This window comes from Phodopus roborovskii, unplaced genomic scaffold, assembly GCF_943737965.1.
Source record: "Phodopus roborovskii unplaced genomic scaffold, PHOROB, whole genome shotgun sequence".
NCBI lineage: Eukaryota > Metazoa > Chordata > Mammalia > Rodentia > Cricetidae > Phodopus > Phodopus roborovskii.
In genome coordinates, this window is record NW_026126563.1 from 7543495 (window position 1) to 7615583 (window position 72089).

At 41.4% G+C, this 72089-nt stretch overlaps 1 pseudogene; it reads right to left on the reverse strand.

Annotated features, from left to right (window-relative positions):
• Window positions 1-9639: 9639 nt before the first annotated feature.
• On the reverse strand, window positions 9640-36442 carry LOC127234953 (heat shock protein HSP 90-alpha-like; annotated as a pseudogene).
• Window positions 36443-72089: the final 35647 nt, after the last annotated feature.

The window sequence follows — 72089 nt, forward strand, 5'->3', positions numbered from 1 at the left end:
AACTTTCTGTGGTGCTTGAAGACCTGTAGGACTAAAAGAGACAAAGCTCATTGTAATGTTAATGCTACTTAGCAATGGCCAATTCTAACTGTGTAGACATTTATTAAGTGGTATAGTCTTTGGATCTGGTTAATTCTGGTGTTTTATTTATTTCTAGTTTTAACAAAAATCATAGGGTTAAAAAAAAGCTGTTTACCTAATAATACCTTTCTACATGAGGAAATAAAGGCTTCATGCTATCTTTTTGATATCTCTTCTACCTTTCAAATTCTCTTCCTCCCTCCCTCCTTCTTCCCTCCCTCCCTCCTCCCTCCCTCCCTCCTCCCTCCCTCCCTCCCCACTCCCTCCCTCCCTCCCTCCCTCCCTCCCTCCCTCCCTCCCTCCCTCTTTTCCTCTGTCTCTTCCTCCCTTTCTTTCTTCTTTTGGCTCTTTGAGGCGGGGTTTCACAGTTTTAAACTGGCTGTCCTGGAACTCACTCTGCAGACCATGTTATCTTTGTACTCACAGCGATCCACCTGCCTCTGAGACCGCCTGAGTTTGCGCCACCAAACCCAACATTTTCCAGTTACTTTACAATGAATGTTAAAACAATTTGGTCTGTTCTTTTTCCTTTATATGATTGTAGGTTTCAGGCTTTTCTTCAAAGCTGATTTCAGTGCCATCTTTTCTCAATTTACCCTAGGATGATTACTTTGTACAGTCATGGACTTAATGTGCTATGTGCAAGCTGGGATTCTGGATCAGTATTTTTCTATGGGTCGCACAGATCGACAATTGCTAGAGGCATGCCGAGTATGCATATGCTCCTGGAAACTGTTCTGGAAGGCTCAGAATAGCCAGCTGTAGGATGTAGACCAGGGACTTTCTAACAGCATCCCACATACTCTGTCTATCTCCCGGATGGTGGAGGGTCAGATCATAAGAGACTTGTGATGGTCAGTAGCCATGTCAATATTTAAACAGCTCTGTATTTTTCACTGGAAATAAGACGAGAGAAATAAGACAGAGAAAAATGTGATATTCTGTATTTCTTCTTGTTTCCATTTGTAGTCTCTGACGGAAAAGCAGGGTATTTGGAGATTGGGTGACTATAAACAACATCCCCATCCCTATGTGGTGATTGAACTCCACCTATAACATAGCTAAGGAGTCAGCTTTGGAAAAACCAAAACAACAATAACAACAACCAAACCAAACCAAACCAAACAAAACAAAATCAAAGATAAGCGACATAGTCTAAACCATCATTTTGAAGAAGTCACTTAAGTACTAATATTGTAGAATTGTCATACCTGCTTATAATATAGTTCATAATATTATATACTGTTCTGCTTACATGTAACTTTTCTAGTCCTTTTATTGTTGATGATTTTCCTAGTGAGTCACTTCAACCAACTTCAGGAAGTTGTAACAGGCACCTGCCCTAGATAAGGTGTGTGTGTGTGTGTGTGTGTGTGTGTGTGTGTGTGTGTGTGTGTTTATGTAGGTATTTATTTATTTATTGTCTGAGAGAGTCCAAGAGATTGGAACTTCCTCTTCTGTGTGGATTTGATTATTGGTGGACTAACCAATCAAAAATTCATTCAGTTGTGAGACCAGAGTTTTTATTTATAAATTGGAGATGATGATAGCTAGAATCAGTAAGGACTGTGTTGAGTTAGCCACCACTATGAATATCAATATTTGAGCATCCACCATTCTCTTTAAGATTCAGTTTTTGACAAGAATTCAGAATAAGATTTCTTGACCCCAAGTAGGTTACTTAAAGTGACATTTTGAAGTTGAGACTTGCTTACTCTGTTTATCTGATACATGGAGAGAAGACAGTGCAGCCACTGTGACCCTAGTAACTACATCCTGTTCATAGGCTTAGGATGAAGGAATGACGTGAGCCTTGGGTAAGTCCAGGGGTAGTGCCTTTCTTTAGGGACACAATGTGCTGATGTGGTCATAACTGGCATCCTTTGAAAACCTAATGGTGTCTGTCTCACAGCACAGACTGGATGGTGGGAGACAGGTGGTGTATCTTGGAAGCACCACACGATGATAAACCACCCATCGCTAGGATCTCAGGACTAGATTCCAAACAACGGAAGGACTGGTTCTTAGCATTTCAGCCACTCACTTGGGAATGTTTTCTTCTTGTTTGCGAAAACCTAATTAGACACACTAACTTAAGAAATTTAAGGGAATATAGTAAAAGTCCCAAATAACTTGGCTTCTTTGGACTTCTCAGTCTAGTAAAAATAAGATGAGACAGACAGACAGACAGACAAGTCACTCTAACTGGTGGCAGTGGTTGATTTCAATTACTCCCTGATCTGTAGCTTTCTAGCAGATCAGAGAAGGATTCCCAGAACTCGGGAGGCAGAGGCAGATGAATCTCTGTGAGTTCAAGGCCATCCTACAAAGCTACACAGAGAAACCCTGTCTCAAAAAAGAAGAGGACACTAGATTCCCTGGGACTGGAGTTACAGTTGTGAGAAACCATGTGTATCCAAAATTGTGTCCTCTGCAAGGAAAACAAGTGCTCTTAGTATCTAAGCCATCTCTCCAGCCTTGTAAGTTAATTTTGCCGTTACTTTACTTAAATGTTTCTATATTTCAGATAAAGCAGACTATTTACTACCTCCAGCTCTATTGCCTAAGACTTCTAATCCAGCACTGGAAAAAATTTTAATAATGAGTAGTTGTAGCTAGAAAACTCTAATAAGCCAGGCAATTAAATATTTGGGGGACACCCTAGTCATATTTCATGTTAGCTTTCTACCATCGCACGTAAAAGTACTAGGAGACTTGTGTGTTGTGTTTCAGCATTTGATATTAGGAACTGTATTATAAGCAGGTGTGGGTTGGAATGAGAAATATTGGGCAGAATGCCTGCCTGGCACGTAGGAGCTAAGTCAGGTAAGAGTCTTAGTGGAAACCATTGCAAGCCAATGCGGCTGGTTTAGTCAGAAGAGAAAATGATTGGCAGGGGGAGCTGGAGAGAGAGGTCAGTGGTTAAGAGCACACACTGCTTTTCCTGAGGACCTGAGTTCAATTCCTACCCACATCAGGTGGCTTAAAACTGCTTGTAACCCTAGCTCCAGGAGGGTCTCACGCCTCTGCCCTGTGGGCAGCTGCATTCATGTGCACGTAATTAAAATAATAAACATTAAAAACAAAATGGTTAAGGGGTATTAACTAGGACAAAGAGACCAGAATGTTCCACTTGGAATTCATGCAAGTCACACCACACAAAGCTTAGCTTTGCTGTGGACTCAGTTCAGTAAACATGCTGTAGCGATTCCTGGGATGTGAAACCCGTGGGTTACATGGAAGGTGACGTGAGAGCTCCTTTGTTACTATCCACTGGAAATGACATGAAGGTTCCGTGCAACAATGGGCTGTTTTTAGTGAACAAGCTCTCTGGCTATTCAGCCTCTAAATCAAGGGCAGAGAGACGACGTTTTCAAATTGAATTCTTCTTGAGACTCATTTAGTCCTGAGAGCCTACTTCAAATGTATCATGGCTTTAAAGGAAGGAAAAGTGAGTTTTAAGGCTTCTTCACTTGGCAGAAATGACTACTGAAGAGAGGAAAACAGACAAAAACCTTTTCAAAACAAAGACAAAAAAAAAAAAAAAAAAAAAAAAAAAAAAATCCCCAACATCCCTCCCACCTGAGACTGTTTAAATAATCAGGAGACTAAAGTGAGGTTTAAGGCATTTTGTTTGCATGTGATGACTGAAGGAAAATAATTCCCCAATAATCTCAAAGTGTTCTTATAATCAATAAGGAAAGTCACTAGATGTTCAGGCTATTTACTTTATTTTCACTTTTCATGCCCTTATGAAACTTAATAGCCCTCCACTTTGCTAATAGAATGTCATCCTCAATGCAAGTTTCATTAATTAAAGGTTATAGACTTCCAGGCCTTGTCTTAGGTTTCTATTGCTGCAAGGAAATGCCATAACCCAAAAGCAAGTTGGGGAGGAAAGGGTTTAGTTGGCTTACACTTCACATCACTGTTCATCACTGAAAGAAGTCAGGACAGGAACTCACACAGGGCAGGAACCTGGAGGCAGGAGCTGATGCAGAGGCCATGGAGGGGAGCTGCTCACTGGCTTGTTCCCCATGGCTTGTTCAGCCTGCTTTCCATAGAACCTAGGACCACCAGTCCAGGGATAGCTCCACACACAATGGGCTGGGCCCTGGATCACTAATTAAGAAAATGCCTTGCAGTCAGATCTTAGGGAGGCATTTTCTCAATTGTCTCCTCCTTTCAGATAATTCTAGTTTGTCAGGTTGACATAAGACTAGCCAGTACAGGCCTTTGTATTTTTCAGCTTCTTCTGTTGCAAATGTAAGACATTCTCAGAAATAAACATCAATGTCTTATGGAAAAATCAAATTACACTTGTAGATGTCAACTCAGAAACATTATAGGGAATTGCATCATTTGTTTCTCCTGTAAAAATGTCACAAATAACAGCAACAAAAATGCTAAAAGTCAATGTTAATATCCTCCATTTTTTTTTTATCATACTGCTGCTTTCTCAACAGTCAAGTCTCTGAACTCTGGCTGGTTTTTAAGAGGCACTACTCCCTACGCAGGTAAACAGGCAATTTCCCTACCCTAGGAATGCCCCATAACTTACTCAGTATTAAATAAGAGGGTTAAGACCCTACAATTCCAGATACCAGTTATTTACAAATTGCTTTTAAGATCAGAGTGCCAGGAGACATCCATTCTGCTTTGGCTCACATTAGAACCACCTGACTGTGGGTCACTGGGAGTCTGGAGTGATACTCTGTTATGAGTACTTTCCCACCTGCCGGTCTTGTCCCTCTGCCGTGCCAGCCCCAAATAACACACAGAGACGCTGTATTAGATATAATTCTGTCGGCTAGCTCTGTCTTAAATATTAACCCATTTCTATTAATCTAAATATTTCCATGTGTTCTCATCTTACCGGAGAGAGGGCCCGGACCTCTGTTCTCCAGTCTCTACATCTTGACTCCTTCCTACTACTTCCCGCATCTTCCTTGTCTCCTAGTCCCGCCTATCTTGCTTTCCTATTGGCCAATAGGGCTTTATTCATTGACTAATAGGAGAAACATATGTACAGAGTGACATCTCCCATCAATACTCCCTTATTCTTTCAAAGAAAGACTTTATTTGATGAGCTGGGGAAGAAGGATCAGCACAAACAATGTGTTATGACTTTGTAGTCTAATACAAAAAATTGAACAAGAAATAAATAGGACATTTTTTTTATCATTTGTCAAGTTTACCAACAAATCTTTTAAAAAGGTTCCACCTATAACAGGTGTCACTTTTTATACTTATTATGTGTACATAGTTTTGGACACAAATATAACAAATATATGACCAGTAGATGATTAGACAGAAACATGGAAATTTGATTAAGTAATGAGATTAAAATGCTTAAACTGAGTGTGAACAAAGAGAGCCTTCCCTTGTTGCACAGGCAATAGGAACGATGGATCATTCTGGGTGCAGAGTGTGGAGCGACCTCTGTGGTCTGGATTTACTCTTCCCTTTCCAGATTTCTAACAAATGACTACATCGTGGACCAGTAGAAGCTGTATAATGGGGTCTGGCATCAGTTCTATAAATAAGCTTATAAACGATTAGAGTAATTGGTCCGTCTCTTTCTTATGGGTGAGCTCTTGGCAATTTTGAAAAAGAAATAAGAATATTAAACAATTTCAGAGTTGGGGTAACTCCTATCTCTGAATTTTAAAATTCTCATTCCTTCTCTAATGGGGATTCATGTTTCGTTTTATAGTTGTTGTTGTACTGCAGGAACATGAAAATGTATTCTAGGCCTTAGTAAAACTACTATGTGCTGTCCATAGCTTTGTGCACCACGCTACCACCAGTGCAACTTAAACAGATATTCATCTCACCCAGTGCCACTTTTGAGTGAAAGCCCATGCTGACCGATAGATACACTGTATGAGACATAGGCAGAAGGCACACTGTGTAATTATGCACTCTGTGATGGAAAATTAATGTGACAATACAATAAAAACCTTTCTAAAAGACTTATATCACCACGAGGACTGTAAGAAGTTATAGGGCCATACGTTTATATCTCTATTATACATGAGTTAATAGAAAGACATTATCTTCTGATGATTATGCTACTTTCATTGAAAATCAATAGGATATAAAATGTGCTTCTTCCTCCATTCTCTCAGCAGTAAAACATGCTCAGAGCACCTTTATCTAAGCTTAGCGCACTACTGTGCAGGGTAAATACTGACGGAAGAGACGCTGCTCAGGACATCTGTCCCGGCCATTCTTACTCCATAAGGATGAAGAAAGGCAAGGCTGGGCTTTCAGTACACACACACCCCTGTACATGACCTGTCTCATATTTGGTTTAGTTTTCCATGCAGTGACTATAACTCATTGATTGGCCTGGTAGACATGATGTCAAATAAAATAATCTCCACAACTCCCTGAAATTGATCGCTCTTTTGAAACTCAACATACTCCAGAATTATTTTGCTTTCCAATAGAGAATATAAATAGATATGAAATGAAATATTACATTTTTTTATGTGCATATGGCTTCCAAGGAAAACTTCTTTGGATGTTTTCAAATGCTAGATCAACATTTCTGTCCCACCTTGACCTGTTAGAAAAAGAATAGTCACTTTCAAGGCTGCCTTGTAATTTTAGGGTGGCTTTCTACATCCCATGTTACAGGGATCATAGACAAAGAAAAGTAAAGCTGAAGTTTAGGTGAAGGAGAAGAGTACTTTGCTGTAAAGAAAAAACACCCACAACACAACCTTTCTTTAGGGTGACTTTTCAGACATTAAAGTAAGGGACAGTGAGTCTCAAGTGTGATAATTCAGTTACCAGAATTTGTCTTCCCTGAATAATCATTACAGGAGACTATATTGACAAGTGCATAAATTGTTAAAGAATCAGATTTAGTAAAAGAGCCAGAAATATAAAAGGAACTCTATGAAAGTAATCCATTTAACTCTTATTTGCACAAATATGGATATTCATTAATGATGATTATTGTAAAGTTATGGCACCCAAGAGGTATAGTCCTCCAATATAGCACATGATATACCATTTCCTCAATTCATAACTGTTTCTCTTATTCCATTCTTACATTATATTCTTTTTTACCTACTCATAATTTGTCTTCCCTTTCAGGCTCATCTTACATATACTATGATTCTTACTTCATTTCTTTCCTTAAATTCACTCATAATGGATATTTTGGATTACCTTTATAAAGTTAAAGGTAAATATCTAAGCCACTTACTACTTGGCTGTCCACTAAATTATTACAGATTCTTTGGAAGCAGAGTCTATAACTAGATAATGTTCCATGTATATACCTAGATTGTCCTCTAATCTAAAATTGGAATCAACTCATCCACTCCAGAAAATACAGAAATAGAAACACATTTCTGTTACAGGAAAGGAAAGGACGAAGAGGAAGATGAGTGCACTTGCAAAGCCAAGTTTGAATCACTGAAACAAGTTGAGTGGCAGAACACCCTCTCTCATGGATTGATGGCCTACCCTGTGTGCAGGAAACAAATGGCTTACAAGAGCAACACTGTTGCTTCTGCCAACATAGCTCTTAGAAGAAAGGGTGTTGGTACAAGTCTTTATATGGATCCAGGGAGCAATGTAAGGGGAAGCCAGGTACCGACTCTACAATATTTTGATGATGTAGTATATGCTCATGCTCTTTTGGGAAGCATAGTCATGTTTTATTTTAGTTTTGAATTTCATCACATTGCATACATGTCCCTTATATGTCCACTACGCATGTCTTTAGACAGAAAAAGGATGAGACATTAAGAGGATGGACTGTCCAAGTCATAGCTCAAGCTGCTCCAAGGATGAGCCCTTCATGTAGATTTGCAAGTGCTGGCTCAGCAATTAGATGGAGGACCAGGAGGGAGAAATGATTCTTGTGTGCTTGGGTAAGATACACACTGAGATGGACACATCCAAGATCACAGGAGTGCACATCACTCAAGCTTTTCAAGGGCTCATCCTTGCTAATTTTGGCAACCAATTTAGGTAACTTATAATGTGAAGGAAAATACTATAGCTAAATTTTCTGGTTTATACATATCTTTCATAAACTAGCTAAATAAATGGCATCTTTTATTTCATGACTGAAGTACCAACCTTTCAATTCCTCTAAGCTTCCTACTACAGATAATATCTTATTGCAGAGGCAAACTGTCATTTTATTTTACCAATATCTAACAGATAGAAAGTTTTCATTTACACCAATCATCTTGAGTAATAAAAAAAAATCATTGTTACTATAAAGTAAGTATCTCTCACTTTCTAGAGAAGTGTCTGTGGTTTGAAACACTTGCATTAACGTGAGGAAGTCATGGGATGACATTCTGTTGCCTCGAGGATTGGAAAGAAACACCTTTTCAGACAGAGGAGATACGGGGACGTCCCTCATAACTCCAGAAAATTTCCTCTTCCTGCTCTTCCTTCTCCCCCTGTTGGCTCTCCTCCCACTGAGACCAACTATTGCTGACCACATGTGAATGGGTGTGGGGCCATCTAATGTAGAATGAGCAACCTACCATAGATCAGCTCTTCAAAGAAAAGAGACTTTTATGATCCTCATCTAGGGGCGGCGCCTTGGAAGCACTTCCTCTATCCATGCTAGGTTTTGAGCACATCAGCTATATCATATGCTTAGAAGATCTCATCCCTCCCTTTTGAATTCAAACCTTTTGGGAGGATATCAAGTTTTTAGGAAGTCATTTTGGAAGAGAAAAAGATGAAAATGAACACAAACAAACAAAAAAGTCCAGCTGTCTCCCCCCCACATATTCAGAAAGATTAAAGCAAAATGTAAGTCATCTATGAGTTTTCAAAAGAGAAGACTCCTACCTCAATACCTTAGCAAGGCTGTCATGACTGTAGCTTGTGGCTGGAGTTGCCAGAGGTAGTTGCAGTCAGAATAATCTTATCAAGAGTTTGGGTTTTAAACACTTACTTAATTGGTTGCATGAATTTAGGGATATCCCTTATTTTTTTCAGGACTTCAGTTTCTGCTTGTGCACAATGCATCCCTCACTGTAGCAACTGGATCATAATTGTAACATTTGATTAGGAGCTTAAAAATATGAATGAAATTAAACTTATTTTACATAGTCTTTCACTCTGTCTACACCCAGGCTGACATTGTAAATTATAGGATTGTCTATAATTTCCCATATGGTTTATTAACATAGTTGACATAAGTGATTGAAGAATCTGAGCTTACACTGATGTCAGATCCTCCAGTCATCATGTTCATTCAGTTCCAGGGGAGTCGACACTCAAGGTGAATTGTTTTAAAGTGATGAAATGAACCATGAAGTCTGTCTGATTTGGACAATCAGATGGTCAGCATATCTGACCAGAGTTAAATTCTAATCAATTCCATTTTCAACTTTGTGATTTGACTTTTGGGTCAGATTATGATATGGGAACTACATTGGATTGCAAGAAAATTGGAATGTAAGTAAGGTAACATGCGATAAATAATATAATACCATTAATACAAAGTAAACTAGTTAAGGCAGAATTTAAGACCTTATTTAGAGAAAAGTACTGTTGTACAGCTATTTACTTCAGATAGAAAAATTCACATGTAGAGGCAGGAGGATGTTCATAAGACTCAGGAAGTAACTGAAACAACAAGGCCCAGAAAGTACAAGATTTAGATCTGAAAATTAAGGTCCTGTTAGCATGTGCGGGGGGGGGGGGATCTTCCAGAATGAAACTGGAAGACAGGAGTGCAGTTTCACACAGAAAGATCACCAGATCCTTCACAGACTTGTCATTCTTGTCAGCCTCTGCCTTTTGCCGTAGGGTTTCAATGATGGAGTGGTCAGGGTTCTCTAAGTGTTTCTTTGCTGTCATGTAACCCATCATTGAGTTGTCTCTGAGGGCTTGAGCTTTCATGATTCTCTCCATGTTTGCTGTCCACCCATATGTGTTTGTGACAATACAGCACGGGATGTCACCAATCGGCTTGATACAACCACCTCCTCAACTTTTTTCTCCAAAATATCTTTTATAATTTCACAGAGGCTTTCAAATTTTGTCTTTTTCTCTTCCTGTTCCTTTTTCTCCTCTTCATCTTCTGGAAGTTCCAGTCCTTCTTTGGTATTAGACACCAAGGTCTTGCCTTCAAACTCCTTCAGCTGTTGCACACAGCACTCATCAATGGGCTTAGTCATATAGATCACTTCTAAGCCATGCTTTCAGAGATGCTCTACAAAGGCCAAGTTAGCAACTTGGTCCTTGGTCTCATGTGTGATGAAGTAGATGTGCTTCTGGTTTTCCTTCATTCTAGTGGAATAGTCCTTGAGAGAAACCTCCTCATCTCCAGAAGCAGATGTGTAGTATTGCAACAGCTCTGAAAGCTTCTGATTTTGAGAGTCTTCATGAATTCCAAGCTTATATTTTTTGAGAACTGCTCATAAAACTTTATGTAGTTCTCCTTGTCTTCTGCCAGTTCAGTATATAGTTCTAAGCATTTCTTGACCAAATTCTTTCTGATAAATTTCAAAATTTTGCTTTGCTGCAACATTTCACAAGATATATTTAAAGATCCTCAGAATCCACCACTCTTCTAATGAAACTCAGTGATTAACTTCTCACAGTTATCCATGATGAAAACTCTGTGCACATACAACTTGATATTGTTTTTCTTTCTGTTTTCAAATAGATCAAAAGGAGAATGTCTTGGACAAAGAGAAGGGCCTGGAATTCCAATTGTCCTTCAACAGAAAAGTGCTTTACTGTCCAGTGTTCTTCCCAGTTGTTGGTTAAGCTCTTGCAGAACTCTCCATATTCAACATTAGTAATGCCATCAGGATTTCTGGTCTATGAGAGTAAGGGTTTGATCTTGTTTGTTGGCAATAAGATTAATGTGTAGCTCCTTCCTAGAGTCTAGTTTACGAGAGTCTGTCAGACTCTAGTATCTGATCTTGTCCAGAGCATCTGGTGATTTTTAAATGAGCTCCCTCAGAAATATCTCCTCGTTTGAATAGAAAGCGTTGATGATCAAGGACATCAACTGGGCAATTTCTGCCTGAAAGGCAAAGGTCTCAACCTCTTCCTCCTCCATTGGTTGGACTTGGGTCTGGGTTTCTTTAGAGATCTCTGCTGAATGACCACACAAGAAATGTGACTGGCTGCACAGCAGGACACCGCCGCAACTCACATGGTGAGCTTTTCATGGTACTGTCTTTGAATCACCCAGGCTACTGTAAGTAGCCTGTCACCCACACTTTTGTAAGCAAGCACAGTAACCTCACTGCTTATTCAGCTAGAAAAGGATGGAAACACTTCTTTGTTTCGTTACCCCATCTAGAACAGACATTTATTCAAGTCTTCCTAGGAAAAGTCACACAACACAACTGGTATTGAAACAAGGACCAGCGGAACTAAAGATGAGTTGGGGAGGAGTTGGTGCAATGGAGACAGGTCTGAGAGTAGTCATGATATTGCTTCCTTTCCCCATGTGCTGTGGGGTGTCAAGCCTTTTTGCTGTCGTGTGGTTATAGGCCCCCTGTGATGAGTTACACATATAACTAAGGCCATCAGAGAACGGAGGGGTTCTCAAGGTGGCTCCCTTCCTCTATGTGGCCTGGGGTGGCATCCCTCCTGGATAAACATGGTCCATAACACGAGTATGGGAATGTTCCTAGAACTGCTGATGGGCTAGAGAATATGGGAAGAGGCTGGAAACAGGTTATCAGTTTCAAAATCTTTGCTGTGGGTGATGAAGCATACAACTGAGGCTTAGTTATTTTTTTCCTAGAAGAAACTTTCCCACAGAAGAGAAAACTTACAATGGGAAAAAAGAGTGCTGGTATTGCCTTAGCCTCTGATTTGTAAGTAAAAACGTTTAAGTGATGGGAGATGTCATTCTGTAACTATGTTTCTCATTCTGGTTAATGAATAAAGCACTGCTGGCCAATAGGAAAGCAAGATGGGGGGGACTAGGAGACAAGGAGGATTCGAGGACGTAGTAGGGAGGAGTCAAGATGGAAGAGGGAGAGAGCAGAATGCCGGCGGCCTCTCTCTCTGGTAAGATAAGACCACGTGGAAATACTTAGATTAATAGAAATGGGTTTATAAATAAGACAGAGCTAGCCTATAAGAAACAAGTACCTGGCCAACACCATTATATCAAATATAGAGTTTCTATGTGTTATTTGGGGCTGGTGTGGTGGTGGGACCAGACCAGCAGCGGGAAAAACCTTACTCCTTACATATGGCGCTAGAGCTTGGAAGTATTGTTTTGAGATGTGTGTGTGTGAGTGTGTGTGTGTGTTCCACTGGCAAAGTGGAAGGGATAGAAAGCCCAAGTTAGAACTGTGCTAAAGAGACTTCTGGGATCTCATGGGAAGTATCAGTCAGTGAAGAAGATAACTCTTGGGTCTGACCTCTAATACAGAAAGATGGGTTTATAGTTATGACCTGTTGCAAGAAACCATGATAATCAGTGAATCATCTACATTTGAACTGCTTGAACTCGGTAAGACTTTTAAACAAGCAAGGAAGTGTCTGCCACAGCCTGACTCGGGACACAGGGGCAGATGAAGTCACTTGGAGTGTGGTAGAAGCAGAGAAACCACAGAATGAAAACTACTCATCTGTCCTTGAGACAAAGACTGCATCGTATAAGGCGATCCCAGCTAAGTTGTTCCTTGATGGACTGGCTCATGAGCTCATAGAGATCCTTAATTATTACCAGCTGAGATCCTCAAGGGATCAGAAGACAATAAAGGAAAGGTTGGTGTTATTGAAGGAATTGGACATGAGAGAGGCAATAACTGATTTCCAATTCACTGGGCTTGACAGGACCACATCCATGGGAATGTTAAGAAAAAGGTTGATTCACCTGGGACCCGGAGCCTTATGAAGGCTTCTGTTACTATGCTGCACCCCAGGAAAGGGTGTGATCTCTACCAGGTAGCTAGGGGTCAGTAAATATGGACTCTCTAGCTGGCACGCAAATTTGGTTTGTAAGGTACTAAATCATTGAGCAGACTGTGAAAAGAGGAGCAATCGGGATGTGGGTACTGTCCAAGTTTCATGAAGGCAAATGAGACAGTATTTGTATAAGCCTGAGTTCCTATGGGAAAGATTAACAGAGCCAACTGCTGTGCTAATGAGCTGCTGGGAATCTAAGTCCCGAGCAACAGTTCACAGAAGATGATAAAATAGTGAAATGATGAAAGAAGAGCGTGTCAGGTGGGTGGACAGCTTTTTCCCGAGAGTACTCAGGGCACATTTCTTCCCAGTAAAGTCATGTAACGAGTCCTCTGTTTACAATCACCCTCACAAGCAGAATGTAATATAGAGTTACGATATACAGTACCTGTATCTGGGAAACTTATTATAGAGAGTTCATATGTTGTGGATCACAAGTCATTAGTTAGAAATGGGGAATTTGTCATGGCTCCAGTGATGGCAAGGGAGTTCACACAGGAAGTAATTGCTAGGATGGGCAACCGGAAGGTCTTCAAGCAGAATCAGGTATGAATAAACATATAAGATCACCCACAGATAAAGGTGTCTTCATTTTCTCCCCTATGCTTCGTACCAGTAGGTGTGGATGTAACAGTGAGTTATTTGGGAAATGGAAGTATGAAAAAGTGGGTTAGGGCTCAAGTAGCTTAAGGTGGCATTTGAGCAGAAGACAGCCATCTGGGGAAACAGTAGGTTTGCCCTGCCCATGGGCACAAATTGTTTTGGAGGGGACCTATTTAGCATCAGTGCTCAAGAAACGTGAAAACAGTGTAGATTAGGTATATATGATAGTCTGTATTAGAACACATACATAACATTTATAATTTAAGCATTGCTGAAACAGGAAGCCTCATGATAATCAAGATGAAATGACATTGATAAAGAGGAATTATGAAATGAGCCTCTGAGCCATATTTCAAGGAGCTTTTAAGGTTTGGATTTCTAGGGTATGGGTCTGTTTTCCAAGCCAATTGAGGAAGGTAAGAGACGTCTGTGGGAAAGACTGTGCCGAGGCTGTTTGTTAGTCAATAGCCCTTTAACAATTTTCACCTGTGTCTGCCACAGGTTGAACCCTGTATACTGACCACTTTAATGACTGGCTATAAAGTCACTGTTTATAAAACCACGTGTATCGTTAAGGCAGATAGAGTAAAATCAGATCTGCCTAGGTTAAAAACAATGTCTAACATGTCCTAGACGAGGTTCAACTATGTGAAGTCACTTGGAGCAAAGAGAGTTTTTTTTTAAGTCTTGAGTGAGTACAACGTGTGAAGTTGTCTGTGAGCCAAGCATTATAGCTCCACGCTAATCTCATTTAAGCTGAGACCAGGCTGTTTGTTTTTCTTCACAAAATAATTTAATACTAGACTGGAATTCTGATGGAGTTTTGCACACTTGCAACTTCTGGAGCACATGCAATCAGTAGATAAGACTGCCCTGGAGAAATACTAGCTAATATTTCAATTTGCCACACGGCCATTAATTCCTCTGAGCTTGACATTCCCATTTTTTTTTTAAATATAGTGTCCTTATATCATGTAACAGATCCCAATTACTCTTATTTTCTTTGCTAATTTTCCATTAGTTTTCTCCTTAATCAAATTAAGATATCTAAAACATTTAACTAAGCCCAAAGAAAGTTCTTTATGTCTATCTTGTCTATTGGCATCTTTGGAAAGTGATGCATCCGTGGCTATAACACAGAAAGAGTGCTTGAATTTGTTTCAGAAGATCACACATCACATATATAACCCTGCTACTTCCTTCTTTGCATGCCACTCCCTGACCAGAGCTCTATAGATCTGGGATATTTTGCTTAAACTTATTGACATTTGAAAAATTTGGGTCTGGCAAGATAAACACACTTGCTGTGGGAGCCTGGTGACCTGAGTTAGGCAATCTTAGAACTCATCTGAACATGGAAGGTGAGAACTAACTCCCTAAGCTTGTTCTCCACCCTCCAACACTTCTGCCATGACAATCTGTACCCAACCACAGAAATCCCTCTCCCATTAACAAATAACAAACAAAAGCCCTGGAAAATCCGTGAATGGAGCACATTGGGCTGAATGTACCGGGCCACCCATGTCTATGGGTAGAGAGACAAGCACTGATTTTCTTGTATTGTCAATGGGAAACGTACTGCTGATTTTGATCGATTAAGTTATCATTTAAATATCTTGCTGTAAATAGTTTACAATCTTATGAAAATAGTCGTTGACTATTATAAAATGTGAACGATATTAGATGCGAAACTAGCTCAGTGCTGTAGAGGGGGAAAGTTGGGAAAGTTTCACTTCAATTTTGTGTCAAGGAATTTGAGTTAGGGTTAAAAGAGCCCATATTTAGTGCATGTTTGTCTACACAATTAGAAATGAAGAAGATAGTAGACAAGGAAATGGTATTAAAAATCAATGAAGCATGACATCCTTGCTGTTGCTCTTTAATGTTGGCTAGAATATAAGCTTTATTCAGTGTGAACAATACAGTACTTATTGTTGGATAGATTCTATTCTAGAAAGGTACTTTGTTATTTTAAATGACAGGTTGAGTTTTATTGCTTAATTTTAACTGCCTCTCAATACACAGGCTTTGATTGCTGACTTTGTGCCAGTAATCTACTCAGCACCTTTTGGAAGATGAAGTGGGTCCATTTGTAATACAGATTGTGTGCTTACAAATAACAAAGAAAGGGTTTATTTGCTTGCCTGCTCATTTATTTTAAATCAATTCAATGTTAGCTGAAAACGGAAAGTAGGATGCTTCTTTGTAATGAAAACTGGGCAGGAAAAAAATCATTATACTCAGGAGAGTCGGCAAGAGTCCATTCATGCCTATTTGCCCGTGATTCAGAACCTGAATAAACAGGTGAGCCACAGCCATAACTTTTTGCCCTCTGAATGGTATATTTAAACTTAATATATAGGGTAAAGGGCTTCAGCGATGGGAGATTTTTTTTAGCATTTCCCAGAAGGCATTTGTTACCTGCTAAAACCTGTCAAAAATTGAGAAGAACAAGCACTTGGGTTGATGTCCATGGAGACACTGTTACGCCGCCACTTGTCCGTTGCAACCATCTCTACAAACTGACTCTGCAACTCTACACTTGATGGCAGTGTTCTGCAGCAAATCTGGAAAACGCTCAAACAGGATCAGCCTGAATTCAGGTTTATTAGGAAGCCAGACTCCATTTGAATGTTCACATCATTCTAATTAAGAGTCACCATGCTTTGTCAAACTCTACAAATGTCTTTAAAATGACCACGAAAGTAAAAAGACTGTGAGATGCGGACAGTCTTTTATGTAGACATAATAATGTTTACCCAAAACCTGAGTTCCCAAATTATCCAGATAGGGAAGAATACAATTAATATGCAATAAGCCGAAGGAATGCTGGCAGTCACTGGTTTCTTTGGATTCTGGGCCTCTGTTGTTGTTTATGTTTCTTTTGCTCATCTGTTTGGTGGGAGAAGAGAAGGGAAGTTTAGGTTATTTGGTGTCCTCTTGAGGTCTTGGTATATAAATGTGTCAGGATAGAAATCACATCTTTCAGTTTTGAGTTCAGGGCTCTCCGAGAGGAAAAAAAAAAAAAAAGACAAGAAGATAAAATTTTCTAAGGTAATGTAAATATTTAACTACAAATAAGTGATCTTATCTTACCATATGTCTGTCTGTGCGTCTGTGTTTGTGTATGTGGGGGGGGAGGCACAGACATCGATTTCGCTAACCCATATATTTATTTCTGGATATGACTGCTAGAGCTACGCTATGCAGCCATCCACATTTCTATCCCAAATGCTGCTCAAGATTTCAGATAATTAAATATTTGTAGTCACACCGAGGAACAGAATGAATAGCAGGCTTTCTAGTTAGAGTTTGTACATATGCATAGTTTTGGCATTTGCTGGTCTCAGATGGAATTGAGGCTGATGAAATTTATTCATCACTGTCACTCTGATGCATAGTGCGTAAGTTCATCTGCCGTATTAGTCAGCCAGCCTCACTTGGCCTCTGTCTCAGGTGGGACAAGGGCTGTGTAGGGGTCTGTGCAGGGTGAGGTAAAGTGTCAGCCAGTGTTTTCAGGAAGAGCAGCCAGATCTTTATGAGGGAATGGTCCTTCAGAACAGCAGTCTTCTTGTTTGCTACCAGAGTCGCTTTGAGCCTCACCCAATCATTTGCTGCTCATCGGTCATTTGTCTCACAAGAAGCCATACAAAAGCACGTGTAGCAGTGTGATACTACTTCAGACCTGTGAGTTTAGAAAATGGTCAGTCTGAATGGCTCCCATTCGTGCAAGTACTGCTCTTGTAGAGGACCCAGGTTCAGTTCCCAACACCTACATGATGCTTCACAACCATCTACGACTCCAGTACCAGGGGAATCTGACATCCTCTTTTCTGGGTGCCAAACATGAACATAGTACATATATATATATATATATATATATATGAAAGTAGGTAAAATGCTCATATGTGTAGAATTAAATCAATGTAAAAACAGTTTTATACGAGACAAGAAGAGACCATCAGAAAGGACAGACGGTATGATAGAGTAAGGAAGGGCAAGTGCTTCAGAGCTCGCCAAGGGAGTAATAGAACATCAGACAAACGCTGAGTGTAAGGCAGGCAACAGACAGGAAGGAAGCCAAGTTCAACACAGCTTCAGCCACATGGCTCCCGAGCAAGGGGAAGGAAGCCAGAAGTCTCACTCAAAAGATAGGGCAGGTGGCAGTTCTGATCATGTGACTAGTCCGCAGCCCTCCCAAGCAGGTCTTAATGAGGCAGTGATTCTTCTAGACAATGGGCCTGCAGCTGAGAGGAATCCCATCTTGTCATTCTGTGTGACTTAGATGGCTTCATAGGGTTGTGACTGGGAACCATCTTGAGAGACAATCTATTGTAAGCTCCCCTAAGGATATGAAAGCAGGAATAACCACAAGCTTGGGAACCCAAGTTTAGTTGATCCCAGTCCTACAGTGAGAACATTCCCGGGAGGCAGCTGTGGAGAGCCTAACACCAACAAGCCCCCAAGTAGAGGTGGTGAGAGGCTTGCGAGAGGCAGTCAAGAACACAGGAGAGGGTGGCTTCACGGCAGTGGCCAGAAGCCAACCTTATCACTTGGGAATAGCTTTATGGTTTGGCAGCTCTAAGCCTGGGGTTAGCAGGTGGACCAACATCTAGGGCCACCCATCTGCTTTTTACTGGTGCAGATTTTGAGCACTGAGACCCCATTGGAATATTTGATACCCATAACTACATTCCTTTAGTAGAGTGATAGATACTTACGGGATTTGAAATGTATGCAAAAAAAAAAAAAAAAAAATCCTCCCTCCCAGTGCATTGGCGTTAAGCTCCACAAGTGGAATGTTAAGCATCTCAAGGGGTCACACCTGGGGAGCCCCAGGAGTGTGGGGGAATGAGTTTGCCTACATAACTACAAAGATGTGGGTCAGTGGAATCACACTGCATACAAAAAGATACTCTAATACAATGAACCTAGTTTTGGTGGATATTAGACCCTTTCCCAAAACAAGTTCAATAGCTGCATAAGACATAAGGAAAAGTCACACATGAAACCGATCCCCACCTGTTTACACATAACTGGTGATCTCCAGTTTTTGAGAATTAAGGAACTGCTGCAGCATTCCTGCCTCTTCCTTGCCTCTGTCTCACACACTTTATCTGTCTTTCCCTACCTTGGTCTTCCTCCATCTTATACCATAACTTTAAGCAATATTTCTACTTTGTTGAATTAAAAAAAAAACCTTTACTGTGCTTATGTTTTCATTTGCCCTCATGCATTCATTTAATTTTCTTTACCCATTTTCATATTTCTTTGTATTCATGATATCCATTTAAAAATAATATTTTCAGGTTTGGAAATCTCATACGTGGGCATACAATGTACTTTGACCTTATCCACCCATCATGACTTTGTTCAATTCTTCCAAATACCCACCAAGCCCTTCCTCTACCGATTTCAAATCCTCCCCCTTTTAATTGGTTTAATTGGTTTAATGAGACCAGTTATTGATGATCGTGTATGGATGTGTGGAACTATCACTGATGGCTTACCATGTGGCTACATCCCCAAAGAAAAGTGATTCACGTCTCCTCAGCAGCCATCATCTGCTGATAGCTCCTCTGGAGGGGTGGACACCAGTGCACCATTTCCATATTCGTGTTTAAATTTTGATCAGCTTGACCTTGTGCAAGCAAGTGAACTGCTGTGAGTTGCTGTGTGCATCAGCCACGTCACATCCAGAGGGTAGCACTTCATAGCTCTCTTCTGGCTCTCACATTCTATCTACCAGTTTTCTGACCTTTGGATGGAGGGAAGTTGATGTGGATGAGTTATCTATGACTGGGCACCAACACTTACTTATCTGTGTAGCAGTGTTAGCGATTGTCCAACACACACACACACACACACACACACACACACATACACACACACACACACACACACACACACACACACAGTTCCAGTATCAAGGTTGAGAACATCACAGGTATGGGTACAAAGATAACTAGTAAATGTATTTTGACAACAGGGGCATATATAGAAGTAACATCATTAGTTCCCTTCTGCCAAAGCCTATGATCTCTCCAGTCATGGGTTTTTGAGCAGTCATTATATTTGTGTTGTGCAGAATGCTTCCAATCAATCAAAACGTTGTTGGCTACCCCTATAACCAATGTGTCACTATTGCACCAGTAAGTGCACTTGCCTGCCAGCTCTGATTGTAGCCCTCAGGGTCCAGTGCCAAGTAAGATCACTGATGTCTTTTCTCCCTTAGCAGCCTAGGAAGCATCTTCTAGTACCCTGTAATCTATCCAGTAGGGAGAGAGTTCCCAGGCAGTTTGTGATTGGTTTCTTAATATCTTGCAGCCTAAGTGGTTGGTGTCCTCAGCAGTAGGACACCATCTAGACAAATGTATATGAAAAACGTGGTACATACACACAGTGGAACCTAAAGAAAAACAAAACCATAAACTTTACAAGTCATTGGAAGGAACTAGAAAAAAAAAATCATACTTAGTGAGATCACACAAGCTCAGAAAGACAAACTCTGCATGCTCTGTCTTGTATGTGAATCTTTTGTTTTGTTTTTAGCTAGAGTCGTTGTGGAACCCAGGTGATAAGAAGTAGACCATTAGGAGTGGACCTCCTAAGGGGAAGGAGACAGTAAACTGTAGGTAAAATGAAGTAGACAGAGGGAATCCCAAGGGTGGGAAGATTGAAACATTGAAAGGATTCAAAACGAGGAGATGAGGAAGACGAGGAAGACTTAACCAAAATGAAGGGTTATGAAAAGCTGCATGGAAACTAACAATATTGCAACGGATGTAAACAATGTAATTACAAAGGAGTGTAGGACACAGGGCACGTGGAGACCAGGGAGTAGGGTTGGGTTAACCAAAACTAAGGATGTATAAGTAAGTCATGGAAATCCACACTTTGCAGGATAATTAAAAAAAAAAAAAAGTATAAAGAAGACTGGTCAGAGCTATCCAGCATGAGGGCAATCCTGCTCCCAGAAGGTGTGGGTTATTGAACGATGATGGGTGTGCTTGGTTCAGGATACTTCTCTAGGAATTACTGGGCAGGAGGTCCCAGAGACACCCAAGACAGGCCATCGCCACCAGTCTCCGTTTCCTATTCTTATTATCTAGTGTTTTAATTTTCTTCTATTGTGCATTTATGAGCTTTATGCTATTAGTTTCTACTTTTACTTTAAAAATCTCACATTCTTATCTTTTATTCAGCTCTTACATTTATCAGATTTTGTTTTCCAATTTTCTTCTTATTGGAAAATATTAAAAACTTTTTTCTTATTGTTTTTTTCTAATCTGTTATGTTTATCTTCTGTTCAATAGTATTGTTTTATATTCTTATTTTCATTTTTAATTATTTTGTTTAGCTTCTCTTCTCTATTTTTCTGACTCCTTTTATTTATTTACTTACTGTTTTCAATTTATAAAAATTTAATTTCACAGCACACTCAAGCTTATCTTGGCTATTTTCTGGTCTTTTGGCATTGCTAATGTAATTGGTGAGATTTAAGTGATTTTAATGTGTTTTTATGTTTTATATAACTTGACATTGTCATTATAACAGTTTTCTTTCTTCTTAGTGAGTGTTATTGATGAGATTCAGTTTTCTACAAAGTTGGCTGTTCCAATAAAATTTCTAAATAAAACCTCAACAGATGTCCAAAACAGAAACACTGGAGACCATAAATCCTCAGCAACTTAATTCAAGGTTATAAAATAGATAGCATAGCACAGATGAAGACCTTAAAAGTTCACAGTAAAAATGATTACTGCTATAAAAGAATATACAAATGAGAAGATGAATTCAATTCAGGGCTTGGTGAGGAAAGTCAACTAACACAGAGAAAACAGTCATCAGAATGAATTGGGGAGTCAGCAGTTCAGATGAGAGTCAGAAATGGGGATGAAAATTTCAGGAAGAGAAAATGAATATAAAAACTGAAATGTTGACAATGAAAATCTCAGTGAGAAGTTACAGCATTCCACATGGTGGCTCACATCCTTCCATGATGGCATTTCCAGGGACCTTACCCCTCTTCTGACCTCTGCAGGCACTAGGCACCCACATGGTAAATCTCCATACAAGCAGGCAAACACTCATACACGTAAATATAAAAAAATTCAAAAGATAATGGAAAGAATAAACTTCATGAGAGGAAAGGAAGAATATAGCTGAGTTAGAACAGAGTCCCGCACAGTCAACACATTAAACTGGCAATACTAATCAACCTCACTATTCTTTTATATACAATCCTTAAATGTGATTATCATGATTTTGGTATATTTATAAATTGTTTTCTATATTACCAAGAACACGCTCAAAGCCATACCAACTCTAATATCTACTAGAATGTATGATACAGGGGCAAATATACTGGTACTTGTGGGCTCTGCAGTTAGGAACATTTGCTGCTCTTACAGGGCTCTATGGAGTTAAGTTCCCAGCACCTTAGTTTCCAAGTTCATTCCTGCCTTCCACTCCAGCTCCAGGATATCTGATGCTCTTTTGGACTCCTTGAACACACACACACAAACACAAACACACACACACACACACACACTCGTGTGATCACACACACTACCTATACATGTATGGATCTATCTATCTATCTATCTATCTATCTATCTATCTATCTATCTACATATATATATACACATATATATATAAAACACATCACAATGAAATAAACATATCTTACTATCTATAGCATAAATACAAAATATTTACTTATGTAAATTTTTCGACAGGTTCCTACGAATTGTTTGCCCAGATTTATCACACCAAGGTTGAACGACTGGTTCAAGGGAGACAGGCTATCTCACAACCTGAGCAGAGCTTGACAGCATTTCCCGAGCGGTGCTGGTTTTGCAGGTAAGAGAGATGAAAGAGTAAATCGATCTTGGCAGCTTCTAATTTCATCAGCTGGTAAGCCAGAGTAGGAGTCCCTGCAAGAAGGCCCGAGAGGCCATTGCATGAAGCTGGAAAGATGAAACCTAAGTAGCAATGACGAGCCGGGGATGCTAAGAGTATGGGATGTCCTGTAAGGAAAGGTTCAGCCAGCGGGAGAGAAAGGCTGTGTGTGCTATAGGCAGCAAAGCTGGAGGCGCAGAGCTCCACAAACCCTTTAGAACCCAGATAATTCCATCGCGAGTCCCAGATGTCCGACACTGATCTGCAGGACTTAATACTTGACCTGTTGCTTTTAGCCTCGCTTTGGTCTGATCTTTCATTGCTGTAACAATACTTCTCTGTTGTGATGGAGATGCTCACTCATTGTACTTAGGGGACATTTTTGTTGTTGTTTATAGGAGCTCAAGGTTAAGGGTTAGCCTTGAGTTTCAGAAGAGATTTGGATTTTGTACTTTTAAACAGTTGGACGCTATGGGGACTTTTGAAATTGGACTCGGGATGGGCACTTTGCATTGTGGGATGGGCACTTTGCATTGTGGGATGGTTGTGAGCCTATGGGTGCAAGGCTGTGGTTTGAAAGTGCTATGTTTGAGTGTTACCTTCACAAGAGGTGGACTTGTAACACTTAATATTGATTGCCAGTTCGACAGGACCTAGAATCACCCAGGAGACAAAAGCTTTGGCCGTGTTTGCAAGGGACTGGGAAGAACGCCACAAGAGCGGACTAAGAGATCTTAAAGGAGGTGGGAGTGGTTACTAAACAGCAGAGAGGGTCATGAAACACAAATGGTGTGAAGTCACAAGGAACAGTATTGGGACAGAAGAGAGGGACACGGAGAAGAGCATTAGAGGGATGTGGGAAGAATTTGGGGAAGTGAGTAAAAACAAAGAATGTCTATAAATTCTGCAGTGAAAGATATTACTTTGTATGCTTACAACAGCTAATAAAAATAAAGGAAGCAAAGGCGGGGATTAGCTGGAGGAAGGAGGGAACCTGATGTCTTGGGGCAGAGCGGAAAGGGTAGGAAAGTTGGCTATGGGGCAAATAAGGACAAACTATAATGACATATGAATGCGCCACAACAAGACAATGGTTTTATTCTAACCTAATTTTTAAATGATAGAAAAGATAAAAATATAACCTCAGGAATGCTAACTTGTAGCAAAACTTAAAAATCACACACAAGGTATTTAAAACTAGGAATACAATTTATAAATTTGGCAACAAATCTATACAACCTATGAAGGCATTGGAGCATAATAGCATAATGATAGAGACTATACCTTATCTTTAAATAGATATAACGCTATGGTCAATTTGATTATTTTAGAAATTACAAGACAACTCTGCACGCACACTAGATTAAGACCATTAAAAGCATATTTGCACACAGTGGGGTTAAAGCACAGATCATGAGACAGTGTCTACAAACGCCCTTGATATTTGGGAATTTAGACAGGTTTGAAACTCCCTTTGTCAATGAAAAGAACCATAATGTAAATTAAACTGTGATAACGAAAGCCTATCATATCAAAACTTGGGGGAAGAAGTTCACAGCTGTCATTAGTTTACTGCCTTCCACATCCACTTTCCTTGAATGCTGGAGGCAAGGCTGTTAACTGCACCAGATTCTGTCAGGAATGGGGATCTGGAAGGACACTGAGGCCAACCCAGACTTCTTCCTGATTTTTCTCCTTTTCGCTTCCTAAGCTGGATGGAAACTAGCTCTGAGAAGGATACCAGTGACCCTCCTAGTGAGTTTCCTCCTGTGGTACTGCCTCACCAACAGCTTCCCCAGCATCCTGGACTGCTTTTCCCAAGTATATCCATCCTGTAGATAGCCTATGTATTTGTTATGGGCATCTTTTTTCCCTGGCATCTCAGATGGTAGCTTTTGAGTAATTCTACCAATCTAACTTCTCAGTCTGTGACTCCCCAATGAGCGATGGATCTTGTCTTGAATCATATTGTGTAGGAGGGATGGTGCTCTCAGATTTCCCCATGAGTGCTCTTTCTCAGCTCTAGAAAGTGATATTTGATCCCTGTGTATTCTATTCTGTGCTCATTAGCATTCTCTTTATAACATGGCATGCAATTCTTTGCTGTAATTAATAATTTAATAGTAAATTTATATGCAAATTGCCAGGCTCTCCTTTTTCTCTCCTGGTAGAAACCTGACTACTACACAGAAAAGAGTCTGTTGAGTTAAATTTATAGTATTTAACACACAAAATGGGAGAAGTTCAAAATTAAGGGTCTGCCATCTATCTCAGAGGATGCATGCTAATTACACATACTAATATATAAACAGAATAGCTTCTTGACACCTGTGCTGGCTAGCTTTTTGTCATCGTGACATAAGCCGGAGTCATCTTGAAAGAGGGAATCTCGGCTGAGAAAATGCTTCCATCAGATTGCTTGTAGGCAAGCTGGTGGGGCGTTTTCTTGATGGATGATTGATGTGTTAGGGCCCAACACATTGCGGCCAGTGCCATCCTTGGGCAAGTGGTCCTGTGTCATATGAGAAAGAGCAAGGCAGAGAGAGAAAGCCTGTCCTGGCCTCCACTTCAGCTCCTGCCTCCGAGCTCCTACCTCCAGTTTCAGCCTTGCTTTGCTTTCATGGTGCTGATACACCCTTTCCTTCCCAAGCTGCCTTTGGCCATGGTTCTATCAAAGCAACTGAGGGCAGAGTAGAATAACATCCAGGTTCTTCTAAAGGGTTCGTTTTTACCTAAAAAGTAATTACCACTATAATTCTTATGTAAGAAAAAAGAGATCATACTGTCGAAGAGAATGTTTGAAATAGTCAGCATTCACTTGTGATAAAAATATTCATCAAGTTAGGAATCCAAGAGTAATGCGGTAATTAATATTCATAAAAATCCTTGGCAAGTAGCAACTAGTGGTGAAACTTTTAGGAACATTTCACCTTTAAGACTCAGAACAAGACAAGGAAGAAAACTGGCCAAAAAACAATAACATGTTGTTTATAAAATCAAAGGCTGGTAAACTGGGCGATATTCAGTTTGTAAGCTTTTACATACCAAACAAATCATTAAGAAATTCTGTATTGTCATAGAATTGGATGAGATATGTAATGTACAGCAAATAATAATTATGTATATATGAGTACATATCATGTAACATATATAATTGTAAATACAATATATAGTAATATATAGAATATAGTAACTAATTGATAATAATTACATATGCTGATATAATTTTAAGTAATGGGCAGTCCAGTGACAATGTGAATAGAAGGTCTGAACATTCAAGGAAGGAGACCATTTCAAGGCCAAGTATGTATAAGATACTAGATATTATCCTCAGTGTTACAAATAAAAATAGAAGTAAATATAGTGTTTAAAGTGTAGCCAGTTGGCATATGTGAGCCTGTGGGTGCACACATGCAGATTTCTGGGCCCCCCTGAATGTCAGCCTAAGGAGAGCTTGAGGTACAGAGAGAGATGGGGGAAGATATCTAATGCCCTTCTCAGGCCTGCATGCACACGTGCACAGGCATATGTCCATCTGTACTCAAGTGTACACACTCCATGGAAACACCTGACCCTCCCATGCAGATAAAGAAGGGAATTGGAGTTCTGGCTTTCACTTGTAGTCCGAGTTAAACACACAAACAGGAGTCCCAGGGGAGAAATCATACAGCTTTAGCCTCTCAGGCTTGCTTTATTTCACTGGGCATAACCGTTCCCATTTCCAACCATTGATCTGTATAGTTTGCGGCCAGCTCTCCTGGGGTCCCAAAGTGTGTGTGAGGGGCCCAGCTCTCCTGTGCCCACATCGCTGTAGGTAGTGGGTGTCACTGGGGGACCTCGGGGCCAGCTCTCCCGAGCGCAGTGGCAGGTGAGGGGCAGGGCTCTCAGCACAGTGCTCCGATGTCAACATGATGTCAGGTGGCAGCCCAAACCACGGACTTCCGAATGGCCCTCGGTGGCAGCCCAAGCCTGGATGTCACTGTGGCCTCAGGTGGCAGTGCAGGCTCCTCATGCAGGCCATCGCGGCCATCGTGTCTCCAGTTTCATCCCTGTGTGTGTGTGTGTGTGTGTGTGTGTGTGTGTGTGTGTGTGAGAGAGAGAGAGAGAGAGAGAGAGAAGTGTGGGAAGAAATTATCCCTGCGTGTGTGTGTGTGTGTGTGTGTGTGTGTGTGTGTGTGAGAGAGAGAGAGAGAGGGAGAGAGAGAGAGAGAGAAGTGTGGGGGAAGTTAGAGGGAGGGAGAGAGGGAGAGAGGGAGAGGCTGAGAGAGAGAGAGGAGGGGGTATAGAGTGAGAAAGAATACAGATGATTGTGTACTTTCATGGCAGGAGTTACTAACAAAGTGAGGTAAACAACAGATGGTAACTCCAGTTTTCCGGGATCAATAAACGACTCGAGGTTTATTGAGTTATCAAGGATTCTGTACTACGCGGAGTGATGTTTCTTTGATTAAGTGCAGAAGATTTCCTCCGGACTTGTTACCCTTGTCAGTCAAGTTTCCATCAACATTGTACCTACCCTTCATTCCAGCTAGGCCTTCCTACAAGTCCCCGGGGCTGCATCTCAACCAGCAGGCTTTGCCGCCGTATCTGTCCAAGCTTCAGGTGGCACCCGGGCGTCTCTGCCCAGGCATCTGTTGGTTTGTTTCTGGTTGTCCGTTCTTCAACTGTGCTGCATGCCACACCCACTTGAACCTGAGGTTACTTTTTACATTTCTGCACCTGCAGATTAAACAGTTAACAGCCTCCAGTGTTGTTACAAGAAGCAGTAGAATATACCATGTAGAAGTGGTCTAATGTGATACTTTTAATTTAAAGATATTAAATAGAATGTATAAGGAAAATGATGTTTTAATACTATAAAATAGTAAACAAACATTTCATTTGAGTCAAGAATCACAGTCAGTTATTATATAAATATAGTGTAATGATGTCTTTGAATCCTTCTTTGGGTTTCTATGCACAATTCAGAAATTAATGTGATCAGAAAAGATGCTTTGGGTTTTAACTTTTAAAAAATGGAGTTTGATAATACAGCACCCCTTCATGATAAAAGTCTTGGAAAGATCATGGACACAAGGGATGTTCCTAAGCATAATAAAGGCAATATATAGCAAGTCCATAGCCAGAATCAAATTAAGTGGAAACTTAAAGCAATTCCATTAAAACCAGGGACAAGACAAGGCTGTCCATTCTCTTAATATCTGTTCAGTATAGCACTGGAAGTTTTAGTTAGAGCAATAAGACAACAAAAGGAAAAAGTGAATGTTCTGTTTGCAGATGACATAGTAGTATGCATAGGTGACCCCCAAAATTCTACCAGGGAACTCCTACATCTGAGAAACACCTTCAGTGAAGTGGCTTTATACAAAAATAACTAAAAATAACAATAGCTCTCCTTCCTATATACAAATGACAACTGTGCAGAGAAAGAAATCAGGGAAACATCACCCTCCACAATAGCCATAAATAATATAAAATATCTTGGGATAACTCTAACCAAGCAAGTAAAAGACCTCTATGAAACGAACTTTAAGTCTTTGAAGAAAGAAATTGGAGAGAGATCAGAAGATGGGAAGATCTTCCGTGTTCATGGATTGGTAGGGTTAACAGTAAAAATGACCATCTTACGAAAAGCCACCTACAGATTCTATGTAATCCCCATCAAAATTCCAACACAGACCTTGAGATGACAATACTCAACTTCATATGGAAAAACAAAAAACCCAGTATAGTTAGAACACTCCTTTACAAAAAAATAACTTCTGGAGGTACCACCATCCCTCTGTCCTGCTGTACTACAGAGCAATAGTAATAAAAACTGCATGATATTGGCATAAAAACAGTCAGGTTGATCAATGGATTCAAACTGAAGACGCAGAAGTAAATCCACACACCAATGAACACTTGGGTTTTGACAAAGAAGTCAAAATTATACAGTAGAAAAAAGAAAGCATCTTCAACAAATGGTGCTGGTCTAACTGGATGTCTGCATGGATCAGAATGCAAAGGGATCCATATCTATCACCCTGCACAAAACTCAATTCCAAGTGGATCCAAGACCTTAACTAACATAAACCAAGATACACTGATTCGGACAGAAGAGAAAGTGGAGAGTAGCCTTGAGCATATTGGCACAGGACACATTTCCTGAACAGAACACTGGTCGTGCAGGCACTAAGACTGATAATTAACAAGTGGGGCCTCCTGACACTGAAAAGCATTTTTAGTAAGGCAAAGGACACCATCCATAGGACAAAAAGGCAGCCTACAGAATGGGAAAAGATCTTCACTAACTCCACCTCTGACAGAGGGTTGATATCCAAAATATATAAAGATTTCAAGAAACGAGATAACAACAAACCAAATAACCCAGTTAAAAATAGAGTACAGATCTAAGCAGAATTCTCAATAGAGGAATCTCAAGTGGCTGAGATACACTTAAATAAATGTTCAATGTCCTCAGCCCCCAGGGAAATGTAAATTAAAACAGCACTGAAATTCCATCTTACACTTGTCAAAAGGCTGAGATCAAAAACACAAGTGACAGCTCATGCCGGAGAGGATGTGGAGCAAAGAGAACATTCCTCCACTGCTGGCGGGAGGGCAAACTTTGGAAATCAATACAGCCACTTTGGAAATCAAAATGGCAGTTTCTCAGAAAACTGGAAATCAGTCTAACTCAAGACCTAGCTATACCACTCCTGGGCATTTACCCAAAGGACACTCCACCATACCGCAAAGACATTTGCACAACTATACTCATTGCAGCTTTATTCATAATAGCCAGAAACTGGAAACAACCTAGATGCTCCACAACTGAAGAAGGGATAAAGAAATTATGCTTTATTTACACAATGGAGTGCTACTCAGTGGGGGGAAAATGAAATCTTGAAATTTGCAGGCAAATGGATGGGACTAGAAAAGATCATCCCAAGTGAGGTAACCCAGGCCCGGAAAGACAAACGTGGTATGCAGTCACTCATAAGTGATGTTAGCTGTAAAATAAAGGAGAACCATGCTACAATCCACAGACCCAGGGACTCTAAGTCACAAGGGGGAGGGGGGCTGGGGAGAGGAATGCATGAATCTCACTGTGGAGGGGGATAGACTGAATATTGCCTGCCAGTGGATGGGGTGCGGGGTCTCGGAGGGCTAATGGGGATAGGAACAGGAGGGATCGGGTTGGGGAAGGATGGAGGGAGAGGGTACCAGGAGAGACAGGCAGGATCTGGGGGCATCTCTGGGATGAGCTAGAATGCAAGAGTAATGGAAACTCCCAGGAATCTGTGAGTATGACTCTAGCTAAGACTCCTAACAATTGGGGTATGGAGCCTGAACCAGCCATCTCCTGTAACCAGGGAAACCTTCCCGTGGAGGAACTGGGACACCAACCCAGCCACAAATCCTTTGAACTACATTTTTTTTTTCCTGCTCACATTATGTGCCGAGGTAAAGATGGCACAGAAATTGTGGGCGTGACCAACTAATGACCGGCCCAGCTGGAGACTCCTGCCATGAGAGTGAGCTCACCCCCCCCCCCTCAGGGCCAGGATCCAGTGGGAGGGAGCTTGCCCTCTCCCACCCCCCAAGGGCCAGGACCCAGAGGCAGGATACCACAGAGACCTAGCATGGAACCAAACACAAATGGGGAAAAGTCAATGAAAAGATTCCTAATGATACTCTGCTATACTCATCGAGTGGTGCCTAGCCGTAGTGTCATCAAAGAGGCTTTGTCCAGCAATTGATGGCAACAGATGCAGAGACCCACAGCCACACAGTAGGAGGAGCCTGGGGAATCCTGTGGAAGAAGGCGATGGATTGTAGGACCCAGTGACGTCAAGGGAACAATAAGAAAACACACAGAATCAACCCACCTGGGCCCACAGGGGCTCATGGAGACTAAACTGACAACCAGGGAGCCTGCATGGGACTGACCTCTACATATATGTTACAGCTGTGTATCTTGGTCTTTGTGTGGGACACCAGCCACTGAGAGCAAGGGATGTCTCTGACTCTGTCACCTGACTTTGGGACCTTTTCCTCCTGCTGGGTTGTCTCACCCAGCCTTAATAGAAGAGGAGGTGCCTGGTCTTACCGCCACTTGACGTGCCGTGGCTGGCTGGTAACCACAAATAACACGCCCACCCGTATTGGAAGAGAAACAGTGCAGGATGAGTTCGTTCGTGGTGTCGGGGAGAAAAGAGGTCGGGGGAGGAGGGACTGGGCAGAGAGGAGGGAGAGAAAACATTGGTTAGGTTGTAAAAACAGAATAACAAAACAAAACAAAAAAAAAAAAAAAAAAAAAAACCAAGAAGGAGAAGGGTCACAATAGTTTATTTTAGTCATGTTTAATGAATGTACTTTTCACGGGTCTAATAGGAGGATAGTCAGAGCTTATTAAGAAAGTTAATAGTTGCTATTGTAAGGTAATCCACACAGAGAAACCCAAGTGCATGTTCACCAGTTATTGAACTATATAAATCCAGGCACATATTTTATAATTTTTTAAAAATTATTTTTACAGTCCAACTCCAGTTCCCTGTCCCTCCCCCTTCCCTTCCTTCCCACCTCTCCCATCCCATCCCTATCTACTCCTCAGAGGGTATAAGGCCTCACTTGGGGAGGCAGCAAAGTCTGGGAAACCAAGTTGAGGCAGGACCAAGCCCCTCCCCCACTGAGTCAGGTTGGGCAACGTATGTATCCCACCATAGGGAATGGGCTTCAAAAAGCCACTTCATGTACTTAGGATAAGTCCTGGTCCCACTGCCAGGGCCACCTCCCTAAACAGATCAAGCCCCATAACTTTTAGAAAGTTTATAGCTCCCTCCCACTTCTGGTTCACCATCTCTGTTTCCTGTCTGCAGCTGATGATGTGATCTGTCAGCTTCCTGCTCGGGCTGGCTGATGCATACCTCCCCCACCATTATGGACTCTTCCCCTAGAACTGTAAGCGAAAATAAACTATTCCTTCCACAAGTCACTTGTACTGTAGCCATGGTGTCTTATCACAGTAACAGAAAAGTAACTAAAATACCTAGATACCTCTCTCTACTTAATGTGAAAATAGTGATGCATGTCTGTGGCCTAGGCAGTATGCATCTTGTTCTCTTCTCTGTTCTTCAGGAGTCAAAGGAATGTCTCCAAATTTCCTGGAATGATATGCCATTTCTAGTGGACCTGTTGTAGTAGAAATTGCCAGCCAGCCCTGTTTCCAGATGTGTTCTCCAGTTCCTACTCAGTAATACAATTCATGCTGTGTAACTGGGCAGTCTTTCCAGGAAAAATAAAAAATACCATGTTTCTACGTATCGACTATGAGATGTTAGCAGGATAACCATGTCCTAATTGCATAGGACATCCCTGAAAATGTCTTACTTTGATTCCTTCTCTTATCTTTGTCTGCCTGTTGGAATGCTGGTGTAACGGATTTTGAAATTAAGCCTACATCCCAGTTATTGAAAGTGAATAAATTTGTAAGGACTATAGATTTATTTTTAGCAAGAGAGGGATATAATCTCTGTAATCTACTAGTATCTAGGAGGATTTGTCTCCTACACAAATCTAGTCTTAATTATGATATTTCTGTTCTTCCATTTAGCAAGTTGCTTAAGTTTTCAAAGAAATTTGTTCTTTGTATGGAATGAAATTATACACCTTGTTCTTCAAGTGTTGTTTTGTATAATGCGTGGAAGTTTTATGCAAAGAGATTAGTTTATGTTCTAAAAAGAACTCATAATAATCTTAAAATCTCTATGACTTAAATATGCTTAAACACTGGATAATTAATTCTATATTTCTAGGTACATGTCAAATAAAACAACACTTGGTTATATTTGTGTCTACCCACTCTGATGTTTTTGTAGTACTTTAGGGTCATCATGTTGGAAAATACACTGTATTATTTTCAACTTGCTGTTTTCCTGACTTTCTCATTTAAGTGAATATCATTTTATTTCCTAGTTGGGCAAAATTTAATGTAATCAAGACAGTCCTCAATAGCTATGTTTAACTAATTTTGTCAGTTTAGCATACAATTAGGCATAAGTATTCCAGATAATGTCATTATAAATTTCTTAATGCTTAAAATAAGTGTTTTTATAGCATGTATTAGTTATATGTAAAGTGTTGGATTATGGCATTTTCGTACATGTATTTAATGTAGTTTGAGCATATTCTTTCCTCCCCACAACCCCCTTCTTCCTCCTAACTAGGCTCCCTTCTATTTTCAGGTCATTTTCCCCTAAGTTACTCATTTTAATGACACGATCAATTTCATCCAGGTTTTTACAGAAGCTCTTTAGCCTTTAATTGATATTTTTAATCAATTGATAAATTATCAATAACTAATTGATCAGTGTATGTTGTCACAGCAAATGAAAATAAACCAAGCCATACCGTTACCAGGCCATAGTGTGTCTTAAGCAAAAAGGTCTTGCCGTTTAGTTTTGGTGGACAACCAGCAGCAGTGGTGATTGCCTGCACTGTTTGGGGCTCGAGGAGACTTCCTAACCAACAACCCATCCTCTGGCACTGGGATTACATTTGCGAACAGTTTCTGGGAGTAGCTATACCTACCCCTGTGTTCAGGACATGTCGTAAACTCTTAACAAACATTCATATACCTCCCTCTCCTTGACTTCAGTTAAGGTACTCACCTCAATTGCATTTGTTAAGGAATCTCAACATTTGGTTTTCAACATACTAAGAAAACCACAGAATGCCCCTCCCCACAAGACAGAGTTTCTCTGTGTATCCTTGGCGGTCTTGGAACTCACTCTGTAGACTAGGCTGGTCTTGAACTCACAGAGAACCACCTGCTTCTGCTTCCCGAATGAGGGGATCTAAGGCATGCACCACTACCACCCGGCTTGTTTCAGACATTTTTATTTTTTGTTTTTCTTTAAACTTATTTATTTTATCTTCATTTTATTACTTATTTATTTTTTTAAAATAAAATAAAATAAATATATATAATATATACATGGCTTCCATGTATCCTGTTGGGAGCCAGTCCAAACCAAGGCTTTCTCAGGGGCCCCGATGATAGGACAATGGGAACCCTAGTTTTGTGCCCTTGCCCAAGGGCAGACTTGGTAAGGACCAGTCTAGGGCTGTGGATGGAGCCTTGAAGGAGTTAAGGCTTCAGTTCCTAAGAACCCGACTTTACCCATGAAGGGCTGCGGTTGTCAGTCCTAGGGCAGTATGTATGTCTGAGGCTCTGAGCCTCTGAGGCTCTGAGCGCTCTTTGCCTGTGTTGTTTGATGTAGATTTCGGCTGATCTGGGCCCATCCCACCCACCCCTGAAAACAGTATATAGGATGCTGTACTTGTGAATGAACTTGCCAGCCGAGTCTTCAGTTCATGTAGACCTCGTGGTCCAGCTTTCTGTCTTTATTTTCTCATCCCTGGCCCCTTTGACACTCGCTGCTGGACTCTTACTCCTGTGGTTTGGGTCACTACCCTCTTGCTCCCTCTCAAATTCATAGTCTGTTTCTTTAACTGCATATATATGTATATAAATAAGCATACACACATATTAGATCAATATGTGATGTGGATGTCCTTCTGTACACTGTGAATATGTTTTATTACCATTGGTTAACAAAGAAGCTGATTTGTTCAATATCCAGGAAGAATAAAGCTAGGTGGGAAATCCAAACAGAGATATGGAGAGAAGGAAGGCAGAGTCAGGAGATGCCGTGTAGCTGCTGGAGGAGTAAGATGCCAGAGCATTACTGGCCAAGCCATGACCACGTGGAGATACACAGATGAATAGAAATGGGTTAATTTAAGTTGTAAGAGGTAGTTAGTAAAATCCTGCGCCATTGGACAAATATTTATAATTAATATAGGCCTCTGAGTGGTTATTTGGGAACTGCAGGCGAGAGAGAGAGATGTCCAATTACTAATGTGCACTGAGCACATTGTTGCTGGCGTGCTATGATCTGAGAGCTGACCATCCGGGATCGTATAACCGTGGGCAGCTCTTTGTCCTGATCGCGGCATTCTTTACTTGACTGTGCGTCCTTGTCCAGGCTTGGTCCTCCAGGAGCGTTCCCTCTTCCATGTCATCTTGCCCATTGATGTGGCCGTTGTTCAGGTCCCATCTAGATAGCTGTGTTGTTGAGGATTCATGGATGACAAATCTCCTCTGGCATTTCTAGGAGATGCAGTCTCACAGGAGACTTTGTTCCTCTATGTTCCCTGAGCCTCAGGTGTAGGAGTTGTGGATAAATCATGTATCTGGTGATGACGGGTGAATGGGCATTTGTCTGTGCACTGCCTGCATTGTTCACCTTGGAGGCCAGTAGAGGGCACCAGATCCCCTAGAATTGGAGTTACAGATGCTCATGTACCACCATGTGCATGCTGGGAACAAACTAGTGTCCTCTGGAAAAGCAGCCAAGTGCTCTTAAACAGGTCTCTCTCTTCAACTTCTTGGATTTTCTGATTTTAGTTAGTTTTTTTAGTTTTGTTTTTTTTTTTAGAACTCATACATCTATAATGTGTTTTGATAAATTCTACCCTCCCATTCGCTCTCAAGTGGGTTCTTAAACAACAGAGATCAGATGAAGTTAGGAGGAAGACAACATGTTTCATTTTCCTTTAAATTACAAGGATATTTAAGCATCTTGTTTCAAAATTTTGTCTCCACTACATGCTTGTGAATACAAATCCAATCCAAAGTACACAGCATGGCTTATAAAATTTTGTGTTCTGTTTCTACTCTCTGCCTCTTAACTTCAGCTGTAAAAATACAATGTGTGAACTAAAGCAATGCACCTTTCTAACTACGTGTCAGGAACTAGTTTTCTTAACCCAACGAATAAATTTATGAGATAAATATTACTGTCAGATTAGGAAAATGAGGCCTTGAAAGACCAGACACTCACGTAGCTCTCTGTAATGAACAAATACCGGAAGCAGCATTCCAGACAACGCTCCAGGACACAGCTCGACCTGCCCTGCTAAATGCAAATGTACTGTACACCCCCCCCATTTGTTTTTATTGTTCACAGTGTTCCAAGGTTTTTGGAGTGTGATCTGCTGCATGCGTGAGAAACTTTGTAATCTCATCGTGGTGTGCTCCTCTGCACAGGTCCCTGACACTGGTCACGTGATACTGGCCTTCTGCCACGTGCTGGGGCAGTGTCTGCTTTACGCTTGCTTCCTGTCCCTTGCCCCTTATTGTCATTATTTGTTTGCATTTATCATAAGTTTATGAGCATAACATAGTGCTTGTACAGAGTAGCCTTTGCATTCTATAGGTGTGTGCTGTACACAAGAATATGAAAAAGAAGTAAACTTATGCACAAAAGAAAGTCATAACAACGGTGTGACCATATGCATGGTCACTAACACACGAGTGTGTGCGGAGAACAAAACCAAGTCTATGACGTGCAACAGGAAAAGAAGCTCGCTGAGAGTCACACAATCTAAGCACGGGATTTAGGTTTAGCCTTGGAGCTAGCACTGGATTGATTTCATAATTCTATTTTTCTTCCTGATCCTACTGTGGTTCTTAAAGCAGTTTATTTATGAAAAAAAGATGGTTCCATGAAGAGATCTGAAAAATCAACTCTAATGAAATATAGACAGATACGACCCTGTGTGCTTTCAGCTTCTCGGGATAGACGATTCTTTTGTGGGAAGCAGACACTGACTGATGGTGTCTGGGGAAAAAGAGAAACTTCGTTCCTTTCCTCAGATATGTCTTTTAAGAAGAAAAACTTCTGTCTGAAAGGATGTGAGTCTAGGTTCGCACCTTCCCCCAGTGAGGGGACAGCAAAGGGGTATCCAGTACTCGGCTGTCAATCTCACTGCCCCCCTCCTCAGGCCTCTCCTCAGGCCTGCCCTCCGAGCCAGAAAACGGTCTGGCCAGAACTGGCTTCGCATCTTGCCTTCTACTCATGCCAGGCTTGGCTTATCACAGTGTCTGTGATGGTTACTGTCCTTGGGGGTCTGTGACAGTTACTGTCCCTGGGGGTCTGTGACGGTTACTGTCCCTGGGGGGGGGGGTCTGTGATGGTTACTGTCCCTGGGGGGGGGTCTGTGACAGTTACTGTCCCTGGGGGGGGTCTGTGATGGTTACTGTCCCTGGGGGTCTGTGACAGTTACTGTCCCCCGGGGTCTGTGACAGTTACTGTCCCTGGGGGGGTGTCTGTGACAGTTACTGTCCCCGGGGGTCTGTGACAGTTACTGTCCCCGGGGGTCTGTGACAGTTACTGTCCCTGGGGGGGGTCTGTGATGGTTACTGTACCCGGGGGGGGTCTGTGATGGTTACTGTCCCTGGGGGGGGGTCTGTGATGGTTACTGTCCCTGGGGGGGGTCTGTGATGGTTACTGTCCCCGGGGGGGGGTCTGTGATGGTTACTGTCCCTGGGGGGGTCTGTGATGGTTACTGTCCCCGGGGGGGTCTGTGATGGTTACTGTCCCTGGGGGTCTGTGACAGTTACTGTCCCTGGGGGGGTCTGTGATGGTTACTGTCCCTGGGGGTCTGTGACAGTTACTGTCCCTGGGGGGGTCTGTGATGGTTACTGTCTCTGGGGGTCTGTGATGGTTACTGTCCTTGGGGGGGTCTGTGACGGTTACTGTCCCGGGGGTCTGTGATGGTTACTGTCCCCGGGGGGGGGGTCTGTGACAGTTACTGTCCCTGGGGGGTCTGTGACGGTTACTGTCCCGGGGGTCTGTGATGGTTACTGTCCCCGGGGGGGGTCTGTGACGGTTACTGTCCCTGGGGGGGTCTGTGATGGTTACTGTCCTTGGGGGGGGGTCTGTGACGGTTACTGTCTCTGGGGGTCTGTGATGGTTACTGTCCCTGGGGGGGTCTGTGATGGTTACTGTCCTTGGGGGGGTCTGTGATGGTTACTGTCCCCGGGGGTCTGTGATGGTTACTGTCCTTGGGGGGGTCTGTGATGGTTACTGTCCCGGGGGTCTGTGATGGTTACTGTCCTTGGGGGGGTCTGTGATGGTTACTGTCCCGGGGGTCTGTGACGGTTACTGTCCTTGGGGGGGGTCTGTGATGGTTACTGTCCCTGGGGGGGTCTGTGATGGTTACTGTCCTTGGGGGGGGTCTGTGATGGTTACTGTCCCGGGGGTCTGTGATGGTTACTGTCCTTGGGGGGGTCTGTGATGGTTACTGTCCCCGGGGGTCTGTGATGGTTACTGCCCCCACTTTGAATTTCCATGCCACCGAGGAGTTTCTAATACTTCGACAAACTCCACAGTGAAATTTTCAAAACGGAATGCTCAAGTCAACAATTTCTAATGACTTACAATGTCTGAATGGTGTGGCCATTTTTCCATTTCAGGATCTGGTTTCTGACAACACTGTATTCCATTAATAAGTGAGTTCTAGAAAGAATATGTTACTTTTCCTTTTGGATACACTTTCCTGTATTCTAATATGCATATACAATTTCACATACATATGCCTTGTATACCCACTACTCTCCTGACTCCCTAACACCCTTGTCCAGCTTCCTCCCTCCCCACATGTCTGTCTGTGTGACCATGGGTTTGGAGCCATCTGTTGGAGCCTTGTAGGCTCAGCAGAGGACACACATATGAAAACAGCGGTTTCTCTTCTCCTGGAATCTATTAATAGCCAATAGTTCAGAGACAAAGGGTAGGGCCCTTGAGTTCCCCTCTTCCTGGACTGTTATTTGCACTTCTTTTTTGAGAATCTCCTATCTTGTTATGTAGCCCATTTTTAAATTGGATTGTTTCTTTTCTTGGTGTCGAGTTTTTAAATTATTTTTTTTTTTATAATTAATTCCCTGTTGGACAGCTAACAAAAATCCCCTCCCCCATTTTTGGCTGATTCTTTGCTTGGTTAACAGTCTTGTTTTATAGACAGAAGCATTTTAACTTCAGGAGATATGATTTGTTAATTGTTGTCTAATTCTCTCCTCCTGGTGTCTTAGTTAGGGTTTCTACTGCTGCAATAAAACACTGTGCCCAAAAAGCAAGTTGGGGTTTATTTGGCTCACACTTCCAGATCATGGTCTATTATTGGAGGGAGTCAGAACAGGATCTCAAGCAGGGCAGGAACCTGGGCATAGGAGCTGATGCAGAGGCCATGGAGGGGAGCTACTTATTGGCTTGCTGAGCCTGCTTTTTCTTCCTTCCTTCCTTCCTTCCTTCCTTCCTTCCTTCCTTCCTTCCTTCCTTCCTTCCTTTCTTTCTTTTATTCAACTCAGGATCACCAGGCCAGGGATGGCACAACTCACCATGGGCTCAGCCCCCCCATACTGATCACTAATTGAGAAAATGCCTTACAGTTGGATCTCATGGAGGAATTCCTCAACTGAGGCTCCTTCTTCTCTGATACTGTTGACACACAAATGCAGCCAGTATTATAATGGACTAAAGCTCTGAAAATGTAAGCCACCACACTCCTGGTATGTTATGAGTAGTTTCCTACCAGTCCAGAGTCACATTAGCCCCCAAATAACACACAGAGACACTGTATTAGATATAAACCTGTTGGCCTGTTACTAGCATTTCTTTCTCTCTTTCTGTTTTACTTTTTAAATTTAAATTTGAAACAAGGTTTTTTTTTTTTTTTTACATGTTAATCCCAGTTCCCTCACCCTCCCATCCTCCCCTATCACCCCTCCCATCCCCTTTCTGCTCCCCAGGGAGGGTGAGGCCTTCCATGGGGAGTCTTCAAAGTCTGTCACATCATTTGGAGCAGGGCCTAGGCCCTCCCCCCATGTGTCTAGGCTGAGAGAGTGTCTAGGCTCTATGTGGGATGGGCCCCCAAAGTCCATTTGTATACTAGGGCTAAATACCGATCCATTACCGGAGGCCCCACAGACTGCCCAGTCCTCCTAACTAACATCCACATTCAGGGTCAGGGTTGGTCCTATGCTGGTTTCCCAGCTATCAGACTGGGGTCCATGAGCTCCCCCTTGTTCAGCAGTTTCTGTAGGTTTCTCTAGCCTGGTCTTGATCCATTTGCTCATCACTCCTCCCTCTCTGCAACTGGATTCCAGGAGTTTGGCTAGTGTTTAGCTGTGGGTGTCTGCTTCTGCTTCCATCAGCTACCTGATGAAGGCTCTAGGATAGCATATAAGGTAGTTGTCAATCTCAATATCGTGAAAGGGCATTAAAAGTAGCCTCTGCACTGTTGCTTAGACTGTTAGTTGGGGTCATCCTTGTAGATCTCTGGGCATTTCCCTAGTGCCAGATTTCTCTTTAAACCTATAATGGCTCCCTATATTATGATATCTCTTTTCTTGTTCTCCTCTATTCTTTCCCTGTCTCAACTAAATAGAGAATTCTCAATAGAGGAATCTAAAATGGCTGAAAGACACTTAAGAAAGTGCTCAACATCCTTAACCATCAGGGAAATGCAAATCAAAATATCTCTGAGATATCATCTTACTCCTACCAGAATGGCTAAAATCAAAAACACCAAAGACAGTTTATGCTGCAGAGGATGTGGAGAAAGGGGCACACTCCTCCACTGCTGGTGGGAGTGCAAACTCGTTATTAGCATTTCTTATTGGCTAGTTCTGTCTTAAATATTAATCAATTTCTATCAATCTAAGTGTTTCCACTAGGTCTTATCTTACCGGAGAGAGGGTCTGGACCTCTTCTCTCATGATGTCCTCCATCTTTACTCCTCTCTACTACATCTCCCAGAATCCTCCTTGTCTCCTAGTCCCATCTATCTTACTTTCTTATAGGTCAACAGTGCTTTTTTCATTAACCAATAAGAGAAACATTTATAGAGTGACACCTCCCATCACTGGTACTAACGTCTGTCTATAACGGGCCTCTGGTCATGCCTGTGTTACTTGATGAGGGAAGGCCTGTCTAGACGGGATCCTGTAAGGGATCTTGAACTACACAGAATGGAGAGACTGGGTTGAGTGCTGACATGCACTCATTGTTACCTGTTTATTAACTGTGGATGAACAAACAGGACAAGTTTGTGACTGCCCCAATGCACTTCCAGCTTGAACTGCCACTTAAAAGAAACTCAAGTTACTTTTACCAACATATTTTATAACAGCAGCCAGAAGAGAAATGAATACATCAAGTTATCATGGACAGAGCATGCATATTAACACATTTAATTAATCCCATGCAGGTTGATCCTCAGGTTTGAGTCTCTAAACATCGCAGACTATTACTGAGTATGAGGAGAGGGGAGAAAGAATTACATAGGCAATAAGATGGATGGCAGGGACAGGAAACTATACATAAGTAGACAGAAATAAAACTATCCTGCAATAGAAATGAGAATGAAATGTTTAAGGAAAGGGAGAGCAATTCAGTTCCATGAAGCATGAACATCAGAGTGGCTGCCACTTACCGTATAAAGTCTAAAGAAATAGTATAATGAATAGGACTTGAAAGAGTCTGTGTGTTACTGCCGGCTTTTAAGTGATGATGTATTTCAAATATACCACCCTTGCTTTTAAGTAGATGACGGGGTGGGAGTACCTTGAAAGGGAAATTCATAGGGAAAACGTGTGGAGATTTGAACTCACATAGGGAGTTAGCTTACCAGACACTACAACGGGATTCATGTGGAATATGACACAGTGAATAGCAAGAAAATTCTTTTTCTTTGTGTATGTGCATAGATCCTTGTTTTCTATATGTATTTTTATGTTTTGAGAACAAAATGTATTTTTCTTTCTTTTGATTATCCGCTCCTGCATTATCGATTTCATTGTTTTGGTATTTATTTATAGCCACGCTCTCTTTCTTTCTAGTCTGAGTTTTGATCATCACTTTCATTTCCTTATTTAGTAAAATTACTTCTGCATATCAAGGCTCCATTCCAGAATCATCTCAAGTCATTGACTTTCTGTTCCTTCCCCCTAGGCCACGTTTCTCTACATCTATGCTCTAGCTACTGCCCATTGCAACCATCGTTTCCAAGTCAACTACAATTCTTTCCAAGACCTTGAAGCCCTGCCCCTCCCCCCAAAAAAGCCAGTGACCTCCAAAGGGTCTCACCCTTCAGATATCCTTGCTCCCCCCAAGTGGTCAGCATTTCCTCCTCTACCATGAATGCAGGGGAAGAGAACTACTTTTTAGGAAAGTTTGCATTTCCGAAAAGAAAGTCTGAGGAGAGTTGTGGAAAATTTTGCCAGTGACGGAACAAAGCTTTGGAGGTGACAGATTGGGAATGCTAAATGACCCTGGTCATTTAACATGGCTGATGATCCACTCAACCTAGAAATAGGCAATGATGCCCTGAGAGGAGATGACGGACCATCATTTTTTATCCTGATGGGTCATAAATAGGTTATCACCCAACTCTGCCAGTTAATGTCTTAAATTCAATGAAGCTGATCTCCCACAAAGTAGCCGAGTAGATTCATCCTTAAACTTTTTTCAACATTAAAATTCTCCGGAGTGATTTTTTTTTAAACGAAAAGAATAAAATAGAAATATTGCCAGTGTGCTGGAACTTAGTGAAATGAGAGGTACAGGGCAAGACTCCTGCTGTAGCATGTTTTTTAAAGCCTGCAGTTCACTTCTGGGTGAGACATCAGGTAAAGAGCTCACTCCTGCTGTGTAGTTTGGAGAAGAGCGAGGAAAAGAAGGAATATTCTGAGAACAGAAGACGGCAGCTTAGGGCAGAGGCCCCATAAGCAGCAGGAATGCCCTGTGCTCAGTGGCCAAGAATTCTAGACAGAGCTCTGGTTTCTTATCTCTTCCTAAATGAGCTCCCTTGCCTGGAGGCTGTAACCGAGGGAGCAACCACAACCCCAGTTTAGACACCAATCCGTTCTGGTGAACAGCTGTGGCACTGAAGCTTCACGATAAAAATGGGTTACATCTGTTCTCCGATTTTAACCCGTCTCCAAAATGATGTTGGGGGGAGTGTTACGGGAGTCTCACAGAACATCTGGGTTTTGTTGAGGCCCAGTAAAGCAAAGCTACTTGTTTTTGTTAAAAAAAGGTTCAGTGGTTTTTTTGGGTGGGGTGGTGGTGGTGGTGCTCCTGAGAATGAGTGGTCCCTGACCACTGTGCCTTCTCTTGGGCTTTTTTTAGCTGCTGGTTCACCTTCTCCAACTTGGATGTGATGGTTTTTGTTTTATCCTGTTATATTAAAATAAGAGATGAATTAATGCATAAAAACCTAGCTACTAGGGTAAAATTTAACAACCAAATAAGAAAAAAAAAATAAAGGAAACATTTAATTGGGGCTGGCTTACAGTTCGGAGGTTTAGTCCATTGTCTTCACAGAGGGAAGCGTGGCAGCCTGCAGGTAGCTGAGAGCTCTACATCTGGGTCTACAGGCAGCAAGAAGACACAGTGGGTCACTAGGCCTGGCTTGAGCCTCAAAGCCACCTGGTGACACGCTTCCTCCAACAAGACCACACCTCCTGCACTGTCACTCTCTAGGAGCCGATGGAGACCACTTTTATTCATACCACCATAGCAGTGCACTTGAGGGACAGCCACAAGAGGACATTAGCACCCAGGAGATATGATCTGTGGACCCTGAGGAGTGTGAGGAAACCTGCCAGGAGAGCCCCGGCATGTGAAAAAGTGAAGCCACTACTGTAAAGATTGCTCTGACAGGTGTCAGACATTTGTCCAGTACAAGCTCAGTATCTGCAAAAAGCATAGGAACATAAGAACACACAAACACAATTTCAACCGCTCCTCTACCCCACTGCATATAAATGGCAGTCTCCAAGGCCCAGAAGCAAGCTGCTTTAGACGCCCCCCCTTCCTTCCTCCCCTTTGTTCTTTTCAAAAATTTGCCCAGTTGTGATGCTTAGCTTTGTCCACGAGACACGGTCTAGTGTCCTCTGGGAAGGAGTTTTCAGAATGTGCTGGCCTGTGGACTTGCCTGTGAGGGATTTTCTTATTGGGTCCATTGAGTTTCTGTTGACAAGTTTCTATTTAGATCTGTACTCCATTCTTAAATTGGATTATTTGGTAGTTCAATATCTAGTTTCTTGAGTTCTTTGTACATTTTGGAGGTCAGCCCTCTGTCAGATGTTGGGTTGGTGAAGATCTTTTCCCATTCTGTAGGGAGCTGTTTTGTGTTATTGACTGTGTTCTTTGCTTTACAGAAGCTTCTCAGTTTCAGGAGGTCCCACTTATTAAATATTGCTCTCAGAGTCTGTACTACTGGTGTTTTATTCAGCAATTGATCTCCTGTGCCTATGCGTTCAAGTGTAGTGGTCCATTTGGATTTGAGTTTTATGTATGGTGATAGATATGGATCTATTTGTATTCTTCTACATGTTGACAGCCAGTTATACCAGCACCATTTGTTGAATATGTTTCTTTTTTTTTTTTTTTCAAAAAAAAGAAGGAAGTAAATAAAAACATTATAAAGGGGGAAAGAAATTAGAAAAAAATGACAAAGAATTTCTATGAAACAGAAATAACAATAATGGAAAATTTAAAAAGCCTTAATCAGATAAGAAGTGAACTTAAAAATAAAAGCATAGTTATTTACTGACCCAGAGAGGTTAGGTAAAGAGGAGGGGTTTAGGGAGGGGATGCAGGGATCTCCCTGGAAGGGGAAATAAAATATATTTTACAGGCAGTCTGGCGCCAGTGGGGATGGGAGGGAGGCATCAAGTAGGGTGGAGGAAATGGGGTAGAGGGGGAGTGGAGAGAAGTGGCTGGAATTGGGGGGTATTTTGGGGATTGGTATGGAAATCTAGTGCAATGGGAACTTTCTGGAGTGTATGAAAGTGATTCTAATAAGGACTCTTAATAATGGGCATATGGACTCTCAACTGGCTGTCTCTTGTAGCCAGGCAAGGCTTCTACTGGTGGGCCTGGGGTGTATTCATTTAATTGTTGACCAAGGGAGTCCCATGGGGATCCCCAAAGAAACCAGGGTGTTGCCAAGACAAAGGGTTGCTCTCCACAAACTGACTACAGGGCCCTGTTGCCAAGGACAACACCAATATAACTCATTAAACAGAGAAGTTGAGCTGGTGTCTTCATGGTGCCTACGCGCTCATCTCTTCAGAATATGAAAGTACTCTGCAAGCTACAGAAAGTAAAACAGGGAAACCAACTCTAGTTTGGTCCTATGCTGTTTCCCCAGCTGTCGGTCTGGAGTCCATGAGCTCCCATTTGCTCAGGTCACCTGTCTCTGTGGGTTTCCATAACATGGTCTTGACCCCTTTGCTCATCCCTTCTCCCTCTCTACAACTAGATTCCAGGAGTTCAGCCCAGTGCTTAGCTGTGGGTGTCTGCCTCTGCTCCCATCAGTTACTGGATGAAGGCTCTAGGATGGCATTTAAGGTAGTCTTTGGGGAGACCATTTAAGGTACCTTTTTCACTATTGCTTAGATTCTTAGTTGGGGTCATCCTTGTGGAAGGATTCCTGGGAATTCCCCCAGGGCCATGTTTCTTGTTAAGCCCATATTGGCTCCCTTCATCAAGGTATCTTTTTCCTTGCTCTTCCTCTCTGTCTTTCCTTCAACTGGACCTTCCTGATCCCTCATGTTCTCTTCCCTCTCTCCTTCCCCCCATCTCTCCTTCTTCCTCCTTCCTCTTCCCCCATGCTCCCAGTTTACTCAGGAGATCTTGTCTATCTTCCCTTCTTGTGGGGTGTTCATGTATGTCTATTAGGGTCCTCCTTATTTCCCAGCTTTCCTAGGGTTGTGGATTATAGGCTGGTTATCCTTTGCTTTATATCTAATATCCAGTCATGAGTGAGTACATACCATTTTTCTTTCTGTGTCTGAGTTGTCCTACTCAGGATGGTTTCCAGATGTCACTGATTTTTAGCACTGAGTAATACTACTCTGTTGTGTAAATGTCTGTTTTCTCCATCCATTCTTCAGTTGAGGGGCATCTAGGTTGCTCTCAAGTGCTGCCTATTACAAATAATGCTTCTATGAGCATAGTTGAACAGATGTGCTTGTGGTATGAGTGCATCCTTTGGAAATATGCCCAAAAGTGGTGTTGCTGGGTCTTAAGGTGGATTGATTCCCATTTTCCTGAGAAACCACCACACTGATTTCCAAAGTGGCTGAACAAGTTTGTATCCCACAAGCAATGGAGGGTTGTTCCCTTTTCTCCACATCCTCTCCAGCATAAGCTTTCATTAGAGTTTTTGATCTTAGCCATTTTGACAGGTATAAGATGGTATCTTAGAGTTAATTTGATTTGCATTTCTCTGGTGGCTAAGGATGTTGAGCATTTCCTTAAGTGCCATTTGGCCATTTGAGATTCCTCTGTTGAGAATTCTTTATTTAGATCTGTACCTCATTTTTAAATTGGATTATTTGGCATTTTGGTGTCTACTTCTTGAGTTCTTTGTATATTTTGGAAATCAGCCCTCTGTCAGATGTTGGGTTGGTGAAGATCTTTTCCCATTCTGTGGGCTCCTTGTAGCAAGATGAGGAACCAGGCAATTAGACAACTTCTTATATAATTTACTTGTACCTTCAGGATCTGTTTAACATCTTCCATTTGTTAATGAATTACTGCCATGTGTGTCAAAATTATGGCTTTGTGACTCAAATGGCATCCATCTTATGATGGGGAGCTCAGGCTGCACGGGGACTCGGTTCATCATCAAGCTGTTTCCACCAAGGTCCAGTATCAGGTCAGCAGCTGTTTCTCAAAAGGGAAGTAGTTTGTGGATGTCAGAAGGGCTTTACTCCAAAATCCCAAGGGTCTGCAGCATGAGTGGGTCTCCCAAGGTTCCAAAGAGCATCCCCATCTACACTAGATACCTCAAGCATCATTGTGTCTGTTAGATTATATGTGACAGCTCAGCCTGCAGAGCAGCCTTTTGAAGAGTGTTCTCCCTTTCCAGGTTTCACTCCAGATTAAGAGCTTTCTGAATTACTGGGTTAATGGGCCAGAGCAAGAGACCCAAGTAAGGGATGTGCTATACACAAAATCCAAACAGGCCTACTAAGCATTATGATTCCCTTTCTGTGGTAAGAGAAGACAGCTACAATAACCTTTTCCTGACTTTAGAAGAAATATCTCTGCATGCCCCATACTCCTGTACTTTTTGAATTTTCACTGAAGATATAAAGCCCTTGAATTGTGCTTAGATTTGTTTCCCATCCTCTGATGCACATATGCTTTACCTATGGGTTCAGAGTGGTGGCTGCTCCCTGCTCACTTGGTTCACTCAGCATAATGTAATCAATGTAATGAACCAGAGTGGTATCTTATGGAAGAGACAGGTGATCAAAATCCATGGAAACTAAGTTATGACATAGGGCTGGAGAATTAATGTACTCTTTAAGTAGAATGGTAAGGGTGTACTGTTAGTCTTGCTAGCTGAAAGAAAATTGCTTCTGATTATCCCCATGAACAAATATTAAGAAACACACACACACACACACACACACACACACACACACACACACTCAATATCTTCATCCTAAATTCCAGGAAATGTGTTAATCTGACCATATAAGGCAACCACACCTGGTATACAGCTGTAATAGGAGCTACTACTTGATTAAGTTTATGATAACTATCATTGTCCACGATAATCTGTCTTTTGCGTAGGCCAAGTGAGAAACTTAAATGGGGATGTGGCAGGAGCCACAGTCCCTATATCTCTCAAGTCTTTGATGGGAATACTAATGCCTTTAATCTCCCTAATGATGTAATATTAGTATTGGCTCACTCTATTCCCTGATAAGGCAATTTTAATGGCTTCCAATTGGCCTTTCAGACTGTAATTGCCCTTACTCTGAAGGTCAGGGAATACACTCTGCCAATTCTAAGTATATGTGTTCCAATTATGCATTTGGAGACTGGAGAAATAACCACAAAATGAGCTAGTAATCCCACTGGACTCACCACAAACTGGAATTTGAATACATCTCCACAGCCCCTCCTTTAACCGAAAGGCCATGATGAAGTTTGGTATCTCCTGGACTTATTGTCAGTTCACAGTCTGCTTAGTTGGCTCAGAAAGTTTCAGTTATTCCCTTTTCCCCTTTTGGGGAAAGAATAGGGAATGATTAATACGTAAATCTTTTTGTTAGTGTAGCAAGGTCCTTCCTCAAGAATATATGGCCTCTCCTTTATTTGAAGAGTTTTGGATCTGTTAAGTAGCTCGAGAGTTTAGAAATTAGTTTTGGGTTCATGATTATCTTATGCTATAAGTTAGCCTTTTATTTGTTTTTCTTCCTAGAATTTCTTGCCTACACAGACTGAGCAAGAATTGATCTTCCCGCCTACTTTACTTCTGGAAACACTATGTTTAATTAAGCAGTATCAAAGATTTGTGTAGACAGAAGTTTCTATCCTGCCCTGTCCTGCAGCTGTTCAGTCCCAAATAAACAAACAGAGGCTTATGTTAATTATAAACTGTTTGGCCTATTGCTCAGGCTTATTACTAACATGCTCTCACAACATAAGTTAACCCACATTTCTTATCTATGTTTAGCCATATGGCTTGGTGCCTTTTCTCAGTAAGGCCTTCTCATCTTGCTTCCTCTGCATCTTACTGATGACTGCATCCCTGCCTTTCTCTTCCCAGAATCCTCTAGTCTGGTAGCCCCCGCCTACACTACCTGCCTGGCTTCTGGCCAATCAGTGTTTTATTAAACCAATATTGAGTGACAAATCTTTGCAGTGAACAAGAGCATTATCTCACAACAGGTTTGTATAAGTTGGAACATTGAATTTTGTTTAACCTATGCTGTCCATCATAGTCACTACATCCTGCCTCTAGTACTTCAACACATGGCATTTGCAGCTTTGGGATGCAACTAGACCTCTTGCATTTAAGCTATCTCTCATTGAACAGTTGTAATTACCAGTGTAAGGTCTAGTAAACAGAGGAGAGCGATACCAGCACCCTTCAACTCTTCTGGTGCTACTGTCTCAAAAACATTCCTAGAGTAATTATGGAGGGCATTTATTCTGGACCCTCTCACCCTGGAAAACCAGTTTTACATGGCCAACATAGAGCAGTTTCTCTGATAGTTTGAATTCTTTCATCACTTTTAAGACAAAGGATTTCAGGCATCTCTAACAGATCAACAGTAGCTGTCCAGCCAATCAATCAAATTGTTTTCACTTTAATGTTTTGTGTGAGAATTACAACACAAACTGAGACCCTCTGCCCAATGAGCTCATAGCAAGAAACTCAGTCATGGGGTTGGAGAGATGATTCACTAATTAACAGCACTTCCTGCTCTTCCAGAGAACCCAAGTCCAGTTATTGGTACATATGTTGAGTGGCTCACAACTACTCCAGCTCTGGGGGATCAGATGCCTTCTTCTGGCCCTAGACACACCCATATACATGTTGTCCTGAGCCATCAGGACTAAGGGTCCTGAAAGGTTAGGTGTTGAGTGGGAGGACCAGAAATGAGAAATAAAGAAGATTAGAAGTAGACAAAAGCAGTAGCTGGAATCAGGAGGTCATGCATAAATAGATGCCTTATGCCAATCAAGTTTATTAAGAAATACATCATTATATATCCTATTTTCGGGGGGAAAAAGTCACACAATGTTGGCAAAGAGAATATAGTATACCTAGACACAGCTTCTTAAGGACTGATAACCACAGCCCTGCGGGAAGAGTTAGGTTCCCCAAAACTACGATCATGACTCCTATGAGGCACTAACTCTAGTATCAGACAGGACTCTCCAAGTCTGTCCCTGGACAAGCACTCAGGACTAAGGGTCCTGAAAGGTGAGGTGTTGAGTGGGAGGACCTTTGTTTTTCATCAGGGATTCTAAGAAAGTCTTGGGTTGGTCTGGCTTCCCATAACATCAACATCTGACACAGACACACACACATACACACAGACACACACACACAGACACACACATACCACACACACACAGACACACACACAGACACACAAACACACACACACCACACACACACAGACACACACACAGACACACACACATACACACAGACACACACATAGACACACACACACCACACACACACACACAGAACACAGATACACAGACACACACACACACCACACACACACAGGCACACACACAGGCACACACACAGACACACACACAGACACACACACCACACACACACACATACAGGCACACACACACAAACACACACAGGCACACACACAGATACAACACACACACACAGACACACACACACACACAGACACACACAAACCACACACACACACAGACAGATGAAAATAAAAAGATTAAGAAACTATAATAGATCTAGTTTTACATTCTTTCCACCATTACTTCCCTGTTTAAAATCCATTCCCACAGGAAAACAAAACAAAACAAAACAAAACAACAAAAAAAACACTTTGTTTTTATCAATTAGAAAAATTATTACTTATGAATGGAAACTACTGAAGTGGGTAGGAGTTGGAGTGCACCCTCTGTTATGGGTGTGAACACTACTTCTTCGGGTAAAATAAATCCATCGGAATCTGAGAGTTCAAAGACCCCATCTCCCTTAGGATATTTTCACACATCTTTGGATCTTACAGTACGGGTTCCCATTCTTTCCCAGTCAGTGTTCTTACTAACTCCTAACCCCTTAGCAGCTGAGGCACAGACTTTCCCTGTAAGTCAGCCAGTTGTGTAATGAAGCCTTGGGTTCGGTTTAGGGAAACGTCATCCCTCTTCTAGGACACTCTGAGAAACTTTTAGATGGGAATTTCATCTCCAAGCTTATTCTTTTCTATTGTTATCTTATGTGGAGATGTGAGAAGTAACTAGCTAGTATCAGTACATTCCTTGCTTTCCAAAAATGTTCATAAGTTTTATGTACAGAGTCACCAAATTCGTTGCTCCTCACACAAAAAAGTAGTAAATGCATTTATCTTGAAAAGTTCTTTAAATATACTAAATGGGGAATTCAGCAATCATTTATTCTAAAATCAGGAATCTTTATGGTTTTATTCAATTTGTGCTTGAAATTTTATCTAGAGTACAAAGTAAACAGAAAAGAAAAAAAGAAAGATAAAGGCACATAAATAAGAAAGGAAGAAATCAAATTATCTCTTTTACGTTTTTATGATTCTATACTTAAAACATCCTAAGGATCCCATCTGAAAATTTGTATCACTTATAAATATTTTTGGCAAAGTAGCATGTTAAACATAAACATTTAAAAATAAATATATAATTTGCAAACCAATAATGAACTTGACACAATAGGAATTACATAAAAAAACATTTAAATCACAATAGCTTCAAAAAATACCCAAGACTAAACCTAACCTATGTCAGAGATTTTAGGATACCAAAGCATAAAACTGAAGAACAAATTAGAAGATGGGAAACTCTTCTATGTTCATTTATTGAGACAATTAATGGTGGATGGCTATATGGATTGCTATATATAGCCTTTATTTTATTGAGGTATGTTGCTTTTCCTATGAGGGGATGTTGAAATTTGTCAAAAGCCTATGTTTCACCTTTTGAGATGATCACGTGATTTCTGTGTTTTATAACATGGACAAGGCAATCTTCAAATTTAACATCCCTATCAGCAGGTTAATGACATTCTTCACAGAACGGGCAAACAGTCTTAAAATGTCTACGCAAGCACAGAAAACCCTGACCATCTAACAAAATCCTAAGCAGGAAGCCAATGCTGGAAGCATCATTACTACCCGACCTCAAAGTACACTACACAGATGCAGTAACACCGTGTGGTCCTGGCATTAAAACAAACGTGTAGACCAGTGACTTCTAGTAGCTGTCCCAGAAGAAAGTACTGCATAACTGTAGCCACTGCATCCTCAGAGTTGCCGAAATGAACACTGGAAAGAAAGACATCCTCTTCGGGAAACTGTACCGGGTATAACTGAATATCCACATGTGGCAAAACATCCTGCTCTTCACAAAAATCAGCTCAAAATGATCAAAGGCCTTCATGTAAGTGTCTTAGAGCTGAAGTAAAACACCAGGACCAAAAAGAAAGTTGGGGAGGACAGACTCACACTTCAGCCTTGCTGTTCATCACTGAAGGAAGTCAGGACAGGTGTTCAAACGGGGCAGGATCCCAGAGACAGGAGCTGATGCAGAATCCATGGAGGGTGCTGCTCAGCCTGCTTCCTTATAGAACCCAGGACCAGCAGCAGCCCAGAGATGCCACCATCTACCAAGGCCTGGGCCCTCCCTTATTGATCACTAAATGAGAAAATGCCTGACAGCTGGATCTCATGGAGGCATCTCCTCAGCTGAGGCTCCTTCCTCTGGTGACTCTAGCTGGGTCAAGTTCACACACAAAACCAGCCAGCGCTATAGGTGAGACCTGAAGTCACTAGAGGGAAATATGGAAAATACTTTAAGGTATAAGCAAGTAAGGACACACACACACTCTCTCTCTTTTTTTGATAATTTTTTAAATTAAAATTTGAAACAAGCTTGTTTACATGTCAATCCCAGTTCCCTCACCCTCCTGTCCTTCCCTGTTCCCCCCACCAAATCCTACCCCATCCCCTTTCTGCTCCCCAGGGAGGGTGAGGCCTTCCATGGGGAGTCTTCAAAGTCTGTCATATCATTTGGGACAGGGCCTAGGCCCTCCCCCATGGGTCTAAGCTGAGGGAGTATTCCTCTCTGTGGAATGGGCTCCCAAAGTACATTTGTATACTAGGGATAAATATTGATTCACTACCAGAGGCCCCATAGACTGCCCAGTCTCCTAACTAACACCACATTCAGGAGGGCTGGGTCAGTCCTATACTGGTTTCCCAGCTATCAGTCTGGGGTCCATGAGCTCCCCCTTGTTCAGGTCAGCTGTTTCTGTGGATTTCTCCAGCCTGGTCTTTATTTACCCCTTTTCTTATCACTCCTCCCTCTTTGCAAATGGATTCCAGGAGTTCAGCTCAGTGTTTAGTAGCTGTGGGTGTCTGCTTCTGCTTCCATCAGCTACTGGATGAAGGCTCTAGGATGGCATATAAGATAGTCATCAGTCTCATTATCGGGGAAGGTCATTTAAGGTAGCCTCTCCACTATTGCTTAGATTGTTAGTTGGGGTCATTTCCTAGTGCCAGATTTCTCTTAAAGCCTATAATACCTCCCTCTATTATTGTATCTCTTTTCTTGCTCTCTATTCTTTCCCCGACTCAATCTTTCTGCTCCCTCATGCCCACCTCTCCCCTTCTCTTCCTTTTAACTCCCTCTCCCCTTCCCCCATGCTCCCAATTTGCTCGGAAGAGCTTGTCCCTTTCCCCTTCTCCAGGGGACCATGTATGTCTCTCTTAGGGTCCTCCTTGTTTCCTAGCTTTTCTGGCAGTGTGGATTGTAGGCTGGTGATCCTTTGCTCTATGTCTAAAAACCATATATGAGTGAGTACATGCCATGTTTGTCTTTTTGTGACTGGGTTACCTCACTTAGGATGGTTTCTTCTAGTTCTACCCATTTGCTTGTGAATTTCAAGATTTCATTTTTTCTTTTTTCTGCTGAGTAGTACTCCATTGTGTAAATGTACCATATTTTCTCCATCCATTCTTCAGCTGAGGGGCATTTAGGTTGCTTCCAGTTCTGGCTATTACAAATAATTAAGCAAGGACTTTCTGAACGGACTCTAATAACATGGGGGGGGGGGAGACAAGTGTTTACAAATGGGGTCTATGAACTTAGAAAGATTTCATATACCCATTCTAATAAGACCACACCTCCTAATAGCGTTACTCACCTTGAGTGCTGTTTTCTTTCAAACAGGCAAACATACACAATGCAATTTTTTTTTCAAGTAAAGGACATATGAAATTGTGGCATTTGTAGGAAAATGTATAGAACTAGATATTACAATGTCAAGTGATGTATATCCAGGCTCAAAAAGAGCAAACACAACATCCTTACTCACTTGTGCTGCAGCTCAAGTTTATCCTTCAAGGCTCTACCTCCAATAATTAAATTTCATACATTTGCACAGCACAGGCTGGAAATGAGGCTTGTGGCATCACGGTCTGTGGAAAACATTCAAGAACCAAAGTCTAGCATGTTCTGTCAGAAAGCAAGGTTATTTCTTTCCACACTTAGAGCAGATTTCACTAACCAGCTCTGGAACATTGGTGGATACAGAGCCATTCATCTTACTCAAGACAGTTTTCCCTCTATATGATGAGACAGTCGGTAGTCTTGGAACCAGGAGGATAAAAACAAATGCAGTCCAGTGCTAACAGAGTAAGTGATCTAAAATTAAAGAGCTGACATGTTGGGAAACTTTTTTTCCCCTAAGTTTTGGGCTTCCATTTCAGCCTCATTGTTTCAAATGGAATTGAAATCTTTAGTGTTTAGTGTTTATTTTTTGCAAGAAAAGTACTTGCTGTTTCTAAGAACAAAAGCCCCAGAAAGCTTCTTTAATGTCAAAGGCTGTTAGAAAGCAGCATCTGATGAATTGAATGCAAGTCAATGAGAACCACATGGACCACGTTTCCACCAACATCCACGTGGGTTTAATAATTAAGAAGAAAAACTTGGCAGAGAATGTTTCGAATTTCCATGAGTTGAAAAATTTCTAATGTGCTTGACGCTGCTTACTCTGAATCTGATAAGTGCCTGAACTTACTCATCCCTAACTAAAACAACCCCCGTCAGGCTCAGGCATCAGGCCTGGTTCCATATGTACCATCTTCTCAAAGCAAACCCTTGCTAGACCTTGGGAACCAATGGCCATACAAAAGGCCACCAGCTGACCATGAACCACCAAATGTTATGCTGTTTTATTCACAACAGGTAACTCACAATCTCTACTCTTACTATGAGTCTATTTTCTTTTTATTAAGGAGTTTTTGGTAAGGCAGTCTTACACCCCGAACTGAAGTAAAATTCCCACAGAACTCTGTGGTTATGTGATGATAGGATTCTTAACACTTGGGAAGTCAGTTCAGTCTTGTGTGTACATTGTTCCTTGGTAGGGGAGTGGCAAGCAAATTATTCCAAAATACTCTCCTCAGTTTCTCCATGTTTATAAATTGAAATCAATTGACCTTTCCAGCCTGTTCAACTCATTAACAACATAAAACTCTTTATGGTGTATGTGATAGCAAAGTAGAGAAAACCAGCAAAATGAAATAGCTGTATGATTATTTGTTATGTAGTAGAAGAGGATTGGCAAACAAAAACAAAAACAAACAAACAAAAAAACTATGAAATAAAGAAGTAACATGTCACATTCCAAGCCACCAGAAACCTGCCTAGGCTGTGTTAGAAGTGATTGTTCACATGTAAGTTTTCACAATAAACAAGTGTGTGTGTGTGTGTATGTGTGTATACATATGTACATATTTCCAGTGTTTCTGCATAAATGAAAACATCTTGCACAGGCTTCAAATTTTTTTAAAATAAGGAATTAGCATTATAAAGAATGCTTACATTTATATTTTTGTAAATATCTCATAATGTAACATATTTTGATAACTTGTTCAAACAAGGCATTAAGTATTTACTGAATGAACAGATTAGTGAAATTTGCGAGCATCTAGGATATTATCCAAATTTACTTATCACAAGGAAGTCTATGATAAGTAATCTTGAAAATAAATCCTTCAGTTTTGCTTATCAAATGATTTGTTTCTGTTGTCAGAGAATTTCATACATGTGTGTAATGCGTTTAGATCAAATCTACCACCCACTCCTTCCCCTCCTAGCCCCTCCCCCCATATCTCTTCCATTACCTACTCTTCCTTCCGAAATTCATGTACACTTTTAAAAATCCCAGAGGTGCTTAGTGCTGTCAGAGTGTGTGCGGGAACAGGGTCAGCTGCTGCATCGTGGGCAGCCTGTTGTGGCCACACCTTAAAAGAGAGCTGCCTGAGCTTCCCACAGCCACCTTCAATTGTCATCCATACAAGCTGCCGCCCCTAGGTGGCGTAGTTACTTATTTAGGACCAGAAAATTCAGATTCTGTATTTTATTTTAGAAATTCCAATTCTACTTCCTATATTGTTGCCATTATTTTGTGTTCTGTCTGCGATGTAGAAAGTTAAACATGCTTTGGCTTCAATGCGCTCTCATACCACCAGCCTCAGTGTATTGTTTCCGTAATTCTCCAATGGTGAAAACGATCCTACACCATTAAATATTTGATTAACCAACTACGGTTTTAAGGGAAAACAGAAAACATAATGTAGCTTTGAGATAAGACAACATTTCTTAGGTCACAAAAGCATAAACCGTAAGGCACAATATTCAGAAAAATTCTTTAAACGTTCCTTTCTTTTCTTTTTTGACAGTGTCTTGCTAAGCACCCCTGGCTGGCCCAGAACTCACGATGTATTTATTTATTTATTTACTTATTTTTAATGGACTGTCTCCGGCAGTCTTGCCGGAGTGTTTTCCTTTGTAGCCCTGCATAAACCTTAGTTGGCTCAATCCTTGTAAAAATATATAAAATTATTTTAGCTTCTAATTACAGATACAAGGACATTGATGATCAGAAACTTGGAAAACACCACCAGTACACAGCTAGTATGGATGAAGCCACTTGGGAGGCAGAGGCAAGTGGATCTCAGTTTGAGACCTGCCTGCTTTACAGGGGGAGTTCCAGGATGATCAGGGATACACAGAGGAACCCTGTCTCAAAACACCAAATTATGCATACTGCTTTCCAAATTCCTTTAAAGAACACCTTTCTTCTTGTTGTTGTAGTGTTTTTATTTTTGTCAAGACAAGGTTTCTTTGTATTGATTTCGAGGCTGTCCTGGAACTAGTTCTTGTAGACCAGGCTGGTCTTGAACTCACGGAGATCTGCCTGCCTCTGCCTCCCAGTGCTGGGATTAAAGGCGCGCACTGCCTGGCAAGCAAACCTTTTTAAAAATAAACCCGTAACAAAGTGTGCAACCGAGTGTAAGCCAGTGTTAGCCTCCAGTTGTGCATGTCACGTATAATTTAAACACCTGCGAATCTTCTCCACTTAGGCCTTGACCCTTGCTTCGTACGCACTGTCCTTGTTCACCCTGCAGGACCGCTCTGCCTTCTTTTTCCTTCCTCAGAACCTACCCAGCTTTCAGTGATGCCCAAATGAAGTCACCGCCTTGGTGAGAGAGCATTAAACAAACTCAATCACTTTATCCTTTCCAGTTTCCTCCCTCCTCCCTCCCTCCCTCCCTCCCTCCCTCCCTCCCTCCCTCCCTCCCTCCTTCTCTCCCTCCCTTCCTCTCTCCTCCTCCCTCCCTCCTTCCCTCCTTCTCTCCCTCCCTCCCTCCCTCCCTCCCTTCCTCCCTCCCTCCCTCTCCCCCTCCCTCTCTCCCTCCCTCCCTTCCTCCCTCCCTCCCTCTCCCCCTCCCTCTCCCCCTCCCTCCCTCCCTCCCTTCCTCCCTCCCTCCCTCTCTCCTCCTCCCTCCCTCCCTCCCTCTCCCCCTCCCTCCCTCCCTCCCTCCCTCCCTCCCTCTCTCCCTCCCTTCTCCTTTTTTTCTCCTCCTCCGCCATCTTCTTCCCCTCTTGTAGTGTGTGTGTGTGACTACAGTTAACTCTCAATCATTTATCTAGTCACTGGCTCTGTTGAATGTCTTTGCTTTTGTGCTATGGGTCATTCTCAGTGCACGCTGTAGGAAATAGAGTGCCCAGTGAGAAACAATGTGTTTTGCTCTCAGGAGGGTTATATTCTTACATCTCTGTTGTAGTTAATCCTCAAAATTCCTAAGAAATTTCTTGATGTCTTGTACCTTGTTTTCTGCCTACATCGCATAGTAGGCAGAATTTACTTTCAAATTGCATATTTAAATACAACCATCTAAATAACCTTTCTTCATTTATCCCATTTTGAAATAGTCAAGCCTTACGCCTCCCTAGTCTGAAACTTAGTAGCGGAGAGGAGAAACCTTTGGCAGCTATATGTGACCGTTTTAAGAAGTGGGTGTTGGGGTCATTGGCGACTTCATTTGCTACATGTATTTATTCATTATGTGCGTTAAGTAAAAAGAGGGAGCTCTGAATTGATATTCTTATATTGTGCTTTTTGAGTTCCCCTGAAGTCCAGAAATGGCCCTTCCTCTAACGGAAAATTCAATCTACCTGATGACATAGGACTTGCCAATGACTGTTTTATTAAGTTTTCCTGATTATGAAGTCAAAGGAGTAAAGCAATAGTGTACTCTTCCACGCCAGGAAGCCATAGTTCAGGAGTGATAAAGTGTCGTACTTAATATACAGTAAACTGCATGGAGCAGGACTCAGCTGTGTAAAGGGTATATGAGAAATCTTATTTTCATTCATGAGAAAATTAATTCTGTGTAATATCATATGATGTAAAAATTATACATAAAGTTTTTCCTTATGGGTTATTTCCTCCTTTTTTGACAGAGGATGAAACTATTCCTGGGCTTTTCTTCTACATGTGCTATGCCACGTAGGTATGGCTTTAAGTCTGTGGTGAAATAAGATTGTTGAAGAAAATGATAATGCTCTGTTATAATGGGATAATGCCATACCCATCTGAAGTAGAAAAATAAAGTATGATTATCATTAATATTGCCTCCAATGGCAGTATTAACCAATGGTATATAGCACAGTATGCAGAGAGCTCATGGAAATTCTTTATTGTAACATTATTCTTGAAAACTTTTGCTATCTCAAAGCCAGCCTTTATCTTCCAGCCTGCTACTTTGTAAGTCGAATGTATTAGATAGAGCCACAAATTGGAGATTCTCCAGAAAAGGCATCATTTAAAAACCAGGCCAATAGCTTCTCCTTCAAACACCTCTTCTGGACTGATCATTTTTCAGTTTTAAACCCAAAACTCCCTGTAAAATATTTTCATTTTGGAGGAACATTTAAAAGCGGAACATTGATGTTATGCCAGGTCACATTAAAGTAGCTGCATTGTCGATCGCACTGAGAGCACACGGGGTATTAAGCAGTTAAAGGTCATTGTGGGACATCCAGAGCAAGAATGAGAGGCACCATCAGGTCCACTGAGTCCTAGGTAAACTACAAACTGAATTTGCTGTGTTGACTATAACTTTTAGATATATTTACTAAGCGAAACATTTGTCAGACAAGATGACATAGATCTACTTTCCCTCTTCTTCCACTTACTACAAATACCTTAGAAATTATAAAAATGTATTGGTAGCAGGAGTAGCCACTGGGGAGAAGAGGGCTGACCAGAGATCTAAGGCTCCGAGGTGAACACTGTGATGAGTTCACCGGGTTTTATTTCCTCTGCACTCCCTGAGAAATTCTGAACTGGTTTGAAGGATAGTATTCCCAGGTGGCATTTAAAGAACATTTCCAAGTGTGCATGTGCTGTGCTATAACCAGATCACATGGTAGAGATCCTTGATGTATGCCCAAGAGAGTGGCCATTCTACTCCACAGATACTTGCTCAGCTATGTTCATTCCAGCTCCATTCACAAATAGCTAGGAAATTGAAACAACCTACATGCCCTTCCAGGGATGAATGGATAATGGGAATGTAGTACATAAATACATTGAAATTCTGTTCCGTCGAAAAGAAAAGAAAAGTCATAAGAAAGTTCAGATAGATAGATAGGCCTAGGAAGTGTTATACCTGAGTGAGATAACCCAGACCCATAAAGACAAATGCAGCATTCTCGCTCCATCTTTAAACCTTTAAATGCAAGTGAGTAAACCGGAGTAAGAGCAGAGAACAACAAAGTATAAAGGGACCAAGGCAGGGAAGAGACTTCCTACTTTCTTAATTTGTTCTGATAGTGATGTACTTAAGGCAGTGTTGTTTACTGGTAGGTTATTTTTTTTTTTTTTTAAATCGTGTCCAACTTTGATGTGTGACTTTTGTTTATTTTATCTTACTATATTTTATTTTGCCATGTTTTGTTATCACCTCTTAGAAGCCTGTTCTTTTCTGATTCGGGACAGAAGGGAGTGGATAAGGATTGGGGGGAGGGAGAAAAGGCTGGAGTAGCGGACTTATCAATCACGTGGTGTGGGCCCCCCCCCCCCCCAGATTTACTAAAAGGGCTAAAAGGTGGGCGTGCTGGTTAATTTTTGTCAACTGGACGTCAATAAAGAGTTTGCCTCATCAGATCGGTCTGCCTGTGGGGACATTTTCCTGACAATGGTGGTGCATGAGAGTACACGCTGAGCAGGCAGTCTCTCTCTGTGGTCTTTAGGTCCTGCTTCTCGGGTCCCACCTAGAGTTCCTGCCCGGCCGGCTCCTCTAGATGAGGGGCTGTAAACTCTACGCCAGGTAAACAGACCTTTACTCCTCATGTTGTTTTTCCGTCAGGGTTTTGTTACTGTCGCATAAAACAAACTAGGACAGTGGGTGCTTTTTCTGGAGCTAACAAAGTTTGAAGCCACCATTTATACATTTGCCTAATCGTGACCTGGAAAGCACAATCTGTCACTAGCTGTTTGAAACCTGATATATATATATATATATATATATATATATATATATATATATATTTTTTTTTTTTTTTTTGTAAAAAGGTATGGAGAACAGGAACCCTTTATCGTGTCTGATTATAAATGATAAAAATATTAACTTTTACCCTTTAAAAATCTTTAAAGCAAAAGAACCATAGTATTATTTCAAATTAAAAGAATATTCCACATGGAGATTTAAATACAAAAAGAATCATAGTTGCTGTTAGTGAAAATGTAAGGATGCTTATCAACATGTGGTAGAGATTTTTTTTTTTTTTTCTGAATTTGAACAGGAGCAAAGCTGTATGGGGGTTAAATGACGAATTTGACAAGAGACCATTACATTAATAACCAAATGAACAGGCAAATAATATCAGATTAGGAACGTTTCTTGTATCTATTCCCGAGGAAACAATGCTGTTCTTAATAGAAGAAAAACACTTAAATGTAATAATAACCCACGAAGAAAAAGAACAGGAAGTAACCACTGTTTTCATGGCTTTCCCTCTCTTTCTGGATGAGAACAGATCCCTCGGCGAGGCGAGTTCTAGCCTTTGCAGTCCAGGGACAGCAGGCCCTACCATCTTCTCCCAGTGCATGAGTTACTTTGCTACCACAATGGAAGCGTCTGCAGATTGCCTGCCCTTGCATGTCTTGCTCACCTCTGCATCTTTAGCACAGATAAATGCAGACAGAAGTTAAAATATCCTGGTGCTAGTTTGGAAAATATGAGCGCGAACTCATAAATTGACCTATGTGCAATATAAACCAAAATATAGTCTGTGTACAATATAAACCAGGGCATAGGTATGGTTCAATAAGTGAGAAATTTATATTTCTCAAAATGTCATGGTAACATTAAACGTGGATTAAAATGACAATGCTTCCAGTTGACTGTCCTAGATGTTGCATTGCGGGCACTCAGAGACGCTGCTGCTGCTGCGGGATGGGGGGTAGGGGGTGGGGCATAAGGTGGGGGTGGGGTGGGGGTCCAGCCTTGATAGACTGAAGCACTTTCCCTTTGCCCAGGGCATTTTCATTTTTCTCCACATTTACACTTTTGCTCAAAACAACCTGAAAGAAGCTTCCAGAAAATACAATGCCAAGTGCTAATTCTTATCAGGCACCGCAGTTTTCTGGTTTCCTGAACCAAGTTTTGCATGGGCTTTGTATCCTTGGGAAACTCTCAGACAAGATTCACACAGGGCCACAAGAGAAACAAAGGGTATCTGCTAAACAAAAGGTGGATTAGGGCTAGGTGCTAAGCTGTGGAGCCAGGCCAGGTCTTGATGCAAAAGCATGAGGTATTTTATATTCCAGTGCACTGGGGCCCGCAGCCACACTCCACATGGAGTGTGGAGACTGGGAACCCTGGGTACAGGGTTTAGACAGCTTTTATAGGGTTACAACAAAGCCCGAGCATCACAAACCAATCATCTCATAGCATCCTGTGCGGACCAATCAATTTGAACTATCCAAGCCCGCACTTAGCTGAGGAAGTCTGCTTTCACTAGGGCTTCTGGGTAGTGTGACAAAATCATCCCCTCGCAGGTGCTGTTGTAAAACCGCCCTGTGGTAATCAGTCAAGAATGTGGCCTTTTTTCCTACTCCTGGGGTCAGTGGAGAGTAAGGCTAAATTTTTCCATCCTTACATTTTCAATATGAGTTTGTAAAATATCTAATGGCATATCCTGATTTTAGAGGAGTCTTAAAGAAAGCTGTGGGTGATATCATATAATACAATATAATGAACCAAACCTCATTATCAACAGAAAGGAACAACTTTCTGTAATGATGATGTGCTCATAAACGTCCTGGCTTGATGGTTAAAGTATGTATGGAGGGCCCTTGGGAACCATTTCTTTCTCAGTAGGGTTTCCAACAGCATGGCTGAGGACAGACAGCACAACACAGTCTGTATTCTCCACAAGAAGGAAACTTCTACCACACTCAGTGAGGAAGAGGATTCATTTATCCACTGATCTCTTTATTATCTATTTATCCATTTTCTTCCAGCCATTGGCAATTTGCACATGGCTTCTGTCCATTGGTCTAATGAGTTGTTTTTATTTTTTAAATTAAGAGGCTCTGTGTTCTTTAGGAAGGACCCGAGGAAATGTCTTGAGCAGTCCTTTGTTAGAATATATGGGTTTTCGGAACATACCCCCTCCTTCTGTAAGTTCCATCCCCAAACACCCAATATTACTGTCCCTGAGACCTGGGATTGATCTTTCTTGCCTTTTGAACATATATCTAGAGGAAATAAGTAGAGATTTGCGCAGTTTTAATGATTTATGAGAAAGGATGTCTGACTATAAAGAGGGATGGGCATCTTTATGAGTCATTTGTCATTGTTTTCCACTGTAAACAGCAACAGATGAAGCAAAAATGAGAGGTAAATGGAAAGAAATCACAACATCTCTCTTTCAAATAATTTTGTTTATATTTTACGGACGTTTGATTTTACAAGTGTTTGTGTTTGAGTAATATGCGGGCATGCATGAATATTTATAGCCATTATTCATTTTTAGGATCTCCATTCTCACCCATATTTGAAGATATGCTATAAATGGTACTAAATGGAAAACAGGAAAGCACACTGAAATCTAGTTGGTGGCAGACATCTGAAAGGAATTAGATGAGTTTTCAGGAGTACTTCTCTGTTCCACCCTTGTGCCCCTGGCTAATGTGTTCTCACTAGAGTCCAGCTTTAGAAAAGTTGGCAGACACTCAGGACCAATTCACTGATCAGATTCAGTTACAGAGAGGACAGGCTGAACCACTGCTATGACTTTGTAAGCTGCATGCCTCCTTTCCCTCTCTCCCTCCTTCTCTCTCTCTCTCTCTCTCTCTCTCTCTCTCTCCCTCCCTCTTACACACACACACACACACATACACACACACACACACACGGAGGGGGGTTACATTCTTTCTGTAAGGGTAAGGTAGAATAGCATGGGGAGAAAAGCTAGTTTGAATCTCTAGAGATAAAGAAACACCCTGGAACATCCCCTCCCATCTGACTCCACCCCTTTATGTCTCTCAATAGAAAACATACAGGCTTCTATGGGCCAGTAATAAAATAAAAGACGACAAAACAAAAACTGACACATCTGCGTTGGACAAATCAAAGCGAAGGAAAACCCACGGAAGGGAAGATGAAAGGGCGGCCCACCCATTTGCACACGCAGGGATCCCATGAAAGCAATAAACTGGAAACCATAATACATATGCAAAGGACCTGTAGAGTAAGAAGAGAGAAGAAAAATATGTCAGTAAAATGAAAATAAGAACAATAAGGTGAAATTCGAAAAAAGGAAAAGGGAAAAGAGCCTGACATGACATTATCACACAAGGAACCTCCAAAGAATTCATAGAGTTCATTTTCTGTTGGCCATCTCCTGTTGGGCATGCAGCCTACTGTCAAGAGTCATTTTCCCCCCAGTGACACTCCCTTGGAGGAAACAAAACTTTCTTTTGCAAGTGGTTATCAATTGGAGGTTGCTCCTGGATTAAGGATGGAGCCATGTGTCCACTTCTTTTAGCTGTAGGACCCCCATCTGGTAGACCTGTGCAAGCCCTTTGCATGCCACCTCAGTCCCTGTGAGTTGATGTGTGCATTAATCATGCCGATTAAGAGCGCCTTGTATCCTTGGTGTCCTCCACCCCCTGGGACTTTACCCTCTTTCTGTCTCGTCTTCCTCAGGGTTTTCTGAGCCCGGAGTGGAGGGATTTGATGGAGACGTGCTATTTAGCGCTGAGTGTTCCAAGGCCTCTCACTCTCTGCATAATGCTTGACCATAAGTCTGTGTTTTTGTTCCCATCTGCTCCAGTTCTCATCCCCCTGAGCTTCTCTGATGACGGATGAGGAAGGCACTGGCCTATGAGCATAGCAGACATCATTAGGGGCCATTTTATTTCCCCTTTAAAAAACATTGAGAACTGTGTTTGGTTTTATCCTAGGTCCCTGGGATATCTATCTAGCTTCAGGTTCTACTTCACTCAAGCAGTCTTGGGTATGGGTTGCAGCTCTTCAAGCGGGCCTTCAGTCAAATCAGATGTTGGTTGGTCACCCACAGACTGCACCACTGCAGTAGCATATATTTCAAGCAGGACAGCATTGTAGATCAATGCTTTTGTGGCTGGGTTGGCGTTTGTTTCTCCTTCGGTAGTGTGCAGGGCATTGCCTCGAACCAAAGACACCAGCATGGAGGAGTGACTAGCCTCCCTTTTCTTATTCTTAGTGCCCCTTCATAACCCCAAGTCTCCGTTTTTCCTATCTCATATTCTGTATCTGCCATGGTTTCCTTGCTTAGTGTTTCAGCTTTGATATCATACCCGAGGAAGTACATGGAATTTGGAGTAAAGCGTTTTCTAGCTGCAAACCGTGAACTAATTCCACAAATCTAAATCTATGGGCGTGGTAGCCGGCACCACGGTGGTGGTTGCAGTAGTGAATCCTCTAAGCTAAGAGTTGCCAGATTTCCTTCTTCTCCTCCCTTCCCCATGTTTTCATTTACTGTTCTCTTTCTTTGTCCCAGGACCGGATCCTGAGGGGCAAGCTGCTGCTGAACGCTCACAAAAGTTTTCTTCTCTGTTATGCCCTCCACTCCTCACCCCTTCCATTACTATTACTCCTTTCTAAGACTGTGTTGCCAGGCTGCCAGAGATGGAGTCGGGATAGCTGAAGGCATACTTCTGCTTTCTCTGCCTCTTCAGGCAGACGGGAAAGTAGGGTTGCATCTCCTCGAGCTAAGACTGACGGAAACAGGGAGCTCCCTACAACAAATCACCCAGAAAGATTCTCACACAAGGCACTAGATGAGATGACAACTTCACAGCAGCCCCTCCCCAAATAGAAAAGGACAGCAGGGTTCAACGTTCAGGAAAGTAAGAGGCAGTAAAATAAAGTTACTCATGAGACATCTGACACACTGGGTTATGCGTTCCTTGATAAGCGTATAGAGTGTGAAGTCATGCTTTAAGGGCTCATGCTGCTGACGGTGGGTGCAATCTTAGAATAGTCAAGGTAAGCTCACTGTCTACTCAGCTGTCTCTGTGACCAGCAGAAGACCCACCAAACTTTGATGGCCCAGCGCCAGAGAGCCAAGGGAGTCTAAAGCCGAGCACACCATTCAACTGTCCTCTAATTTCCAAATGACCAGATGGATCTGAAAACAGAACCTGAAATTCTGGAATACATACATAATGGGCATGAAATTCCTTTCCTCAGGGCAGAAAACCATCGCTATGATCAAGATTGGGAGAATATCAGATTCACTGGGAACTTGGAAAGCTGATTCGTAAGTGAGTCAAGACGATTTTGGAAAGAAAAAAGACAGTGAGAATATAAAATATGGGAGAAACTTTGGAGTGTCTCTGATCAAGATCAGACCAAGAATAAGCCAAGCTTTTAATGAATTAGTTTTTCACCAGAATGTTTTCCTTGATTTTAAGGAAGAAAGTGCTAGGGAAGATTTGTTTCCTGTTGCAGCAGAGTTACCAAAGTGCCATTAAGTTTCCCTCAAGCCTTGTCTTAACCTATCTGTGAAGATACAGTAAGAGACCCAGGAGTGTTTATTCCTTTTCTCCTATAGCTCATGGGATGAGGAGTGACTTCTTTTCTTGAGGAGTAATTCATGACACCTGGGATGAAAATGAATTAGAAGCCAGTCTGAAAAGCTGCTGGTATGTATATGGACAATGCCAGACAGCAGAATTCAAACCAGTCCCAGTGCAGGCTAGATGTTAACTTATCATTGGAAGTTATTATTTGAATGGTCGTAAGGGACACATATATCACACAGTGGGCATCTGGAGAAATGGAGGATAGAGTTATGAAAAGTCAGATTAACTTGAGAACAAAACTCAAGTGCCAAAGCTTCAGCCCCAGGTAACTTACGATTCCTGCTGGTGAATGACTACCACCCACAGCAATATCCCTGCCAGGACAGACACTTCAGTCTGGCCACATAACTGACCCATCACTTCCCCAGGAAAGAACTAACAAGACTAGCAAAAAGTCAACACCAGATTCAAAAAACTACTTAACCAGAAGTGGTTGTGAAGGAAGAGCTAAACAGTTGTGATGTGAATGGGGTCATCGATGGTGTTAGAGAAAACCAGAGCTCTGAAATACAAAGTGAGCAGCCTATCACTAGATAGGCACAATCAAGATAAAGGCCAGTTTACTCAATTAAATTAACTGTAGTCGATGGTTTTTGCTGTATTAAGCACATTGCCTGGCCCAGTTGTGATAACGTTATGTATCTGACCAGTGCCCCAAACCGGTGTTTGACATCCCCTTGGTGGAATCATATTTAGCACAGTGTAAGTCGTTGCCACCATTTCAGAGCTGGTGAGCACCCAGAACTATCCAGCTCCTGGAGAGTGGTGGCAATTTCTCTCTTCTTATTTGGTCTTCAGCTGTTAGCTAAGCCACAAGATGAGAATGGTTTGCTGAACCTTTCCAACAAATGAGGAAATGACCTCATAAATTGCTCAGAATAAGGGTCATATGATGGAGATTCTGGAAGGAAAGGAAAGCCACTTTTGATTCCCACTTCTCAAGTTGAAGAAAAAAACCACTGAAGCAAATTAGGTAGAATCCATCCACTCAGGGAACATCTGGCCTGGGCTTAAAGTACATAAAGGATCTGTGAGTATCTTATTTTGGCCAGCTTCTCACAGTGTATATCTGGTGAAAAAAGCCTATCCATCGCTGAAATGGACTCTTCCAGCTTCCTAGACAAGTTAGTTCAAGAAAAACAATTGCTTCTTTCTTTCAGACCAGTGACGCAAAACTTCCTTCATATCAGGTGCACTTTTACAACAGTAGCTTCCAAAAGGAAGCTCCTTTTTTTTTTTTTTTTTTTTTTTTTTCACTTCTATGATGTTGAAAATGTCCAAAAAGGAAGCTTTCCTGGTTTGGAACCCAAACAACACGATATTTTCTGAGAAACGGCAAGGATCTGTTCCAGGTGAATCGGTGGCTAACCTGGCTAGAAATGGCTGAATACAGAGTCAGAGGGAGAAACTAATAAAAGAAACAGACACAGCCTCATTTGACGTAACCCCCATGAAAAGTCCTTTCACTGTGGTGTTTTCATGATATTTAAACACACTAAAAGGCTTTCTTTCTGAACATGACTTTTGTTGTGGTATAATGTTATAATAATTTTCTGTCATCACATATTTTAGGAGTGTCTTCACTATTTCCATCGTATATAAATAAACAGGGTGCAATAACTGCTCTGGTAAGTCCTCAAGCAGAGATGGCCTATTGCAAGGATCCTCTTTTTTTGTCAGTTGTCAGTGGCTGCTTTAAGTTAGAAAGCAGAATGGCAATGCTGAATACTTAGAAATGTACTGTGGTCACTAACAGTTGAGTTGTTTAATATTTGATGATATTGTTTGTTGTCACAGAAAATGTCTCGGCTATAGTTGACGGTTGTTGCTGTAATAAGCACACTGGTTACATTTATACCTGGACTCTGAGCTGCTGTACTTTAATATTCGTGTGTCTGGGCAAGTGCGTAAGTCTTTTCTTTTTTTAATGACATGACTTTCTTTAACAAAGTGGATCAGTTTTGAGAGATTGTCAATGCCCTTGAGAGAGAGAGAGAGAGAGAGAGAGAGAGAGAGAGAGAGAGAGAGAGAGAGAGAGAGAATGTATGTAACATAGAGATGATTTGAATTGTTCTTTTCTGGTGAAGTATTGAATTTAAGTCTCCTTAATTACTGACTTCAGTTCATGTTCTGATTTTATGTACTCGTTTTTATCAATTAACATTTTGATACTAAAAATGATGGAATATTACTTGTTCTGGGGCACTCAACTGAGGTGATAGATAGTCCTCCCTGAGCTGTAGAACCCCATTATTCACATCTGGAAATTGCATAATGTGCCTTATGTACCTCCTAATGGGACATTGTATACATTTTCAGGAATAATTTAATAGGTAGGTTCCCCCCCCTCCAAAGGGAATGAACTCTTAAGTGATACTGAAGATAGGAGATGCTGATTAGGAGAATAGTGGATACAAAGTCTTTAAAGAACTGGATTTAGGAGAATAGTGGATACAAAGTCTTTAAAGAGCAAGATTAGGAGAATAGTGGATACAAAGTCTTTAAAGAACCAGATTTAGGAGAATAGTGGATACAAAGTCTTTAAAGAACAAGATTGGGAGAATTGTAGATACAAAGTCTTTAAAGAACACGAGGGAGGAGATTTGGAGTCTTTAGATCATAACTCAAGGTGGGCCAGGAGATAAGCAGACTTCATTTGCCTAAAAAAAGAAAAAAAAATACAGAAAGAAGTCCTTTTAGTTTCAACAATTTTGGTTATTCTCGGTGCACTTTACAGATAGGCTTATTGACATGGGAAACATACAAAAACTCTGCAGTGAATCCATTGACATCTTATTTGCTAAAGGATTTTTTTATGCATTTCAGAAAACATGTAGAGCTAAATGAAATTCTTAAAGTGATCTTACTTGAATAAAAGCCCTTAAAATATAAAGACAGAAAATCAATGGCTCAGTTTTATGAGTCAGTTTATTCTGCAATTATGCCTTAGAAGGTAAATACTTTCAAGTCTCAGTGCCCTATATCAAGTTTATATTTTTATTTAATAAATTTATTTTGAGAACTTCATACACGAGCATCACATCGACATCTCTCTTGCTTCTCCCCCTCCTCCCCTCAACCCTTCCCACCCATGCCCCCTTTTGAATTCATAGTTTCTTCTTTATTATCGTTATGCATACACACACACACACACACACACACACACACACACACACACACAGAGTAGATAACTGGTGTACAGTACAAGATTCACGGGGCAGGCTCAAATATAGATTAATATAATTTGGGGAGAAATCGCTTACACGCGATGCAGGTGACCACATTAAGTCCCTGCTCCGAGGATCCACACTGGCTGCCATCTATGACAGGATCAGGACCACAGACCTAGCCTCCCACAGGTCACATCCGCACCTGTGCCCCCCCTCCATCTGAGTCCATCTTTAGTTTTGCTCATTTGAAGATACATCAAGGGCTCAACAAGTTCTGTGAAATTTTGCTATCTTTGGCTCTAGACTGGAATTTCCATGTGATTTTTGAGTCTTTTCATCATTCTTCCTGGGCCAATGAATTCTCCTGTTCCATTTTTATGGTATGCAACAAGAATGAATATGATAGCTATTGACAATTCCATAAAACAGGTTGGTATTTCTGCCTATGTGACATTGATCAACAGAGTGATCAATATCCCTGATTAACAGAAATGAGTGAGCCCACTTACGTATGCACACTCCACTGGGTGGTGTCACAGAGTTTCATGGTGGATGCTGTAGGGATATGGTTTTAACAAAGGAAGCATATGATATATCATGTGCACGTATTTAAACTGTGACAGTTTGTTTTGAATACATACCCAACTGGCGTTTTGTATTTTGGGAAAACATGGTTCTGTTTTTTAATAAAAAATGTGGAGACAATAAAAACAGACATGCAATGACAGTACATAGCTCTATGTGCCTACATCAAAAGCAACCCTGAAAGGACTTATTGGGTTGCATTTATTTATTTATTTATGAAAATAATAAAAGTGACTGAATTTGAGAGAGGGTAAAGGGGGAGGAATGGGAGATATCAGAGGGAAAAAAGAGGAGGAAATGATGCATTTATAATTTATTTAAAACAAAATTAGAAAATGTAAAGAAATCTGGCATTGTCATTATCTAATATTGTGTCTAATTCTTTATTAATTTAAAACTGATTAATTACTTTCTGTGCTTTGTATTACATTTAGTGTATTTAGTGTGTGTGTGTGTATGTGTGTGTGTGTATGTTTACATGTGGCACATATGAAGAAGGAAAACTTAGAGGAATCTTTTCTCTCCTTCTACATGTGAGTCTTAGGAACCAAATTCAGGTTATCAGGCTTGGTAGCAAGTGCTATTACCCACTGAGCCATCTTCTGCCTCATATATATATATATGCAATTATTATATAAAAATAAAGATTTTACTCATGAAATGAATCAAGTTAGTAACATTACACTGGAAAATTAAGTATTTCAGAGAACAACAATTTGAAAGGATTTTCTTTAAAGCATGAGTTTATGTACCTAGCTGATTTTAATTGCATGAGTCATTATCATTTACTAATAATCATTTCATTAATATTTTATTCACTACTTCCTGAAAAAGAGAAATCTTTATCCAATTAATTTAATTTATTATATTTTGTTCATACTTTCAATAATTAGATATGCCATCTTGAAATTGCTCTGATTTCTAAGGGCAGCTATAGAAGTTCTTCTTTCTTTTGTCTCTTCCAGAGATAGCTGCTTCTGGCAGAGAATCTATATCCACGAGGGAGATCAGGGCATCAAATGCATTCACACAGCTCTGGACAACTTCATATTTTAGTGCTTTCTCTGCAAATGAGAAGTAGACATAGATGAACAACTTCATTCAGAATAATAATGAAATGGTCAAAGGAGATTCCATATATAATGGCACACTCACTTCTTAGCATTGACTTGTTTTAATATGATTTAGGTGTGGTTATTGTCTTAGTTAGTGTTTGCATTGCTGTGAAGCGATACCATGACTACAGCAACTCTTATATAGGAAAAACTTAACTGTGGTTGGCTTACAGTTCAGAGGTTTAGACCATTATTGTCATGGCGGTATGCAGACAGACATGATGCTGGAGAAGTTGCTGAGAGCTATACATCTTGATCCATAGGCAGCTTGAGGATATGAGACCTCAAAGACCACCCCCCAGTGACACACTTCTTCTAACAAGGCCACACCTATTCTAACAAGGCCACACTTCCTAATAGTGCTACTCCCCATGAGCCCATCAGGGCCATTTTTATTCAAACCACCACAGTTAGATCAAGAGGTAAAGAGATGACTGTCGTTGAAAAGATTGTTATAGTTGCAGATCTAAAAAGAGCATGAGTACTCATTATGGCTTGAGGGGCCATGCAGAGGGTCATCAGAGAGAGCTGCAAAATGAAGGGTGGGGGTGATCTGTGGGAAGCACCTTTATTGTGATTACCATGTTAAGCAGCAACTAAAACAGATCAGATGGCTTAAGACTGATTAGTTTGAGTAGCTCAAGAAATCTCCAAGGCATTGGGAATGTTGCTAGCTTTATTAGCCCCTGTGCCAGGGGTATGTAGGGCAGGAGCATAGTAGCCTGAGTTGTGAATACATCATATTGGTGGTGGTTGGCACTCTGGGTTGGTGGTTTATACGTGAAAGTGCATTCCTGGAAAAAGGAATGAAGAAGGGAGCAGGAGGTCAAAATCAGATGACTCATCAATGTTGTTGGGTTATCAAGAACATGGTGCACCTGGAACATGCATTCACAGTAGACTGTAGAGCAGTGGTTCTCAATTCTAATGTTGTGACCAGACCAGTATAGCTCCTCATGTTGTGCTGACCCCCAACCATAAACTATTTTGTTGCTACTCCATAACTTTATAAATAATAACATAAATATCTGGTATGTAGAATATTTGATATGCAACCTCAAAGGGGCTGTGGCTCACAGGTTGACAACCCCTGCACCAAAGCATCAAGCTAATAGCAACTAGAAATATAGACGAACCAAGTTTCATACAGTATGACCATTGTTGAAGATTTCTGTCATATGAGTTTTCTTTGGAGACACGTAAACATCTATTCACCTCAGCTAGGACAGTGATGACAGATCAAAGAAAGGATTCCATTGAAATCTAGTTTGGGGAGCTAATAAGTTTATTGGGGCTACTTAGAAGAGAGTGAGGGATTCTTAGGCAGATGCATTGGGAAAAAGACGAGTGATGACATCCCTAGAGGTCTCCGCCCAACTTACAGGAGGACCTATAATAGTCTCCTCTCCCTCAGCAACTGTTTACTGCTTATATAACCCTCGGGGTGTGTGCATGTGTGTTTTCCCAAGTCATGATTTTTGTGAGTTTCTTGGGCCTCCTACATTTAATTCGTTTCATAAATCTTACGAGCCTTCCCCTTTTGGGAAGGAATGTTTCGACTTGAAGGAATAGTTACTGCAGACTCTGCCTTTTCCACCAGCGCTTATATCCTGCCTTTTCTCAGACAATGTTCTTTGAGTACTGGAGGGAGTGATGTGCACCTCTATTTATTTTCCATTGTTGAACACTGGGCCACTATGCCATAGTAATGCTAAGTTGTACTGAGAATCTAGTTATCAGTGTCTCCAGAAAACACAGGCTAACTACAAAAAAAAAAAAAAAAAAAGAGTTTAAGGCTGAC